The 72,089-nt window shown below is 34.8% G+C and overlaps 2 pseudogenes; both read right to left on the reverse strand.

Moving 5' to 3' along the window:
- Positions 1 to 4,646: 4,646 nt before the first annotated feature.
- LOC144372509 (protein N-lysine methyltransferase METTL21D-like) lies at positions 4,647 to 11,672 on the reverse strand (annotated as a pseudogene).
- Positions 11,673 to 12,831: 1,159 nt separating this feature from the next.
- On the reverse strand, positions 12,832 to 52,999 carry LOC144372515 (son of sevenless homolog 2-like; annotated as a pseudogene).
- Between the last annotated feature and the right edge of the window lie 19,090 nt (positions 53,000 to 72,089).

Genomic DNA, 72,089 nt, shown 5'->3' on the forward strand with positions numbered 1-72,089 from the left:
ACTTACACATGAGGAAAATAAGGCACAGAGAGTTTAAGTAAGTTTCCCTAGCTAACACAGCTAGTAAATGTTAGAACTGGGATTCAAATCCAGATAATCTGGTTTTAGGGCCTACCCTCTGCCATGCAGTTTTCAGAATGAATATGAGAAAAAGATTATCATGCAGATAACTCAATATAGCATATTTTAAATCTATTATTTGCAAACTATCATATCTTGCTATTAGTAGTAAATTACTTAAGAGTATCTCACAATTGATGAATACTTCCTAGGTATTTACAGAACTCCATCAACACATGAGAACTTAAGACAGTGTCTTAACTCTAATCCCTGATAGTTAAACTTAACTATTGGAAATAGTTTGAAAATCTTACTGCTTTTCTATCTAAAATAATGAAAAGTAAAAACATTTCATTTTCCTTTGCTTACTTTTCAGTAAGCTTTGTTGGCACATTTTCCCCCCTGTATTTGTATTAGGTCTCTATGGTATAAAATCTGGATACTCTACTTTTATAATGTTTGTTATCAAACAAATCAAAAATACTTTCAAATCCCAATGTTTCTTGAGGAGAAAAATCCCAAAAGGCAAATAGCTGACCTAAGATTATAGGATTGTGAGATAACCAAAGACAGGGCTTCAGTCTTTTGATGTAAAAGTGCTACTCTAATGAGAAAGGAACACTGATTTGAAAAACTAATTAAAATTAATTAGAAGTTTCAAGTCCTCAGATGTAAAACCATGTATTATGTAAAAGGTATTTTCAAGGTGAATTTAATTTTTTCAAAGGTTCACTTGAACTAATTTAGCCTCTTAAATGCCTGTATACCTGGGAAGCTGAGGCAGGAGGATCACAAGTTCAAAGCCAGCCTCAGCAACTTAGCAAGGTCCTAAGCAACTTGGTGAGACCCTGTCTATAAATAAAATACAAAACAGGGCTGGGGATGTGGCTCAGTGGTTGAGTGCCTCTGGGTTCAATCCCCAGAACCAAAAAAAAAAAAAAAGCATATATCACTCTTACAGACAATATCAGTAGCAGATAAAATGTTTAATGAATTGTAATTCATGTACCTTTATGAAAGACATTCAAACGTATCAAAATGAAACAAAAATAGAGGCTTGGGTGGTAGCTCAGTTGTAGAGCTAGCATAGCTAGCATAGCTAGCATATGTGAGGCACTGGGTTTGATTCTCAGTACCACTCTAAAAAAATAAATAAAATAAAGGTATTCTGTCCATCTACAACTAAAATAAACACACACACACACACACACACACACACACACGCACACGCCAAATATAAGTTTATAAGAAAGTGATCCATGTTATCTTCTGAAAGGAGCTCATAATAGGCTTATTTAAAAAAAAAACAAATTTAGTTCACCTTAAAAATCTAACTGTGATTAATTCAAAATAGATTCTATGTTTACAACTTCCTTCCTATAAACTGTTAAACACAAAGAGAAGTAATGCCATCTACAGGGAACCTTCAGAACAACAGTTATACTTCTATGACTCTTTAATATCCAAAATCTAAGTTAATATCATATGTAATGTCACTGAACAAGGAAATTTTCAAGAAAAGGGGTAAAAGAATTGAAAAGGTGTGTGATATAAAAAAAAATCCCACTAACATTATGGATTATCAATACTTCTTAAAAGTAACCTAACTTCAAATTCACCTAACATGATTCACAGACACTTGGTTAGAAACTGCAGCAGGTTAAGATGCAAAGCTACACAACCTCAAAGGTCTTTAAAGTTACAGCTAGTAGAAAGACTCAAGTCTTTGGAGATAAACCTGTGACAGTTTTCTTTTTCCAACTGTTGGATCACCCTTTCCTCTTGAGTAGCATCACCTTTACCTTCTTGGCTAAATTCTCTAAATTTTTAGGCATTTTAATAGTCCATTTCACTTTCTAAAGCTCATTCCTATTTTTAAGTCTCCTATTTCATAGACAATTATAAATCAAAGTTTTTCCTCTTTATGCAGCATATGCCTACTCTAACCACAGATGATTTCATTTTTATATACTCTCTGCTGTCTTCCCTGGCTAAAAGAGGTTTCCTTATTGCAATGGTTTCATTTAGGCTAAATTTTAAAACTATCTGGAGTCTTTTAGCAACAATACCACACCTCTAACTTCCTTGGATTGGGATGGGGCTTGAGTATAGATTTTGTGGCTTTCAATTTTACAAATGATCTCTCATGCAACCTGGTTTGATAAATAATGCCTTACTGTGGATTGTAGCCCTTTCCCTAATTGGCTCCAACAGCACTCTTAAGTGGTTTATGGGTTCCAATGTGCACAGTGGCAACCCCTCTTGCCCTCCTGGCTTGTTCTTGAACTGTTTCCCCAGTCACTAGCTGTGCATTGAGATGGACAGTTAGCTATATGGTAGCTGACCCCCAGGTAGTGGCATCATACCTCATTCATTTGCTGCATCTAACCCCCACCCCCAAATTATGCTGTTGTAGAAGCTTTCTAGCTCCCAGCTCATGGATCAATTCTGGATCAATCCTCAGGCTGACAGAGTCCAACTGCTACACAGTGCCCACATCACCCCTCCAATTCTGTCTCCATGCCCTGGAATAAAACAACTGAGTTAATCTGGATAAATCCAAACAGAGGAGAAAATGTTGGTCTTCCCTTGTTACAATCATCTTGAATCTTGAGTATTGCCTCAGGCATCCTTCCTATGGTTTCTGAGTGCAGATACATTGTTTCATCCCCCACACAATGGAGAATCCAAAGGACTAAACCTCATTTCCAAACACTGTATTCCTCCAAGAGGGAAATTCTCCCAAGGCTTCCATGATAGTTGGTGATAGAGCAAGTTCTTTCAATTGGTAGCCCTCAGTAAGCTCTCTACAGTAAGCTCTCTGCAGTACTCATTGGTACTGACACTAGTGGCTATTTGATCTTGTGGAACTGGCATGCTATGATGCCAATGTTGATATTTCAGAATGGGATAGGGGAAATCCCATTTGATTTTGTTACAAATCACTTTTATTGTCAGTGCCTTAGGTAAATTCCCCAGAAATACAATGAGATGAAAGTATGCAAGTGATTTATTATGCAAGTGATAAGTAAAGGGGTGGTACTAGCAAGGCAGGGAAGGCAAGCAGGGATGATTTCAGCAAATTTGTGTAGAAGCTGACTTCAGTCTGATTCACTCAGAAAGTTTTAGACTATAAATAGCATGTTTTTGAGATAAAGGAACTGGGCTTTCATATAGTAAATCTATGGGTACACTTCAGGCCAAAGACTCACAAACACTATAAATTAAAAACCACAGTGAAGAAAGGAGGGCATAAAAATTGGAAGATGAAAAGGGATGTGAGAAATCCAGCTAGACTACCACAGTCAACGTCAAATTTATCTTCACAATTCCATAATATTTTGGAACAAGCCAGAAAGTTGTCATTTGTCCTAAGACCTCACTAATGATAGATAGTGCTATCTGTAACTACCAAAAGCATCACACATTTAGGTTACACGAACTGCCTAGGGGGAAAAAGTGCTCAATGAAATGCTAGGGCAATATGAACAAAGTATTTTGACAAAAAACAAAGCAAACTTTAAAGACTAAAGTAAGCCTGAAAGGAGAGAACTATTTCCTTTGCTTTGATCCTCAAAGTCTCTAAACAGGGCTGTTTTTGCTCTTTCTGGAAGGCAGTCACCTGCTTTAGATGTTTATTTTCTTTAAAGCTATTTCTGGAACATTCACAAAGTCACAGGGTCTCAAAATCAATGTTTATTTTAACACATAAAATGTGACATCTAGCACCAATGCTGGTAAATACCAGAATTTCATCTGGTCACCACTCTGGAACCAGTGTAATGTAAGTCCTTGACTTTCAGTCCATGTGTGCTGAAGATTATCATAACACGAAATAGAAATGACACAGCATAAAAATAATTTGATAGATATGTATACAACTACATTTTTTTGTAGTTACGCAATAATCTTTTACTGTTTCATGTAAACAAGTTAACTTAATACCAGTGTTCTTAAACCAGATTTTCCTGGAAGACAATCACAAAGAAAAATGCATGAGCTATACCAGTGAATAACCCTGGAACTGGGCTTTCCATTCTCACTCCATTCCCAAATGAAAAATTTTGTAAAGGTACCTTTTGTTTCCCTAATCTCTTATTTTTTCTTCTTTGTAACTAATTATAATATTGTTCACTATTTAGAGTACTTACATATTTATTTGAAAAGAATAAAACTTTGGTAAATGTAAGTATACAAGACAATAGTTTTGTTTTTTTAAGTAAAAGGACAATTAAGCATTAAAGATACCATATGAAGCAAAAGACAAAACTATTGCCTAATTATGTAAAAGTGAAATATTTAAAATTTACTTATTCCCAAGGCAAACTAATGTTTACTGGTTTGAATTTAGAAAATTATTCGATAGTGATATACTTCTAAAAATTGCATCAGTTTACCTCTAGTTTCCTGAAAATGTGTCAAATCAACCATGTTGCTTCACTATTTACTTTTGGCAGATTTTAGCCTAATCCTAATACCAGTTTTTATTTGAGTAACTGATCTCAATATTTCTTTTAAGCAGAACTTAATGCTGAGGCTAAGTAAACCTAAGATGGATTTCAGGCCCACTGAAAGGCAGGCAGTCATTTTTCATATTGCAGGCAGACCATGGTGGTTGTCATCCATATATCAGACCTCTAAGGACATGCTGGAAAAATCTGTAAACACAATCTTCCCATGCTGTATTCACATGCTTCATTCACATCTTTAGCTTACCCAGGTTGTTAGAGGTTTGGGTAAGATGACAAAGTTTCATGACGGCAATTTCTATAAGAAAAAAAAAAAGTTCACCAACTATTTATGGAGTACTTAATACTAAGCAATATGCCCAGCAGTGGCTAAATGAAAGTCAAATGAATAACCAAGTATAATGTTTAGAAAGTTTTAAGCTGACACATGTTAAAGCTGCAAGCAACTAAGGAAAAAAAAAAGATATACTGGACATTATCAAAATTCAAAACCTTTTTGCTATAAAAGACATAATACCAAAACAAGAAAGACAACCTGCAGAATAGGAGAGAGTATTTTGCAAATTGAACATCTGATGTTCAGTATCCAAATTGTTCTCTTAGACTTAATGAAAAGACAAATAACTCAATTTGAAAATGGGTCAATGATATCTTGTCAAGTGAGACAAGATATTCAACATCTTTAATCTTTAGTTATTAGGGAAATGAAAATAAAAAACATAAGATCTGCCAGAGGCAGTGGCGCATGCCTGTAATCCCAGCAGCTCAGGAGACAGATAGGAGAACTGCAAGTTCAAAGCCAGCCTCAGCAACAGCGAGGTGGTAAGCAACTCAATGAGACCCTGTCTCTAAATAAAATGCAAAATAGGGTTGTGGATGTGGCTCAGTGACTGAGTGCCCCTGAGTTCAATCCCAAGCACACCCCCCCCACAAACAAACAAACACAAGATCCTATTTCACACCTCCTAAGATGGCTGTAGTTAAAACGATGGACAATGGCTTAGGAATACAGTTTGTCAATTCCTTAAAAAGTTAAACACAGAGTTCCCATATAACCAAGCAATACCACTCCAGGCATATACCTAAGAGATCTGAAAAGATGCTCACACAAAAAAAACTTCTACATAAATGTTCACAGCAACACCACTCATTACAGCTAAAGACTGAAAAAGTAAAATGCCACCAAATGATGAATGGATGGACAAGATGTACACATTCATACAAATAAATATTTTTTAGACATAAGAGTAAAAGCATGCCACAATATGGATAAACCTTGAAAACACTGTCTGTGTTGAGTAAAAAAGCTAGACGTAAGAGACCATGTAATGTGAATAATTCATGACATGAGCACAATAGGCAGATAAATAGAAATAGAGGTTAGTGACTGCCAGGGGCTAGAGACTGGGGAGAAATGAGTGACTGCTAATGGTATGGAGTTTCTTTTGAGAAAGATGAAAACTTTGTTCTGTGAATATATTTATACTGAATTGTATACTTCAAAAAGGTGAATTTCATGGTATGGGAATTATTATCAATTAAAAAAAATGAAGCAAGGCGTCGTGGCACACTCCTATAATCCAAGCAGCTTAGGAGGCTGGGGCAACAGAAGGATTGTGAGTTCAATGCCAGCCTCAGCAACAGCGAGGTGCTAAGCAATTCAGTGAGACCCTGTTTCTACATAAAATACAAAATAGGGCTGGGGATGTGGCTCAGTGGTTGAGTGCCCGAGTTCAATCCCTGGTACCGAAAAAAAAAAAAAAAAAAAAAATATATATATATATATATATATATATATATATATATATATATATATATATATATATATATATATATATTTAGGAACCCAAAATCTTTATGCCTCAAAAATTTCTACTTGTAAAACTGTATAATGCTTTAGCTAAAACTGAATCCCTTAGCTGGCTGTGATGATGCACGCCTGTAATTCCAGTGACTTGGAAGGCTGAGGCAGGAGGATCACAAGTTTGCAGTCAGCCTGAGCAACTTGATGAGACCATGTCTCAAAAAAAAAAAAAAAAAAGACTAGTAGCTCAGCAACATCTGTCTGGGTTCAATCCCCAGTACCAAAATCAAAAACTGGATACTTTAAGGCATAAAACATTTTAAAATTTTTGTCACATTTATAAAAGGTGCTGGAGTTACAAAATAGATGAGATACAGTTGTACAAGTTAAAAACTGTAGGTGTCACAGATGCAACTTGCATAAAATGTGATTGTTATATCATGTAAAGGAAGCACCAAACAAGGGGAACAAAAATGAATTCTAGGGCTGGGGTTGCGGGTCAGGGGTAGAGTGCTCGCCTTGGATGTGCAAGGCCCTGGGTTTGATCCTCAGCACCACATAAAAATAAATAAATAAAATAAAGGTATTATGTACAACTAAAAAAAATGAATTCTATTTAATTAGGTGCATTTTTCTTTATAAACAGATCTGTCTATTTTTTTTTAAAGAGAGAGTGAGAGAGAGAGAGAATTTTTAAATATTTATTTTTTAGTTCTCGGCAGACACAACATCTTTGTTTGTATGTGGTGCTGAGGATCGAACCCGGGCTGTACATATGCCAGGCAAGCGCGTTACCACTTGAGCCACATCCTCAGCCCCAGATCTGATTACATTTTACTTTGTTAAAAATAATTTGAATGACTGAAGAAAGTTCACAAAAGTATGAACTGGCATTTTAAAATCTGAGTTAAGAGAAACTACAATATAAAGAGTTAAGTCACCTGTCTGGGTTAATGCCCAATGCTATAGTCTGAATTAGTGTTTCCAAAGGGCCCATATATTAAAGGAGGAAGTGAAATCTTTCGAGATGAAACCTTATGGGGGAGGTCTTCTGGTCATCGGGGATGTGTTTTCCATAGGACTCTGCCCTTTCCTCTTTCTTTCCTTTTCCTTCCCAGCTATGAGGTGATTGGGCTTTCTCTGTCATGACATACTGCCTTGTCATAAGGCAATGGAGCAAAAGGATTACAGACTAGAAATGTGAGCCAAAATAAACTTTTCCTCTTTTTAAGTTGTTACCTCAGGCATTGTTACATTAACTGCTGCTTACTAACACATCCCATTACAAAGGTATATTTAAAAAAAGCCTGCTGGGCTGGAGGTTTAGTTGAGTGGTAGAGTGCTTCCTTCCACATGCAAGACCCTGACTTCAATCCCCAGCACAGCATGAAAGAAAACAAAAAGCCTGCCTTACTTAGAACAAGAACCAAAGGCAAGACAGATAAGTGATCTTAATCCTGAGTCAATGCCTGAGTCCATTGAAGAGTCATAGCTGTTTTACCACATCAAAATCAAGGCCTTGACCACACACAAGCCCAGAAACAGTGACCAGATGATGAAATATCCTCAGAAGATGAAGAACTGGAAATGTACTTACTTATTTTTTCTTTCTGATGTATATAATATGAATATCTTCACTTCGATACTCTTCATCATGTTTTTCCAAGGGAATTTTTTCAAAATCAAAGTCTAGCTGAAGCAGCTATAAATTTAACAGATATACTTTAAACTCAATAATATGAACAGACCTGTGATAAAGAAGGTACAATGGTGGCTATCTTTGTAGGAATACTGATTAGGAAGGGGCACTGTGGAAACCTTCTGAGGTCTTAGAAATGTATATTTTTATGCTGGGTAGTAATTATGTGGCTGAGTGCTTGATATATATGCATTTAACTGTTTTACCTCAATAAAAATTATTTTAACTGTATAAAAAATTAATTAAGAGTCCCAAAATCTCAGTAACATTCTTCATATTCAGGAAAAACATGAAGGCTGGGGCTGTAGCTCAGTGGCAGAACACTTGCCTAGCATGAGTGAGGAACTGGGTTCAATCCTTAGCACTGATAAAAAAAAAAATAAATAAAAATACATCTACATCTATTACTACAAAAAATAAATTTAAAAAAATTTATCATATATTATCTGAGGCAGTCATATTCTTGTTTTCTCATTAACCAAAGCAGTCCATCAGCAGACAAAAGTTGCAGAGCTATACAGATGTACAAAAAGATTTACTTGTAATGGGATGAATTTTTGCCCATAAAAAGGGCCTGGGTCACCACTGGGGGAAAAAGATTAAAAGATACGTAAGATGTTATGTATTGGGTGTAGTGGGGCATGCCTGTAATCCCAGCGGCTCAGGAGACCAAGACAGGAGGATCTCAAGTTCAAAACCAGCCTCAGCAATGGCGACAGGTTAAGCAGCTCATTGAGACCCTATCTCTAAATAAAATACATAACAGGACTGGGGATGTGGCTCAGTGGTTGAGTGCCCCTGAGTTCAATCCCCTTTACCAAAAATAGCTATGTACTACATTTGCAACTTCCTGTGAATATTTCTGACTATTAATTAAGTCCCTAAAAACAGGTATGTAGGTCAGAGGTTTCATAAAAATGTAGAGAAAAACAGAGAAGTACAAATTTATCACCTCCTCATTTCTATCATGAATTCTCTATTTTAAAATATTTATTTTTAAGTTTTAGGTGCACACAATGTCTTTATTTTACATTTATATGGTGCTGAGGATTGAACTCAGTGCCTCATGCATGCTAGGCGAGCACTCTACCACTGAGCCACAACCCCAGCCCCTCTATCATGAATTCTCTAAAAGCACTATATGTATCACTGATATGTTCCCCACAGCCAACAATTAAGAAATATTAAGAACTTTCTCAGAAAAGACAGTGTCACCATTATTATTTTACACGGTTCTGTAGATACAATATCAACTAATTAGATAAAAAATAAAGGATGAGAATAGAAAATGGGGATGGGCTTTGTGGAATAGTGGATTTTAAAGAGTCCCCTACTGGCTGGGTTCATACAAACAGATTGTCCAAATCTCCAAAATTGCCATAAAATACTAATTAGTCATATATAGCCTCCCTGAAGGGTACTCACTACAAAGATAGATCTTATAGTCCTTACCTCAACATATTTTTTCTCAATTTCTGGATTTTTCCCCATTGTACGTTGTTCATAGCAACATATGATACAAGTTTTAGATCCACTGAGATCTTTCAGTGTTTTCAGCAATGGTTCCAAAGACTATAAAAGAAAAACGTATTTCATGACTTCAAAAATTTTCTATTAAGAGAAGGTTAGGGGAGTAAAAGGATTAATTCCCCTATTATTAATTTTTGAATCAATACAACAAAGTACATGTAGTTAACATTTTCTAATAATGATTGGTAAACTCATTAATTATTATTATAAATTAATAATTAATTATTGGCCTGGGTGGTGGCTCAGTGGTAGAGCACTTGCTTAGCATGAATGAGGCACTGGGTTCAATTCTCAGCACCGCATCAAAATAAATGAATAAAATAAAGTCCATCGACATGTAAAAAATTTTTTAAAAATTAATTATTATACTACAGTTTTCAGAAAAAGAATTCAAGTGACTGTGTTTTGAAGTTCCCATGGAAATAAACGAATAGTGTTGATTTCACTCTTAAAAGTAATTTCACTTACTCTAATTTAATGTAGGATTTAAAAAATCAACAATTTTTCCTACAAAAGTAAATCTGAACTTAACTTGAACATGGATTGGCTCAATGCTCATTATTTTAAATATAAATGATACCCACAATGCTATCATAAACCAATATTTAAAGAAAAATATTGCAGTGGCACATGCCTGTAATCCCAGCAGTTTGGGAGATTGAGACAAAAGGATCCTAGGTTCAAAGCCAGGCTCAACAATAGCAAGGCGCTAAGCAACTCAATGAGACCCTGTCTCTAAATAAAATACAAAATAGGGCTGGGAATATGGCTTAGTCGGTCATGTGCCCCTGAGTTCAATCCCTAGTTCCAAAAAAAGAAAAGAAAAAAGAAAAATATTTGATCTAGTAAATCTTGCCACAAAACCATGAATTTTTTAAAAAATGCAACTTAATTCTCCTGGTGAAACATTTCATTGGGAACAACTAAGGGCAGAGGTGGGAGGCTAAGGGGTGATTTTAGGGCTGGAGATGTAGCTCAGTAGTAGAGCACTCACATGTGTAAGGCCCTGGATTTGATCTACAGCCCCCCTAATGTCTGCCATCCCCAAAAAAGTTTTTTTTTTAAAAAGGTTATCATAGTTTTTCATAACAGATCCAAGTGGTAAAATCCTTTAAAACTTTTGAAGAAGCCTCTAATAAAATGCATATAACACTCTTCTAAACATGATTTGCAGGTATATATGAATGTATATACATAGTCTCTTGTGACTTTTGTTTTATTTTTGCTACAACCATCTATCATCCATAGACAAATATCCTGAATTCAGAGATGTTAAAATGTGAAGAAATGTAGTTTCAGAATACAAAAAACAGTTAATCGATTAGAGAGATTTCACTCACTGAACATTTACCTCCTCGTAGCATATGCAGTCAGCCATCAGTATGTAGTCTGGTGGAGAAGGAAAGTCTTCTATTTCTTCCCCCCTTCAAAATGGCAAACAAGTATTTTAAACTGTTAATAATTTAAAATACTCTTGCTTTATAAGCAAGAGCCAATAAGCTCATTTCGTATTATCATGGCTTTAACGAGATACAATTTAAAACAAACTATGAATTGGTATTTTAAAACAAGCTGAAAGACCATACAAACCATTTCAGTACCTTGGCTTTAACAGAACCAGTGACAAGATGTTTGTTCATATTAATATTCATCTTCAGCAAGTCTTGTAATTCCTCAAGATCGGTGACCACAACATCTGCCCTATAAAATAACGTTGATTGAGGGGTAAGCACAGGGTGGGTAACTGGCAATATGAGTTTCAAAGCAAAGCGATGTCCCCTCCCTTCAATTCTTACCTGAGGGTAGCAGCCATGAGTCCCACCGCCAAGGTGCCTGAGCCCAACTCCAGCACCGACCGCCGGCTCAACACTTGGGCCCCGTCTCCAGAAAACCCCAGCGTTTCCAAGTATTTAGAGAGCACAATGGCAGCGTCCCAAACAACTGCAACCCACACCACCGGAGTCATACCGCTGCAGTCGTAGTCCCATCCCGCTTCTCCAGAACTCTCACAAAGCTCCGCAGGGGATCCTCCACCACCGACTCCACAGCAGCCGCCATCTCTGCCGGCTAAAGGGTGCCGCTCGCTTAGTGACAACTCATCTGTGCGCCGCTCACAGGCCAAGCCTTGAGAGGGGCCCGCGCCTCCTAGTGGCGGACTTGGCACCTCGCGTGTGCGCAAGTCAACAAAGCCCAGAAGGCTGCAGCACCTTGGGTGTAACCCAGCACTAACCGCCCTCTTCCATTTCTTCTCCTGTAAAATGCGCCTGGCTTGAGGAACAGCTAGTTTAAGTCACTTTCCCAGATAAAACTAATATAATCCGCTCTGTGAAAAAACAAAGCAAACACTGGAGCATTTTTACGTGGTTAGAGATTGACTCATACTGTAGTTACCTTAAATCCAGGCAGCTTACCAAAGGTGTCTATTATCTTTCTCAGGAAGTTTCCAAGTGTGCTCCTACTTTTTCCGTATGAATGCATAAAAAGGATTGCTGGAAACTTGCAGCTTGCATTTACCAGTTAAAATTTTTTTTTAATCCCTCTAAAATTTACATCATATAAATTATTTGGGATTATGTAGTTTTAAGTTGCATGAAATAACTCAATGTGTGTATACATATATCTACAGTACTCTAATATCCCCTTGTTCTTTACAATGAAAACACATTTTTTAAAAAGTCTTTTAAAAATTAAGACTGAGGTGATTTAATTAATCTTGTTAAGAACTCTGATACAAAGCACAGTAAAAGGCCACAGACCAGTAAATAAAGAACGTGGCTTTTGGCTACTTTACAACCACTGCTACAGCCTGTCACATAACATACTTTTCATCACTTTGAGTGAAGGTATACAAATGGCAAATAAAAGTTTTACTCGCTTCTGATTAAAAAGTTTAATAAAGCATTAAGTATTTGCTGGTTTAAATATTACCAATCTAAAAAAAATATTTTTAAAAAATTTCAGTTAACACAAGATTTATAGAGAAAGTCACTAGGTTTTGAAGGCAAGGCAGTTGGTTCCTATGCCATAAGAACTTTTCCTCTGAACATATGAATTAGTAAAGTAGCAGATTGTATTATAGACCTCAAGTCACTTAAATTTATATAGGTTATTAACATTATCTTTAAATATACAATATAAACAAAACCGTACATACATGGCATATTAACTTTGTGTTCCAAAGCAATAGGCAACTTTTTGCAAAAACAAAAGGCACATCTGAATGAGATACATGCCCTTTGTTTCCTCTATAATTGGGTTATGTGTTCTTTGTTTACATTTTGACAAAATAATATACACAGTGCATTCTATTATTTTCATTACACATTTCATTTTTGTCTTCAGCAGCAAATACTGGCATTTAAGACATGGAATTAAAGAATTTAAGAACAGTGGGTGTTATTCACAATTCTCCTAGATGTAAAAACTACAAGTAAAAACCTTCCAGAAGATGGTCAAAGAGATTTAAAAATCAGTAACACCATACACCTCTATATTTGTGTAAATTCATTACCTTAAAAAAAGGCCTCTATTACTCAAATTTGAAAAATTCCACAAAAACACTATCCCCTTTCAGTGCAAACAAAGTCACTTTAAACCATATTTTAGCAGAGTCTACAGTGCAAATATAAATTCATTATACTGGCCTTTTCGCAGCACTGAGGATCCAAGACAAGGCAATGCAACTGATCACCTGAGGATATTGGTAAAGGACTTTTGTATTTTATCTTTCCAATTCTTAAAAGCTTATTTGATCAGTAGCATTTCTGAAGAGCATTATTTGTAAAAACAAAAAACAAAAACCAAAAAAACTAAAATACTATGCCTTTTTGAGTAAATTAAAAAAAAAGCTTTACAAATACTATTCCAGTGTCAATGACTACATATGGCTAAGGTTATTGAGGAGTTTCTGCATTTTCTACCATAGACAGTCTGTACAATGGGGGATGTGAAAACTCTCACTTGTAAGTCTTTGGTGGAAGTTTTGGTAGGTGAGGGCTTGAATTCTGCCTTGGTGGAACAGGGGGAGCTTGAGAATGAGCAAGACTGTTGTGATAGCATCGACATGGTACCCTTGGAGAGGGTGTGCTAGGAGGAGTGCTTGGTGAATTTGGACATGTTCTAATGTCTCTGAGCCAGTCTGGATCTCTGTGAAGATGTCCCAGTGGAGGTGGCTGAAGATTAAACAGACAGTTTATAAAGTGTTCTGGAAGTCGAAGGCGAACTGGTGGAGGGGTATCAGGAAGAGGATCTGTTGGCGGAGGTGGAGGTGGACTATGCAGAAGTCCATTAAATGCACTGGTAGGAACAGGAACTCTGGGTTTTATCTTTGGGGGAGGAGGCTGTCTTGGTGGAATAGCAGGAGGGTCGTCATCAGATTTCACAGTTCCCTTTAAAACAAAAAGTTATATAACTATACTTCTTTTCTCCTGAAAAACTTACAAGGCAATTTTAAAAGTCTGAAAAATTCTTCACACAGAAGAATTTTTTAACTCAACACACGAATTAAATCCAGAAGCTCAAAGTAAATTAATCTGGTTTAATTATCAGATTTTTAAGTACATCACTTCTAGTTTAATCAAGGGCTCTGTTTAATACTTCTACATATGAGATGTTTTAATTGAAGTCTTAGAACATAAAGCTTCAATTCATCTTACTTTGTGTTACTATTTCATAAATTTAAGAAATTCATGAATTTTAATTATAAAAATAGGTAAGCAAAAATAATATAGAGTTTTGTAGATGTGAAAGGACATGATGTTAAGGAGACTTAATGTCCAGCTTCTCCTGATTAAGCATTTACTTCTACTTTTCCCAGTGACACTCAGAACAGTGCATTTAAAAGGGTCATCCAAGGACCAGCAACATCAGTACCAGTAGGGAACTTGTTAGAAAAGCAAATTATTTTAAAAATTATTTGTTCTTTTTAGTTATGTATGAAAGGAGATTATATTTTGAGATATCATACATACATGGAGTATAACTTCCGATTCTTCTGGTTGTACATGATGTGGAGTCATGTATTCATTTATGAGCATAGGAAAGTTATGTCTGATTCATTCTACTGTTTTTCCTATTCCCATTCCTCGTCCCTTCCCTTCATTCCCCTTTGTCTGAGCCAGTGAATTTCTATTCTCCCCTCCCCACTGCTTATTGTGAGTTAGCAACTGCACATTGGAGAGAACACTGGGCCTTTGGTTAGAAAAGCAAATTTTTGAGCCCTCACTCCAGATCTACTGAATCAAAAACTCCAGGAGTAAGGGTTAACATATCAGGTTTTAACAAGCTTTCCAAAAATTAAATTTGAAAAGCTGATGGAAAGCTGGAAGAATCCTTCACATACTAGTACCAGAAAAAAAGTGTATTTCTGAGTCTGTGAATCAGCACCACCCCCCCCCCGCTTTTTTAAAGGAAAGTTTTTTTTATAAGAATTAAACAACTACTAAAAGCATTTTTCAAATACAACAATATAAATGTGGAAAATGATAAAGAAAAGCCAAAATACAACAAATTCGTAAAAATAAAGTCCTATCTTGAAAATCCATAAATTTTTAAATAAATTAAGGCAAATCCAGGTCCTGTTGACTACCTTTGAATTTGAAGCATCTTGGTCAAACTTTCTTCGAGGAGGAAGTGGAGGAGGAATCAGTAGCTCTTCACTTGGTTTATTTAAACTACCACACGAACTGAAGACAGACTCTAGGGAGGCAAAGATTAGTTTAACCACAATTTACAGTGCAATTAATCCAACAAAACTTCATTGCAACTGTGATCACTTCTGCCATGGCATTTATCAGACTGTAATGCCTGTTATATATTATCTATCTTCTCTTCTAAAATGTAAGCTCTCTTAGGACAGCTCATTTATTTTGTATCCCTAGTACCTAACACAGTTCCTGGTACACAGTATATATGATAGCTAAGTGAAGGCACATTATTTAGTTATGATTAATAATGAGACTCCTCCTCCAAAAGTCTTTTTAAAATCTAAAACAAAACCAAACAAAAACATGAATGTATATATGTAGTTACTTTTAGAGAAAAATTATCCTAAGCAGAAAACATTTACTCTGAAGCAGCTACAATCAGGTTCATGACTACACAGGTAATAAAATCTCCATATAGGAGACCATAAATTAGGGTTATATATCATATAACTCTCTTTGCAAATCTCTTAATAATAAGGTATATGTTATAGAGTCACACTGAAGAAAATTTACAAAATAATAAAGTATTAGAGGAAAATTACTCCTGAACAGGTCAACTAGGTACAGAATAAGAACTATTTTCATTTTGATCAATTTCTTTTGTCTTATTTATATGGTTTTAAAGAACTCTAAAATTATGGTCCAACTCCCCATTTAATTTTTCTCCACATTCACAGTTATTATAGAGACATTCATCATGTCTTATTTGTCATTATACTTAGATTGAGTTTGCAGGAATAAGTTGGGAAAGAAGTTGATGAATTTAGTTTTAAACATGCTAAGTGACTGCTTATGGGACATCAAAGTATAGTTTTTGTTTCCTGCTACCACAAAATAATTTTACTTTTGTCATTGACAATATGCATGACACTGTAATTGTATCATTTTTGGTTTATTAAATATTAAGCACACATTAAAAATGTTTTAAGAAATGTGATACATTAAAGAAGTCAAACATATTCCTTCTCAATATATTTTTCTGTTTTGTTTCATATCCAAATAACAATCTACAAAGTCATAAATAAAACTATCAAGTCTTACAATCTAGAAGTATACATAGATTTTGTAGTTTGACAAAAGTTTTCTTTTAGATTTTATAAAACAAACTTGAAATATTCACAGTGTTCATTATCAAATGACTTTATCACATGGTCTTATTGTTTCCCAACCCTTCTGCAGTAACAGACCTTCCAGTGCACTTTGTAAAGATACTAAGTTTAAGAGTCAGATGGGTGCTGGGCCCAGTGGTGCATTCCTGTAATTCAAATAACTCAGGAGGCTGAGGTGGGAGGAATGCAAATTCAAGACAACCTCAGCAACTTAGCAAGACTCTAAGGACTTTGTGAGACCCTGTCTCAAAATAAAAAAATACTAAAAAGACTGGGGATGTGGCTCAGTGGTTAACTTACCCTGGGTTCAATCCCTGGTACCACCCTCCTCAAAAAGCCAAAAGGGTGAAAAGCCTAGATTTTTAATAAAATAGCAAAGAAGGTTGCTATTTTAAAAATGCTACTACAGTGTAAATGCTTATATTATCATTTAAATGATATATAACAAAATTCAAAATTTAAGAAATAAAATCAAATTCATAGTAGTCTTTGTAAAAAAAATTCCCAAGACTGTTAGAATAACAGAACAAATAATAGCCTAAATTTCCTAAAATTTACTTTTGGATCATTGCTTTGATGAGTTAAAACTGTAAGGATAAAAACAATGGCACACAAATAATTTTAGAAAGATATAACTCATAATTCCTACTTCTTCAGAAAATATTAAATACCTACTGAAAGACACTACCTACCTAGTAATTTGTTAAATAACCACTCAAGATTTACTAGGTATGCATTGCAATTTTATGTAATAAAAAGGAAATTTTATGTATTGTTTGTTTAATTTTATACATTTTTGCAGACCTTCACTGATAGCGCATAAAATTTAGAAAAAATATTCCAACTAGTATTAGATTTAAATGATTCAAATTGCAAATAATACTAAGTACTGCCATTATTTTAATAAATATAAGTTTATAGAAGTTTTACTAATCAATCAATACAAAAATGATCTGGTTCATACAATTCACTGCCTGCATAATGTTTAAAAATTAAATATTCTTTGCAAAAGAGCAGATTACAAGAAATATTTTCCATTCTTATATTTTAAAAGACAAGAGTTGCTGGACATGGTAGTGGCACACCTGAAATCCCACAGCCTCTTGAGACACTGAAGCTGGGGGATCATGAGTCCAGTCAGCCTGGGCAACTTAGCAAGACCCTGTCTCAAAATAAAATAAAATAAGGCTAGGGATGTAGTTCAGTGGTTAAAGCACCCCTGGGCTAAATCCCTAGTACCAGTAAAAAAATAAAAGACAAGAGTTTGCTACATACACAATGAATCTAAATAAAAATTAAAAAGTGGTGGCTGAAAGCCTGTTAACTTTCAGCCCAATACAACACAAATCCACATTTGTAATGTATGTATAAACAATTTAATGGAAATGTCAACAAGTCATAGCTACTACTCATCACTACTCACAGATTCTACTACATTTCAACCAGGTACAATAGATGTATGCAGCGAATGACTGTTTAGAAAATTAAAGCTATCAGAGCTATAAATAAGGAATAAATAGAGAATAGCAATGCCAAAGCATTAGGGGCATTAAAAATAGTGTATAAGATGTGATATAAACACATCTGATAATTTTAAGTCACTTTCCACTGACTTATAGAGCTATGTTTTTAAAAAAAATTATTTTTTCTTTTTAGTTATACATGACAGAATGTATTTTGACAAATTATACATAATGGAGTATAACTTCTAATTCTTGTGGTTGTATACAATGTGGAGTTACACTGGTCATGTATTCCTATATGAACAAAGGAAAGTTATGTCTAATTCTACTGTCTTTCCTATAAAGCAATGGATTTGTGTTTCTTTTAAAAAGGAAAACTTTTCTATACTGATGTATATAGTAATTTTACTGTACATTTTTTACTTCCAATCCTCTTGCAGAACTTGACATATCTCACTAGTATTTCTCAAGAATGTTACATTTTTAGCAGCCATTCATGGTCTTGGTCACTGCATTTAGATTCCCTCCTACCCCTCCACAACTGCTACATTTTTCATGATGAAGAACAAGGAGCCAGGAAAAGGGATTGACTCAGAATTGGAACTTTTTCCTCAAATACAGATATTAAATTTATTATTCCATGTCAAAAGTTGCTGCCCTGATTATGTGGACTCTGCAGTTACTTTCAGGGGTTCTGCTGGTTCAGGGACCCAACAGTTGATACGAAAAGTATACTTTTGGGAGTATTGATAAGAAGTGGGCACGGGATTCACTTTCTCATTTTCTTACCCCAATCAGATTTTTATCCACCTTCTCATACATGTAGCCATGTGTGCTTCAGGGAAAGCTGACCTTACCCCTTAGCAACAGGAATAAGGCCTGATTAGTTCAAGTCTGAAAATTCCCGCTAAAGAAATGGAATTACTCTATTAAACTCATCACGTAGAACTCAACTGGTCACTGAAATACCAAAGGAGATTTTTCTGGAGGCTATTAAAAAGGATATCCCTTGGACTGGGGTTGTGGCTCAGTGGTAAAGTGCTTGACTAGCATGCGTGAGGCACTGGGTTTGATCCCTGGCACCATATAAAAATAAAACAAAATAAAGGTATTGTGCCCACTTAACAACTTAAAAACTTGTGCCCAGTTACAACTTGTTATTTTGGAAAAGTACTTTGCCATTTTGTTTCTCAACCTTTCTCTATCTGCTGAATAAAGAAACATATAACTTTTATCATTCCTGCCAGCATTTTTTATGACCTTATGGAAAAACAGCTGTAGATAAAGATGTTAATCTGGACAAAACAATGAGAGTCAAAAGGAACTTCAGTCTTTAATAACATCATTGAGCCACTGAATCAACTAGTCCTAAAGCAGCTTTCCTATACAGTTCCAATTATGTGTTTCAGAATGGGTTCTTACTGTTTAAGGTAGTCTGACATGAGTCTTTTCTTCTTTATAAACACATAGACTCATGGAAACAGAAGATATCTAAATGATGGTGGGACATATTTGATAGTTTCTGAATTTGAGTCTGACTCTATAGCCACCACATAACCACTATGTTTATACAAAGTAGACACTCAATAACCCTTGTTGTGTGAACACAATTTTATTTTCAATAAAGTGCATTTTGTTACCAGATTGTTTTCATTAACATTGGGCTATTTACTATACTGCCAAATACTGTTCTACTTGATAGCAATATAATAGTGACTTGCTTATGGAGTTTATATTCTGGTTGGAGAGAAATAATAAATATGTAAAAGTAGCATAGCTATACACCATAAGAAGAAATAATTTGTAGGAAAGGGGTTCAGGAATAGGTGGATGGGAAGCAATTTTAAACAGGTGATTGGGGAAGAACTCACTAAGGAAACACTAAGCAAAAACTTGAAGGAGTCAAGGGAGCAGGCCATGATGCCAAGTGGTCAAAGAGCATTAGAAACAGAAGGAATAGCAAAAGCAGAAGTCCTAATGTAGTAATGTGCCTTTGTGTTCTAGAGGCAGAATACCTAAAGCAGTGAAGAGTAAGGGAAGAAAACAGCAGATTATTAGATCTCACAGATCAAAGGAAGCTAAGCCCTGTAAGGCCTTGTGGGCCCTATGAAGGAACTTTAACTTTTAATATGAGTGAGATGGAAAGTTTTATATACAGGAGAGTTAAGGTCTTATTTATTTCCTAAAAGAATCAGTCTGGCTGTTGTATTAAAAACATACTGGAGGGGCTGGGGTTGTGGCTCAGTGGTAGACCGCTCATCTAGCACGTGTGAGGCCCTGGGTTCGATCCTCAGCACCACATAAAAATAAAGAAAATAAAGGCATTGTGTCCAACTGCAACTAAAAAAAATATTTTTAAAAAATATATGTATACTGGAGCAGGTATAACCCTAACATCCAAACCAGATACCAAATGGCAATTATCAATTATCTAGGAAAGAAAACTACAGCCCAATTTCCTGATAAATATAGATGCAAAAATCCTTAATGAAATATTAGCAAATCACATTAAAACACATATAACGAAGAAAATACACCATGACCACAAGTAGGTTTCATCCTAGGGATGCAAGGTTGGTTCATCATACACAATTCAATAAATGTAATTCACCACTTAAATAGAATAAAGAACAAAAACCATATATATGATCATCTCAATAGATACTGAAAAGGCCTTTGATAAAATACAGCAACCATTCATGTTAAAATGCTGTAGAAACTAGGGATAGAAGGAACTTATCTAGCATTATAGAGGCTGTATACAACAAACCCAAAGCAAACATCATACTGAATGAAAAATAAATGAAAGCTTTTCCTCTAAAATCAGAAACAAGACTAGGATGTCCACCCTCACCACTTCTATTCAATATAGTTCTCGAAACTCTAGCCAGAGCAATCAGGCAAGAGAAGGAAATTAAGGAATACAAACAGGAAAATAAGAAGTCAAACTTATCACTGTCTGTTGATGACATGATCTTATATTTAGAAGACCAAAAAAATTCTTCCATAAAATTCCTAGAGCTAATGAATGAATTTAGCAAAGTAGCAGGATTCACTCATATATCAATAGCTTTTCTGTATTCCAAAAGCAATTCAGCTGAGAAAGAAATCAGGAAAATCATCCCTTTCACAATATCCTCAAAATTAAACAAACAAACAAACAACTGGAAATTAATCTAAACAAGGTGAAAGATTTCTACATTGAAAAATGAAGAAAGAAATTGAAGATAATCTCAGAACATAAAAATACCTCCCATGTTCTTGGATAGGAAGAATTAATATTGTCGAAATGGCTATATTACCAAAAGCAATATACAGATTAAAAAACTCAATTCCCATCAAAATAACAATGACATTCTTCACAGAACTAGAAAAAACAGTCCTTAAATTTATTTGAAAGATTAAGATATCCAGAAGAGCCAAAGCAATTCTGAATAAGAAAAGTGATACAGGAGGATCTCAAATTATATTACAGAGCTACAGCAGCAAAAATAGCCTGAAGATCAGTGGAATAGACAGAAACAAACTCACATTTCTACAGCCATCCAATACTTGAAAAATATGCCAAAAATACATGTTAGAGAAAAGACAGTCTTTTAACAAATAGCTGGGAAAACTGGATATCTCTATGTAGAAGAATGAAAGTAGATCCCCATCTTTCATTCTGCACAAAAGTCAAATCAAAATGGATCAAAGAGTTAGAAATTATACCAGAAATCTTAAAATTGCTCAAAGAGAATAGGGTCAACACCCCATCTATAGGTGGAGGCATCAATTCCTCAGCAAGACCCCTAAAGCTCAAGAAATAAAACCAAGAATCAATAACTGGGATGTCATCAAATTAAAAGTTTCTTTCTACACAGCAAAGGAAATGATTAAGCATGTGAAGAAAGAGTCTACAAAATGGGAAAAAATCTTTGTCAGCTGCTCCACTGACAGGGGATTAATTAATATTAATAATATATAAAGATCTCAAAAAACTCAATGCCAAAATAACCTCACAGTTATAAGGCAAAAAACAGACATACCTCAAAAGAAGAAACACAAATGGCCAACAAATATATGAAAAATGTTCAAAATCTCTAGCAATCAGGGAAATGCAAATCAAAACTACACTAAGCTTTCATCTCACTTAATCAGAATGGCAATTATCAAGAATATAGATAATATATGCTGATGAGGATATGGAGAAAAAGGTACACTCATACATTGTTAGTGGGACTGCAAATTAGTATAACCACTTTGGAAAAACCATATGACCCAGCTATATCCCACTCCTCAGTGTTTGTTCAAAATAACTAAAATCAGCATACTATAGTGATACAGCCACCACAATGTTTACAGCAGCACAATTCACAATAGCCAAATTATGAAGCCAACCCAGATGCCTGTCAACAGATAAGTGGATCAAAAAAAATGTGGCAAATATATATACACAATGGAGTTTTACTCAGCCATAAAGAAGAGTGAAATAATGGCTTTTGCAGGTAAACAGATGAAGATGGAGAAAAGTATGCTAAGTGAAATAAGCCTGACTCAGAAAATCAAGGATCAAATATTTTCTATTATATGTGGAAGCTAGAACAAAATAAGGGAAAGAAGGCTTTGGGGGAGGAAAGTAGATATCATAAAGATACAGGGAATATCACATTGGAGTAGAAGTATGAAAACGAGAAGAAAAAAGGAAAGGAAAGTTAAAGAAACATGAAATGAATTTAACAAAATCATTTTATATACATATGTAAATGTGCCAAAGGGAATTTCTCCTTAATGTATATGTAGAAAATACCAGTTAAATATAGATAAATAAAGGAGTGAAAGGAAGATCAGTAAGGGTCAGAGAAAATTCGGAGGAGAGGAAATCAAATTCCTTGTATGTATGATCTTGTCAAAATGAACCCAAATACTATGTAGAATTATAATGCTTTAATTTTTAAAAAAGGAAAAAAATATACTAAAGCAAGAAAAATGGAAAATTAGGATGCTATCATATTGAAAAAGGTTAAGAGATTGTAGTGGCTATCAGCGTAGTAGCAGTAGAAATGGTAAGAGATAGTTAGATTCTTGATATATATTGAGGGTAATCAAGATTTGTTGATTGGGTCACATTTGAGGTATGAAGAAAGAGAGAAAAGCTACTTCTCATATTTTTGGCCTAAGTAACTGAATTGAGATGAGAAGGCGGTAGGAAAAACAGCTTTGGAGGCTCAGTTTTGGAAAGGTTAAGTTTAGATTCCTATCAGATATCCAAATGAAAATGTGGAACAGGTCATTGAATATATGAGTCTAAATCTAGTTGGAGATATGAACCTGGAAATTATCCCATAAATGATATGTTAATGAATGAGGTAAGTGAGAAACAAAGAAACAAAGAGGTTTCAAGATCAAGTCTTTCCAATGTTAACAGTTTGGAAAGCTGAAGAGGAACTAACATAGAGACCAAGGAGCTATAAATGAAGTAAAAAATCAAGAGAGGAAGATGAGCAATATAATCTGCATGCACATGATTTTTTTCCAAAAAATTTGGAGGTATTTTGTATAAACAGGCAGAAAGTCTTTCTTGTTTGCCACCAAATCCCTTGTGCTTAGCTGAGAAGCTGTACAAACTAAGTGTAGGTTGAATACTGCTTATCCAAAATGGTTGGGACAGGAAGTAATAAGGATTTTAGACTTGGAATATTTACATATATAATAAGATATTTGGGGGTTGAGGCCCAAGTTTAAATAAAAAAATTCATTTATGTTTCACATACACTTTATACACATAGCCTGAAGGTAAACACAAAATTCATTTATTTTATTTTCCTTTTCTTTGTCGTTACTAAAGATTGAACCCAAGGGTGCTTAACCACTGAGCCACATCCTCAGCCCTTTTAATTTTTTTAATTTTGAAACAGCTTCTTACTAAGTTGCTGAGGCTGGCCTTGAATTTGCAATCTCCTGCCTTAGCCTCCCAAGCTACTGAGATTACAGGCATGCACCACCATGCCTGGCTTCATTTATGTTTCATCTTTGAGAACCTGAAGGCAAATAATTTTGTGCATGAAACAAAAATCTGTGTACAATGAAATATCAGAAAGAAAAGGTATACAAGAATTGCCAGCTAATACCAGAGGCTAAGAAAGGCTGTGTGGTTACAAACAGCATTTCTTAACCTACCTTGCAGCTAGGTAAGCCCATGTGACTAAGTTTTGGAATGAGAGCAGAAGTGATGTATGCATGCTTTCATAACAAATGTTCTTGCTCTCCACCTTTCTGCTAGCTGAAAAATGGTAACTATTGGAGCAGTTGTTCAAGATAGAGATTGAAGCCACATCTTGAGAATTCTGAATCACCCTGCTAGCCTGAAAATCCTGTGGAGCAGAAATGTCTACTTGTTCTGGCTTTTTTGAGAAATAAACTTTTACTTCATTTAAATCCTTTTACAACTGTAGTTATACCTTGGCTATTTAAAAAAAAAGGAAACAGAAACTGTGGTCACTGAAAGAATAATTTTTGTCTATTTTGTTCACTGCCATATCTCTTGTACATATCAAGCATTCAGAAATATGTACTGAACTGGGCACAGTGGCACATGCCTATAATCCAAGATACTACAGAGTCTGAGGCAGGAGAATCACAATTTTGAGGTTAGTCAAGGCAGCTATCTTAAAATTTAAAAAACCCTATCTTAAAATAAAAAATAAAAAGGTTGTGTATGTAGTTCAGTGGCAGAGTATCCCTGAGTTCAACCTTCAGTACTACCAAAAAAAGGAAAAAATTACATTCAATATGTGAATGAATTAATATGGTATTAGCAATTATAAAAGCTAGAAGACAGTAAAGATAATTTAAATTCTATACTCAGGCACACTATTAACAATTAAATGTATAATACACTTCCAGAAACTTAAGAACTTAAACATTTATATACTATAGTATACTTTAACAGGTTACTATGCAAGTATGTGCCCCTACCAAAATGAGGGAACACATAAAGAAAGGAATCTAAGAAACAAAAATTCAATACAGGAGGAAGGTGAAGGGAATTTCTGGATGATAAAGAAACTTCTAAGATGATGGTTGGGTCAGAGGCTAAGACAGCAACCAGTTCAAATTGGAAAATGTCAGGAAGGAGGTTTCCAAGTGGAAGAGGAGAAGGGGTGGAAAGGGGAAGATAAATGAAAACTCTGATAGGTTTTCTAATAGGCTTGATCTTATGAAAATGTGCTATAAAAGGGCATGGGAAGACCAAGCAATGTCTTAAACAAATCCATGCTTTAATGAGTAAATTCTTAACTCCAGGAAATAAAAGTGTATTAAAAAGGAAATACAATAAATACCATTTGATCTAATAGTGAATAATATCACATTGCCCTCAATGTGATAAGTATAGGTAAGGCAGAACATGAAATCCTCATCAGTAAATAGTATGTAAAATTAATGATTCAAAAGAGGAAGCAATATAAAAAATCATTTTAGAAATGAAGTTTCAATGAGGAACAAGAAAAGGGGTGAAGAGACATGGGGTAGGGAGCTTCTGTTAATTTCATTTTAAGTGTTTAACCAGTTTGCATTGGTTGCTGTCTCAGCCTCTGACTCAGAGCCATTGAAAAGACTGGAATTCCTGCTACTGTCTATAACATATACATTTTACTATGTTAGACGGGAGGTTCTCCAGATTGAGAGAATTATTCCCAAAGCTGCTGTGTTCCTTTTTGGGTTATTTTTGTCTTAAACAAATTGCCACAGAAAGTTAATAACATTTTGATAATAAATGATGAAATAATTTAGAATGATAAAATACTGCTTTTCTTAAAATACTACTTTAACTAAATAAGATATCAAGAAATAAATTATCAAACGCTATCCTGGGAACTTTAAATAAACATTTAATATAGTCATCCCTTGGTATCTGGGACTGATTATAGCATATTTCACAGATACAAACTCCACAGATGTTTAAGTCTCTTACAATGCATAATAATGTTATATAATGCAATTTACTATGATATATTTGCTTTTAACCTACATATATTCTGCAAATTTAAATCCTCTCTACATTATTAGTATTGTTTTGAGGTGGGGTACTAGGGATTGAACCCAGGGTGTCACATATGCTAGGCCAGTGCTTTAGCAGTGCAGGGTTTTTGTTTTTTTTTTAAATACAAACCCTGGAGGTATTTCTAATTGTCCAGGGTGACACTGAATTTGCAATCCTCCTGCCTCAGCCTCCTGGGTAGCTGGGATTACAGGTGTGTGCCTCCATGCCCAGTTCTAGATTATTTATAATACCTGCTATAGTAGAAATACTATATAAATAGTTACACTGTATTGTTTAGGAAACAATGACAATATAAAAAAGTCTATATGTGTTCAGTACAGATGCAAGCACTGTAGGTATAACTACATTTTCAATATGTGGCTGACTGAATCCATGGGTATGGAAACCACATATATAAAGTGCTGACTGTGTATTATTCCTACAGGAAAATGAATTGGAAGGGGTGGGGAAGAAGATAGGTAACTGATATGAAATAATTGTTCATTCTGTGCTAAGAAACAAATTAGGTATTCTAAATAGTTATTTCATTTGGTCCTTAATAAGTTTGGAGATAAAAAATAATTTGTTCAAGGTCACACAGTCCCTTGAACACAGGTCATAAAATAATTTTAAAAAACTATAGGAAAATTTAAATATTACATAACAATAAGCAAATAATTCAATTTATTTATAAAAATTTCTTTCAAGCTGGGAATATAGCTCATCAGTAGAGGGTTTGTCTAGAATGTATAGGGCCTGGGGCTCAATCTCCAGCACAACAGAAATAAAGAAGAAAAGAGGGATAGGGTGAAGGGGAGAGGGGAAGGAGGGAGGGAAAAAAATTTTCTTATTCTTTCCATGTTGCTAAGCCCCAAAATGTTCAAATACAAATTTGGTAAACCAAATTATTATTATTATAGTAATTTCATTAGAATCATACTTACTTGAATGTGGCAAGAGCACTGTAGCAAAGATGCTATTGCTACCTATTGGAAAGAGAAAAATTAATTTGAAAAGATAGGTAACATGTATGGTTTTATTTTTACATGTCAGCATAAAGTAACATGTAATATACATAGCACAAAATTTTATCACCATCTTTTAATGTGTCAGTTTTTTTTAGAAAGATGAAACTAAGTATTCCTTGTACCTAGAATGTTTTTCTCTTTCTTAGTGTAAATGGTTCCCCTTCTATCACAGTCCCTTTCAATTTTCCTCACTGAACTTATGTACTTATTTTTTTATTCACTGCCTGTTGCTCCCTTTCAAGTGGTGGTGAGGTCCCAAAAGTACTAAATAAATCTTTTTGAATGAATAAATCAGAAAACAACATGCATTAACAAATGCATAAGTGTGATAATCACCATTTTCACATTTAGATGCTACTTTTCATACTGATTTGATTACAAAGGATTCTGTAGTTTGTTAATTAAAATGATGAGAATTATCCGAAACAAAAATTCCTTTTTTACCAAATGGTTTTTATCAAATACTTACCACAGGAACTATTGAGATCCATATCTGAAAACACACTATGTTCTGAAGAAGCAGACACTGGTGGAGTAGATGGTGTATTTGGAGAGGTTGGTGCTGACACTGTTGATTCGAGCTCAGTTTCAGCAACCCGACTAAAGCTTATCTTATAAGGTTCTCTTTCTAATTGTGTTGGATAACCTCATAAAGTGCCTGAGGTAGAGCCATGCCGTCCTGAATTAGGCCCTATTCCAGGAGATTTTAAGGAGTAGGTTGATTTCCTAGCCTAGGAAAAGTAAACATAATTAGTATCATTTATTTTCATGAGTTACATTATTAGTTAATTAGTTCTCAAGGAACCAGTTAATTAATTCTCAAGGAATAAATTAAAAGAGTGCAACAAAATACCAATCTGCAGCGGCAGTTTGTGGTATTCTAGTAATAACTTCTGGATTTAACTGGATTAATTTAAAAATGAACTTGAATATAAGTAAATCTCTTTCAATAACTGTAGAAATAAAATGCCTAAAAAATTGTGTCAAAACAACCTTTAGCTCCTAAAACACTTATATCTAAACTTTTTTTCAAATAACTTATATCAATTTAATAAATATTTACTGGTAACATAATTTATGTTTATATTATGTTATGTGCTTCACTTTTTAAAAAGTCCCCTTTTCCCCTTTTCTTATACTAAATGTTCAATCTCTATAACAGTGCTTTCAAAACCCTTTGGTGAAGAGGGCTATCATTGTTCCCTATCCTAAACTCCATCCCAATTTTAAAACTCTGGCAGTGGTAACTTGATGAAAAAACAAAAATCTCAGATTCATAAATTTGAGTTGGAGGCAAATGCTGTGGTAAATGCCTATAATCCCAGCTACTCAGGAGGATGAGGTAGGAGGATTGTCAAGTTTGAGGCCAGCTTGGATGTTGTGGTTTGGATATGTGGTATCCCCCAAAAGTTGATGTGTGAGACAATGAGGGAATGTTGAGGGGTGAAATGATAAGATTATGAGACCTATAACATAATCAGTGGATTAATTCACTTCAATGAATTAACTGAGTCGTAACTATGGGCAGGTAGGGTATAGCTGAAGAAGTATATCACTGGGAGTTATACCGTTGGGTTTATATTTTGACCCTGGTGAGAAAGAGTGCTTCTGCTGCCTGGTTTCCACATCTTGAGCTGCTTTACCTCTTTCACGCTTTTCTGCTTCTGCCTGATGTTCTATCTCACCTCAGGCCCAAAATTAGGGGTCCACTGACCATGGACTGAACCTCTGAAACCATGAGCCAAAATAAACTTTTTCCTCTTGATGTTGTTCTTTTTGGTCATAGTGATGAAAAAGTGACTAAAACACTGGGCAATGTAAGAGACATCCTGTCTCTAAAATTAAAAAAAAATTAAAAAGACTGGGGATATAGCTTAGTGGTAGAGCCCTTGCCTTCCATGCATGAGGCCCTGGGATAGATCCCTAGCACCCACTCAAAAAAGTTTGAGTTAAAATCTCAACTGTGCCTAAAACTAGCTGTTCAGTCTTGAAAAAGTTATTTAATCTCTTTGAGCCTCAATTTTTTTACTTATAAAGTTAGGATAATCTCTATCATATACTGATGTGAGAATGAGATACCATGCAACTACCTAGTTTACTGCTTTGCCAAAGGGAGTCTGTTTATAAATGATTTTTACTTTTTTCCAAATCTTGCTTCACTTTCAGTGACTTAGAATTAGTCTTCCATTATTTCTGTTGCCACTGCAAACCTGTGGAATAACTAGAAAGTGTAGAAGCAATTCCTAGTGTGAGAGATGGATTTCACTGGCAACCACAGACCATGGAGCCCTAATGGCAAGAGCCAATGGTCAAGCAAAAAAAAAAAAACCTATATACTACTGCTTACTCTTTTCCCAGTTCTTTTCACTTCCTTTGTTCCATTCAGCTACTGCTAGGCTCTCATATTCTCACACCTGTTTCTCTTATACTAGAAGGGATCAAAAATTGACAGATAAATGGTAGTAGGACAAAGGATACATCAGATTTTATCAAAAAAGCTGATATCTTCCTTTACAGTATACATAATTTTAGAAATAGTACTATAAAATATCTAAAAATAGCTATTTGATTACAATTTTAAGGAAATAGGTTGAATAATATTAAAAATAATATTTTCCAACATTGTCATGGACTTACAAATCGAGGAGGCTGTTTGTAGTTTCGGGGTTCGATTTCTAGTGACTTGTTGAACAAATAATCTGTAAACTCTTTTTCAGATGAGCTTCCCATGGGGTTAAGGTTTTCAAAGAACCTCTGGAATTAAAGAAATACTCCTAAGTATATACTTACTCAAATTTTTAGTGAAAATTATTTATTTTATCATTTTTAAAACTAAAAAATTAAGGGATCACAATGTCTGGAAAGGTTACAAAGATTGTTTATTCCAGTCACTCTACTTTTCAATAAGATTACATAATTTCTCTGGAAGTCATATTCTAGTCAAACATTATGATTATAAGATGAACAGGTTTTAATGGCTCAGTAGTTAACACTTATCCTTTAGTAGTCCTACTAATTATAACATAATGATCATGAGTAAGCTAACAAAAGTGTTTAGAACCAAAATTATAGTTTAAAAAACCACCATAGAACTTTGATAATTGGAAAGACATATTCAAAAGTAATCAAGAGAAATTATAATAAACTTTATAACTTACCTGTGTCAAATTCTAGTACAAAAGTATTTTTATCAAAAATATTTTATCTTTATCAAAAAATATTCACCAAATATTTTGCAAGTAAAAATTTAAGCTCTGAAGTAGGAAATTTAATACTTTAGCAAAGTGCTCCCCTCAAAAAAAAAAGGAATCTCACTAATTAGAAACCACCCTGTTTATATTTTACTATATTTTCTGGTGTTTTATTATGTGTGATTATATATACATAAATAAATAAATAGAAACTTTTTCTTTTTTGCAAAATTGGGGTAACACCATATTTATTTTTAATCTTTTTAAAAGTTTATAGTCAAGTTGTTCCCATGTGGTTTACTTATCTTATAAAGTACAAATTTTAAGTCTATGGAATTTTATCAGACATGTTCCAGAATTCATTTCACTAATCCTTATATAGGCAGTTATCCAGATAAAAGCCTTTTAATTCTTTGCTATAATAATAATTATTAACTCCTGGTGCAAATATTTTTCTACATAATTCTTATGGTTATCTTTGAAAATTCCTTAGACGCAAATTTCTGGATTTAGCTTTATTTCATTTTTGAGTGTTTACAAGCAAGTAAAAGATATTTATTGGGTTTGGCTTTTGTAAGAGGCAAAATGAACTTGAAAAGTATATCACTCCTCTAACACAAACAATTATTTTTTATACTCAAGTTAGCTAACTTATATTACACTAGCCAATGGTAATTTAAAAACTTTTAGAAAGCTTTATTTTTAATTTTCTCATCATTTGTTCTAACTTAAAAATATGATTTTGTTTGATTAATGTTGGTTTTGTAAAATGAATAGCTTAGTTTGTATATATTTTAAATGTACTTTGATTCAATCATAAAGAGGCATTCCCCTTCTCCAAAATGCTTTAAATGATGGTAAGAAACCTAGATCAGAACAAAAAAACCTATTGGCATATATGCTACTGAGATACAAATGCTTAAAGTATTATTTCAAGTATACCCAATAACAATGTAAAATTATTTCTGTGGAAAAAATATATTGTGAACTCTAATCTGACTTTAAGAACACATTTTCTTATTAGCCTTCTGAAGATCCACATAGAGAGGGTGGGCTCAATGAAATAGGCAACAAAAATTACTATTTACTTTAAAACAGTTATATGTCTGCATTTTAATTAATGGTATGCTTTAGGTCATTCTTTCTAAGGACTGTAGAGTATTTGAACTGGGAACAAAGAATAGTAACTATCTCATAATTCAGGAAGGTAGAAATGATAGTGGCTATTTTCATTCAATATGCCCAATTTGTAGATTCTTTTAAGAATGTAGCATAATTTTTAACATGAAAAGTTAAATTACAATATGTTCTCAATTTCAAATACATATGATATATTAAGTTCATTTAATATAAACGTGGTATCATAATGCACTCTAATTTAGATGGCATCCCACATTTTTTCCCCTGTTAGGAAAAAAGTACAATCCTAACTTTCTTAGGACAAAAATTTCAATAAAGACAGAAATAGCAACAGGTCACTAGATAGATATATTGGCAGAGTTAAAACTAAAATAATGCATTCCTATAATGCTCAACTTAAAATGAGACAAAGCCATAGAATACACTAAGCATAATGTTTCTAAGAGGGTTCATCATGTGATTTCCACTACCAAAATATTAGCAAGAATGTATGTTCCCAGTGAATTAAAGTATACCTGTAGGAAAGCCAGAAAATGCACACTTATGATATCACAGTATCAGTATTATACACCATTGTTCAAAATAGAACATCAGTTGATAGAATATTAAAGCCCTTTTGTGCTATGCATATATACCACTCTTCCAAACTCTTCTCCTACTTAAGCATAGTCATCTTCTGAGAAGATAAGTTGTTTAATGTTATACTGGCTCACATAAAATATTTAAAATGGTTATCCATCAATGATGAAATTAGTAGTGGATTTTTACTGCATGGACATCAGAAAAACTTCTTTTGTTCAACTTTGCCATTCGCTTTTTTGGAAGTGTTGCTTGAACCAACTCAACAAAGAAGTGATATTTTCAAGAGAAAGCACTTCGTATAAATAACTGCAGATAGTGTAGGTATAATATTTAACATTGTTAACTACCAATTATTAACTCATTTTATTTACAAAGCAAAATAAACAGCATGATATGTGATTATGGTATTTTGTAGAGATCATCGAGTACTTAACACATTCCCTTTTAAAGACAAGGAAAAAAAATATTTACCCTCATTTCTGGTTCTATTTGTAAACGATAAGGCTGATTCTGATATTGCTGAATTTCTCCAGTAATTTCTGCCACTTTTCTCCTCTTACTGAAATTGTTCAAATCTTTCCCTTTCTTTTTTAAAAAATCATTATTCCCTTCTTCAGTCTTCAGAATATTTGTTAAATATATTCCTAGTGAAAAAAATATTTAAAGAAAATTTATTTTAAAATTGGTCATTTAATCAATCATTTGGGAAAACAATCTTGTAAAACTAAAAGACTTACTAGCAATTCCACTCCATAATGTTGATAAGGCAAGGCTCTGATAGACTTTATGGTTATGATTAATTCTCCATTAATTTTTTTAACATAGAAAAAATTTAAAATAAAAAGAAAATAAAGGCTACTAGTCTAAGAAATAGCAAATTGAGCTTTCCTAAACCGTGTTTATAAAGTCTAAATTATAAGTTTTAAATCGAACCAAAATTTTTAATGCTTGATTTTATTTTATTTTATTTATTTATTTTCACATTACAACACTTTCAAATTTTTATTGAGTATGGTCTTATTACCTCTGTAATAATGCTTGATTTTAAATATTTATTTTCAATAATCTTTAAGTGATCATCAATATCATAAGCACTGCTGATTAATAAGAGTTCAGACTTAAATTGTTTTCTCAGAGCCCATGATTTAGATTTAAAAACCAATTATATTTTAATCTTTCACAATAGAAACTTTAATCTCCTTTTTCGAATAATTACTAATATATTTAAATTAGTAGTTATCAATTGATAATTTTGTTCCTAACAGTGTATTGGAAATGTCTGGAGACATTTCTGGTTATCATGATGTAGGTGTTACCAGCATATAGTAAACAGGAAACTTGGAGGCTACTAAACATCCTACAAGCACATGACATTTACTCATTTATTTGATTCATATGCCAATAGTGCTGAGGTTGGAAAACCTTGATTTAAATAAATTATACAATTTCAACAGTTTAGTCATACATCACATTATTATATTTATATAAAAATGATCTATAAGGCTAGAATGGAGGGGCTAGGAATATAGCCTAGTGATAAGAACAGGTGCTTAGCATGTGAGATGCCCTGGGTTAAATCCCCAGCATGAATGTGTGTGTGCCCGTGCGCGTGCGCACGCACATACACACACACACACATACACACACACACACACACACACACACACACACACACACACACACAGACTAGAATTAAGCTGAAAAACTGCTGTAACATTATAGTACAATATGCTACTCAAGTGTTTGTGGTGATGCTGTTGTAAACAAACACACTGTTGCTGCCCACCATATTAAAGTATAGCACATAAAACACACCACATATACGAAAGTGGTCCCGTAAGATTATAATAGAACTGAAAAATTCTCATTGCCTAGAGATGTAGCTGTCATGATGCCAACATAACATATTTTTCAAGCCTCCATAAACAGACCTGTCAGAAAAGTATAGCATGTTTGTCTATGAACAGTACTTAATACTTGATAATAGTAATAAATGACTGTTACTGGTTTATGCATTTACTATACTACACTTTTTATCATTACTTTACAACAAAAATGTTTACTACAAAACAGTATTCCATATTATGCCACCAGCAGCCTCACATGTATCATCTATGTTGAATGCATCAAGAGATCACATTCAAAGCAGAGGCACACACCTAAAGTTCCAGCTACTCAGAAGGCTGAAGCAAGAGGATTGCTTGACCCAGGAATTTGAGACCTGCCTGGGATACATAGCAAGACGCCATTGCAAAGCAAAACAAAACAAACAGGCAATGTTGAGTAATTGATTTATACCATCTAGAATTGTGTGAATACACTGTTTGCAGAACAGAATTGCTGAATTGTTTTAACAAATCACTTAAAAGCCTTTAATAAAGAGAAAACGAACACTGTAGATATGACATAAATAGATAAAAACAATAGTTACCACTCTCTGAGTGCCTGTTCTGATAGAATTTGTATTAGGTTGTATAGATAAAATATTTTTAATTCTTACAACTCCATGAGGTAAGTATTATAACTTGCATTTTACAGGAAAATAAATAATAGAGTTTTAAGTTTTATTTATCAATACAGATGAAAATAGACAAGGTAATATAAAATATGAACACCTGACCTCTAAAGACTGGCCTCTTTGGACTATAACACATTTTGCCTCAAAATACAATATCCATCTTTAGTAACTTACCAAAAAAAGGCACACAAGGTGGATTGATTGACTTCAGTTTTACTAGGTATTTTTAAAAGTGATCTTGACTTAATTCCACAGCTTCATCTAAAATTTTCCATTTTCTTTCCTGTAATGCCTTAAAAACATATAAAATGAGCATAATCTCCGTTTATAGTTCAATCAAATGTATGGATACAGAAATTTAGAAATTATAAAATTTTGCAAACATTTGATATTAAATATTTTAAAAAATTAAAATAAGAGAGGTTATCCTTTGGGCATTTGCCTAAAGTGATTTTTCCTCTTTTTATCTATAATATAAAATCTAAAACCTTAAATTTTTCTAAAACAAATTAGAAGATTAAGCAATCAAAAAATTTCATCCTCAGGACCTTGATAGTCATAATTTTGATTAGCCAGAGTTTCAAGTCTTAGATGTAGGAAGCGAGAATCATAATTGTTCAGCATTTAAGTACTTTTCCACTGAAAGGTCTTTTGGGGACAAGGGTGGAGTTTTGGTAAAGAGATGACTACAGGAGGGTAAGAAAGCATTAACAAATTTAGTTAATGTAATAAACATAGGAATTTCTTTTTAAATTTCATTGTTAGATTTTCTTACTAGATGTTAGTTTATAACTTGATAAGAGCAAACATTATACTTGAGAACCATTCAATATATTTCCTTTAAGTTATGAAGAAAGAGTGCACCATAGCTTTTATTCAAATCTATCCAAAAGTCCTAGCTAAAAGGGACAAGAAACAAAATAAATAACTAGGAATTGCAAAGAAAAGGAAAAAAAAAAAGAAAGAAAAAGTCACTATTTACAGAGATTATGACTATCCGAAAGGAAACTCCAAAACTCTATCTGCAAAGTGTTAATAAGAGAATTTACTAATGTTGCTGTGTCAAAAATCAACTAGATATGAAAATCTTTCATCAATAAGGAAAATAATTTGTTTAAAAAGTGTAACATAAATCTAACAAAAAAAGTATGAAGTCTCTATCAAGAAAACCATAAGACAGTATTAAATGGGTAAATAAATGGAGAGATATACCATGTTCCCAGTTGGGAAGACTCATGACTGTAAATTGGCACTAATTGATTTTACAGATCTAATGCAACTTCTATTACAGTTCCAATTTTCAACTTGGCAATGGTTGCACATGTCTGTAATCCCTACAACACAGGAGGCTGAGACAGAAAGACTGCAAATTCAGCCTCAGCAATTTATCAAGATCCTCAGCTACAAAGCAAGACCCTGTCTTAAAATAAAAAGGGCTACAAATGTGACTCAGTGGTAAAATGCCCCCTGGTTCAATCCTCAGTACCAATAATAATAATAAAATCCAATTTTTAAAAATGAAGCTTAAAATTATTCTAAAATTTATATATGAAAATAAAGGGCTAAGACCAAGTCAACCTTGAAAGATTGCTAAAAGATCTGCTATACTTTCTTTTCAAGAATTAGTATACAAGTAGGCTGGGGTTGTAGCCCAGTGGCAGAGCACTTGCCTAGCACATTTGAGGTACTGGGTTTGATCCTCAGCACCACATACATCTACAACTAAAAATAGAAAAAAATATAAAAAGACCAGAAACAGGACTACACATAAGGATACTAAATATATGACGGCTGATACTATAGGTCAATGGGGAAAAATGAATTAACAATAAATGAATTCAAACAACTGGGTAGCCTTATGGAAAAAAATGTAATAGTAGGGGTTGTGGCTCAGTGGTAGAGTACTTGCCTAGCATATGTGAGGCAGTGGGTTCAATTCTCAGCACTGCATACAAATAAATAAAATAAAGGTCCATTTACAACTAAAATTTTTATTTAAAAAAATGAAATAATATTCCAACCTCACCCATATTCAAAACTCATTTCCACCTAGAGTAAGGATTTAATGAGAAAGATAAAACATTAGGATAATGGGGGGGGGCAATTAAAGTGGAGAACAAAAGCATTAATAACAAAGAAAAAAATAAGTAAATTTGACTACATTAAGAATTCTTGTTCATCAAAACACACCACAAAAAAGATGAAAAGGGGAGCTTTTATCTGGGAAAAAAATAAATGATGATATTTTAGAATCCAGAATATAAGAGCATTTGTATATAACAATTTAAAGTTAAAAATTTTCCACAAGAAGAACGAAGAACCAAATAGAGGTTCAAACTCATTAAAAATCAGGAAAATATAAAACAAAACCACAATAATGGAAAAGATAAAGGCCTGAAAATATCAAGTATTGATGAGAATATAAAATAACTGGATTTCATACATTTCTGATGGGAGTGTGAATTGGTACAATTACTTGAGAGAACAACTTGGCATTATCTAGTAAAGTTGAAGACATCTATATCCTAAATTCTACTTTTAGAGTAATATATTTGGGTATATCAGGATATATATAAAGAATGTTAACAGCTATATTGTTCATAACAATTCCAAATGATTATTAACTAATTAAAAATGATTAAATTTTGGTAAACTGATTTCTATAATTATGATATAGTTATGAAAAAGAATGAACTATAGCTATAAACAACATGGATCAATCTTAGGAATACAGTGCTAAGAGTCATTGAAGAATTATAAAATTAAGAAACATGCAAAATAAAACAATATAGGTTAGATAAAAGCAAGAGAATTAAAAGCCTAAGATTCATTACAGTGAAAGAATGGAGGGGCTCTTAAACTGAATGCTAGGTACACAGATATTTTTATTCTTTATACCTTATATATAATTATAGAAATACTGTCAGGCTGGGGATGTGGCTCAAGCAGTAGAGTGCTCGCCTGGCATGCATGCGGCCCGGGTTCGATCCTCAGCACCACATACCAACAAAAGATGTTGTGTCCACCGAGAACTAAAAAATAAAATGAATAAATATTAAAAATTCTCTCTCTCTCTCTCTCTCTCTCTCTCTCTCTCTCAAAAAAAAAAGAAAAAAAAGAAAAAAAGAAATACTGTTGTCCAATAGTTTTTAAAATGAATGCTTAGCCTGTAAAATGAATAAAGTGCCTCAGAGTTTTTCAATATCTGAGTTGAAATAATTAATCTGAACAGATAGTTAATTTCTTTAATATATAAAATTCATAAGTAAATAAAATGCGAATACCCAAATAGAAAAATTCAAACATAAAAATATTTTTTCTTCTTCTCCCTCCAATCACAACCCACTAAAAGAATTAATGAAGAAAGACATATTTTTCCACACTATTCTTAATATTCATGCAACTCCACTTAGAGGTTTAGGGTTTGTTCTGTTTTGTTGTACTAATATGGAATCACACTATAGTCATTCAGAACTTCCTTATGATTTTTTCCCCACATATATCACATATATTCTTGCAAGATAATGTACAAAAATGACATCATTTTTTTCTATAGAACAATATTCCATGTTATAGGTATAAGATAATGTATTTAATCATTCTTCTGCTGATGGAAAGAAGAATATTTCTAGTTTTCTGCTACTAAAATAATGCTAAAATAACTATATCTTCATACATATAATTTTATACTGTGGTGCTTTTATTTCTTTAAGATTTTATTTATTTAATATTCTGGGTCTGAGAGTATGTGTACTTTAAATTTTAACATACATTGCTGGGTTGCTTTCCACAAAGGTTTTACAAATTTATATTCCCAAAGGCAATATTAATATAGTTGAGTTTTTACCTTGTTAGCTTTCACTTAGAAAAAGTCTTTCATAGTAAAAACACAGGAAGACCCCATAAATTTGGATTGATTTATGAGTCTATATATCAAGGCAGTATAAAAATGTTTAAATTAAAAAGCAGGCAAAATAAAGAGACACTGAAAAGATATAGTTTGACTGTCTTCATATCTTTAATATATTAAAAAGTCCATAAGTAAAAATGCAAACATCCAAAAAAATGAAAGAAGACATGAATTAAATAAATCATAAAAAAAATAAAAGTGACCAATAAATACATTTTAAAATATCCAATATCACTAGTAGCCAATAAATGCATTTGAAAATAGCTAACATCTCACCACTTTTTAAAAACACAAGTTTAAAATGAGAATTTTTATTTTTGGCTGATAAAGTCTTTAAAGTTTTCAATACAGTAATACCCAGAATCATTTATCATATTTTTTGCTAGAAAACACTTGGCAAAAGTACCATCTTTAGAAACTTCTAAGGAAATAATCATATTCTTTTTTTAAAGAAAGAGAGAGAGAGAGAGAGAGAGAGAGAGAGAGAGAGAGAGAGTGTTTTAATATTATTTTTTTTTTAGTTTTCGGTGGACACAACATCTTTTTTTTTATTTTTATGTGGTGCTGAGGATCGAATCCAATGTCCTGTGCATGCCAGGCGATTGCGCTACCACTTGAGCCATATCCCCAGCCCCAGGAAATAATCATATTCTTAAAAATACATCTACATATGGGTGGTCTATGATAAATTATTTGTCACAACAATAAAATCCAAAATAACTTAATTGTTCCACAACAGAATGATGGAATAAATTATGGTTTATGTGTGAGACAGAAAACTATGTAGGCATTAACAATCTTGTTTTTGACAACAAACTAAAAAAAAGTGTTAAAGAGAAAAATATGTAGGCTACAAAAATCTACTTACAATATAATCTCAATTTTGTTATTAAAAGACATAAAATCTTTCTATACACTAAACACATTATTTTATAATTTAAAAGATAAAATTTTAGAAAGGGTTCTTTCCATATTATTTTTTGACTATATCTAAAGGTGACACTTCTCAGAGGAAGATACACAATCTATCAACAAACATGAAAAAACGTTCAACATCTCTAATAATCAGAGAAATGCAAATTAAAACAACTCTAGGATTTCATTTCACTCTAGTCAGAAGAGTAGTTATCAAGAAAACATGCAAAAATTAGTGTTGGCAAGGATGTAGAGGAAAAGGCACATTCATACATTGCTGGTAGGACTGCAATTGGTACAGCCAATCTGGAAAACAGTATGGAGATTCCTCAGAAAACTTAGAATGGAATCACCATTTTGACACAGCTATCCCACTCCTCGGTCTATTCCCAAAGGACTTAAAAACAGCATAGTATTGGGACAAAGCCACATCAATGTTTATAGCACCACAATTCACAACAGCTAAACTGTAGAACCAAACTAGATGCCCTTCAATAGATGAATGGATCAAGAAACTGTGGTATATATACACAATGGAATATTACTCAGCAGTAAAAGAGAATAAAATTATGGCATTTGCAGGTAAATGCATGGAGTTAGAGAATACCATGCTAATCGAAGTAAGCCAATCCCCAAAACCAAAGGTCGATTGTTTACTTTGATAAGTGGACACTAATCCATAATGGGGACAGGGGGATGGGTTGAGTGAAGGAAGTTTGGATTGGCCAAAGGGGAAGGGGCATGGGAATAGAAAAGATGGTAGAATGAGATGATCATCATTACCCTAGGTACATGTATGATTGCACGAATGGTGTGATCCTACTCTGTGTACAACCAGAAATGAAAAATTGTGCTACATTTGTGTACAATGAATCAAAGAACATTCTGCTGTCATGTATAATTGATTAGAACAAATAAATTTTTTAAAAAAGTTATTTGTGTGATTATATTTAATATCATTTGTCATTTATGGGAGACTATCAAAGTGCCATTGAAGAAATTCATGTGAAACTTTATTATATTTAGGTTAAGCACATTAAAAAGAGGTACAGGTCCTATATTCTTTGACAAATCCTAAACTTACTAGTATATATTGATATATTTTTAAAAATATTTTTAAATTTCTATATTTAAGTGGAAAATATGGATTCATTCAAAGATAAATTCAAGCCAGGAATGGTTGTAATCCTAGGTACTTGGGAGGGTGAGGCAGGAGAATCAGAAGTTTGAGGTGAGCCTCAGCAACTTAATGAGGCTGTAAGCAACTTAATGAGACCCTGTCTCAAAATAAAAAATAAAAAGGGCTGGGGGTGTTGTTCATAGTTGAGTGCCCCTAAGTTCAATCCCTGGTACCAAAAAGACAGGCAGTAGGAGCAATCTCTTTGATATTCATTTTATCTTTCCCCAAAAGGATGAAATATTTAAGCCTAAAACTTACCTCAAAGGTATGGTCTAGTCTGTACACTGACACTGAATTTACTGCACTGACTATCTCCAGTACACCACTGAAATTATTCAAGTCTTGAAAAACTTGCAGAATTTCTATAATTCTACTTAGTACTGCCACCCGTTCTTCAAAATTTTCTGCTTCCACAATGCATCTAATAACAACAACAAAAAATCCATGGCTTAGAAAAGTTTCTCCACCTAACTTAAGAAATAAGAAACTTCTTTAGAGCCAGAATTCAAGCTTAAATAGGACTTATTATGATGATGATTAAGAAGCAATAATAAAGAATAAACAAAACTTACTTTTAAAACCACAGGTTGAGGTTTCTGGTATGGCGAATCATTTTTAATAAATTTGGAGAATTTATCTCTTTATCTTCTTTGGTCCACACACTCCCTACAAGTTCAGAAGGCTGGACTTTCCTAAAAATAAATTTTAAAAAATCAGTACAACCTAATCTATCTATAAAGGATTAGTATCAAGATTATTTAAAGATCTGCTAAACTTAATTTAAAAACTGATAATGACAAACATGAAAAAATATTTTCTCTCAGGAAAAAAAAAAACTGCAATAAAATTCCATTTTATTATTGCCAAAGCCACAAAACCTTAATAATATCAAATTGGTAAGAAATAATAAAATAATCTCCAACTCCAATATGCAAGTAAAAATTGATACAATCACTTTGTAAAACAATTCAGCAGGATCTTCCATTACTAAAGATATACATACTAGCTGACCCAACAATTCTATTGCTAAGTACATTCCTATGTAAACTCTTACAGAAAGTTACAAGAACTCATTCACAAGACTGTTCACTGAAGCACTATTTACAGAAGGTAAAACGCCAAACAATCTACCAGTTCACCAAAAAGAGACTGAATAAACTGTGGAATACTCATAGAATGGCTAAAATAAGTGAACTAGAACTATATTCATGGACTTTAACAGATATCAAAAAGAATATAAGTAAAAACATGATGCAGAATAAGTATGTTTAAAATGTACAAGCCAATACTATATATTATTTAGGAAAATGTGTGTGTGTATAGAGAGAGAGACAAACAGAGTAAGCATCAAATTCTGGGTAGTTGTTATTTTTTTTTTATTGTTGGTTAGTAGTTGTTATTTCTTGCGGGGAAAGGAGAGCAATGAATTAGGGAGAATTATAGAATTTCAATTTCATTTGTAATGTTTTTGTTATACATGAGCACTCATTACATGGCTGCTTATCATTAGGATAACTTCTCTAGATATTTATATTTCAAATGAGGGCTCCTGGATACAGAAAAGATTTTAATGGAATGATAGTGACAGGGGCTTACTGTTGAATAGTTGTTACTATTGTAGTGCATTAGTCTTCCTACCATTCCTCTTGTGAAGGATTGCTCATCCTTAATCTAGGTCTATATAGCAACATGTTAGAAGACTTACCTACAGGACATACTGTGATTAAAACTGCTATGAGCTTCCCTCCAAACCCAGGAAAATAGATGAGATATTTTTAAGCTGTCATGATATGTAGCAAAATGTTTAAAAAATAGGTAAGAGGTATGCTCAAGGTTTTTGAAAATAGACCAAGAAATAACAATTACCTACCTGTAGAGATAAGATTCCAAAAGTGTTAGCTGACGAGCAATTTCTATTGGGTGAAGTGTCATAAGATCAAATGTTTCAAACTGCCCTGGTTTACTGATATGCCATTCAATTGGTGGAGGTGGACTTTCAAAGGTAATATTATGGATTATTCCATTTGCCTGAGCTTGCTTCTTCCTCTTGATGATCTTAGCAATTGACTCTACCCATTTCTTCATAGCTTTCCCTAGAAAAAACACATACTTAGAATGTCTTTTACTTGACAGACATAACTGTAGATCTTCATATAATTTTTAACGTTCACTCAACTTCAACAATTATCAACTCATGGCAAATTTTTGCTTCATCTAACCCAAATCATGCCATTTCTTCACTCTGTTGTTTGTTTTTTTGGTACTAAGAACTGAACCCATGGATGTTTTCTCACTGCACTACATCTCCAGACCTTTTTTGTTTTTCATTTTCAGACAGGGTCTTGCTAAGTTGTTGAGGATCTCACTAAATTGTTAAGGCTAGTCTTGAACTTGTGATTCTCCTGTCTCAGTCTCCTGAGTTGCTGGTATTATAGGCATACACCATTATACCCAGCCCTAGTTATTCTTTAAACAAATTCAAAAATCATATCATTTTGTCTATATTTAAGTCTTTTTAAAATAATCATTAGGTCATTATGACATATAAAAAATGAATCATTTTTTTTCTTTTTTAAAATTTGTTTTTAGTTATACATAACAGAATATATTTTGACATACTAGATGGAATATAACTTCCCATTCTTGTGGTTGTACATGAGGTGGAGTTACACTGGTCATGTATTCATTCATATATGAACATAAGAAAGTTATGTCTGATTCATTCAACTTTGTTTCCTATTCCCATCTCCACTCCCTCTCCTTCATTCCCCTTTATCTAATCAAATGAACTTTTATTCTCCATCCCTGTTATTGTGTGTTGGCATCCACATATAAGAGAGAACATTTGGCCTTTGATTTTTTGGCTTATTTCACTTAGCATAATGATCTCCAGTTCCATCCATTTACTGGCAAATGCCATACTTTCATTCTTCTTTATGGCTGAGTAATACTCCATTGTGTATATACACCACATTTTCTTTATCCATTCATCTTTTGAAGGGCACCTAGGTCGGTTCCATAGCTTAGCTATTTTGAATTGAGCTGCTAAATTTCTTTGTCAAAAAGTGTGATCTTAAAATCTTCAAATACTTGGTTAATACTCAAATTTCTATCTCTTAAATATTTTTCTTATAGTTAATTTTTTTAAAAGGACATAAATAACATTTACTTAATTATATTTAGTCCATATGTCCTAAGTTTCCTTAGGACTACAGGTTCTCCCTTTATGTCTCATTTTTGCTTGCAATTTATTTGTTGAAGAAATGGAACTGCTTGTATTGTGGTGATTCTCAAGTCTGTCTTGCCAACTGTACCCCTGTGGTATCATCTGCCATGTTTCTCTATCCCCCCTATTTTCTGAAAACCAGAGACATAGAGATTGATGTTTTTGTTTGTTTTAGTATTGGGGACTGAACCCAGGAGCACTTAACCACTGAACTTCATCCCTGGCTCTTCTCTTTTTATATTTTATTTTGAGACAGGGTCTTCTTAAGTTACTTGGAGACTTGCCAAGTTACTGAGGCTGATTTTTGATCCTCCTGCCTCAACCTCCCAAGGTGCTGGAATTATAGGCTTGTGCCACTGTGCCCAGCAAGATCAATGTTTTTACATGAATACTTGCCAAGAATACTTTAATAGGATTCTTAACCAATATCTTATACTGTTAGATAAAACACAAATGTTCTTAATATAACATGTTTGATGACACATATTATAGCCTGGAATTTTATCACATAGGCTATGTTTGAAACTTCAAGTTGGAAATTCCTATCTTTTAGACACAAAAATGTATTCCTCTGGGGGCTGGGGTTGTGGCTCAGAGGTAGCACGTGCAAGGGCCTTGGTTTGATCCTCAGCATCGCAGGCGCTGGATTTGATCTTAGCACCACATAAATGTAAAATAAAGATATATGTCCACCTAAAACTAAAAAAACAATATTTTTAAAAAATGTATTCCTCTGGAATATGTTTCTAAGAGAGGAAATATTATTTTAAAAAGCTGATAATCATCTAAAATTAAAGTACCAGATTAAGGAGAATAAAAAAGCATAAAATTGCTGGGTGTGGTGATGCACACCTATAATCCCAGTGGCTGGGGAGGCTGAGGCAGGAGGATCATAAGTTCAAAGTCAAGCCTCAGCAACTTAGCAAGACCCTAAGCAACTCAGCGAGACCCTGTTTCTAAATAAAATATAAACAAAGGGCTGGGAATTAGGCTCAGTAGTCAAGTGCCCTTCCCCTGAGTTTAATCCCCAGTACCAAAACAACAACAACAAAAAGCATAAAATTATATATATATTATTTATTTAATGGAAACAAATGGAAAACTTGAGGGGACATAAAATTAAATAGCTTTAATTTATTAAAAAGGACTTTTGACATTTTTAAAAGCAATATTCTCCTTAAAAACTTAAAAGGGGGGGGCTAGGATTGTGGCTCAGTGGTAGAGCGCTCGCCTAGCACGGGCGGGACCCAGGTTCAATCCTCAGCACCACATAGAAATAAAGGTGTTGAATTGTGTTCATTTACACCTAAAAAATAAATTAAAAAAAAACTTAAAAGGGGGTTAAGAGTATAACTCGATGGTATAGCACTTGCCTAGCATGTGCAAGGGCCTTGGTTTGATCCTCAGCATCACAGACAAATAAAAATATGAGAAGACAAGGTTCTAAGACTTTATATGGTTCTAAATATATGTGAGCTTACTGGAGTTTATAAAGATCATTCCAAATGTTATTTCAGCTTTTTAAAAATGGAAAGCAATTTACATTCTTAGTCATACAATTTTGAAAATAAGCTCAAATGCAACATAAGAGCCAATCAAAACTTTAAATAATATACCTCTTACACTTTAAATGAAGGATTCCAGTCTTTTAAGCAATTCCACATCTCTTTCAAAGTCATAAAAATGGTGTTCAACCCAATGGTGAAATACATTTAAAATCCTGGTAAAATAAAAGAATCACATTTTAGTGAAATCTTCAATTATACATTTTTTACTTCTATACTTCTTCATTATACTTCTTTCATTTTTCTAATGCCATGGCGATAGTTTTATATGCAACAATCAATATAATACTTAGAGTCTCCATTTTTAATGAATACCTTAAGTGCTTCAATAAGAAGAAGAAAATCAATCTCCAAACTGTACATTATTTTTAAATTATACTTTAGCCAGGAGTGGTGGCTAACACCTGTAATCCCAGCTACTTGGGAGACCGAGGCAGGAGGATTGCAAGTTCAAAGCCAGACTGGGCAACTTAGTGAGACCCTATCTCAAAATAAAAAATAAAGGGCTGAGGATGTAGCTCAGTGGCAAAGTGCCCCTGGGTTCAATCCCCAGTACTGCAAAAAAATAAAAATAAACATAAAAGTTATACTTTAAAATATGTATTTGTATAAAGATTATGGTTTCTGTGCTTAATCACCAATTAATGTTAAGGAAAAGTGTCTTTTATTTATTCATATGTAGAAAATACATGCTCTATAATAGAAAAGCTATTTTAAGTTTTTAAATTGAAAAAGTATTTTAAGCTGTAAATTTTTAATGTATTTTTCATATAAAATGGAAAATTAACTAAGATTTATTGTATTTCTAAATTCAAGTGCTAGCCTAGTGTCGTTGCACATGTCTATAATCCTAGTGACTTGGGAGACTACAGGAGGAAGACTGAACTTCAAGGCTAGACTAAGCAATTTAGCAAGGCCCTAAGCAACTGAGTGAGACCCTGTCTCAAAATAATTAATAAATAAATAAATAAATAAATAGGGCTGGGTATGTAGCTCATTGGTAAAGCACCCCTCTGTTCAATTCCCAGTACCCCCCCAAATAAATAAATAAATAAATAAATTCAAATGCTATCATCAAATTTCCCTGTAACCTACAAATATGCCTATAACCTTATTTCATTTTAAAAGACAAAAATATTTTTGTCAAGAGAGTGATTTTGTTTTGCATATCACAAAAATGATTACTCCTGATCTTGCAAGTATTTAATTATCTATACAAATATAAAATGCTCTCTACCAGAGACATCCTAATAATATTACTTTTCTTCATTACTTCAACAAATGGCCATTTGCAGGTTAGATTTTTATTTCCCTACCACAGACAACTATATTTCTCTCAGACTATGCAAGTACATTTAATTACCAGTCTTCATCATGCTATTTATATTAAAACAACGTTAAGTCATTATGGTCTGGTAAGTTCAGGAGCTTAGAAAATATATCAAAAGATCATAAATTGTTAGCTTCTAATTTCCACTTATATCAGTTCAAACAGTTCTGCTTATATTTTCTTTCTAGTTTCTATAGTATTGATGTAATTTTAAAATTACAATCAGATAAAAGAAAAAAGTCTAATCAGACTTCATCAAACTTAAAAACTTCATCTCATCAAAGTATCATTAAGAAAACTAACAGGCAAACCACAATCTGGGAGAAAATATTTACAAAACCTTTTTCTGACAAAGGACTATATCCAGTCCTACTCGATATACTTATACAACTTAGTAATAAAAAGATAACTCAACAAATGATAGACATGAGTCAAACCTATTCTTCAAAGATGAAGAATGACTAGCCAATAAGAGACAGTAAAATGTTCTCAACATCATTAGTCAATAGGGAAGAACAAATTAAAACCACAATGAGATACCACTATACACCCAACAGTATGGCTAAGGTATGAAGAATAACATCACTAAACAATGGTGAAGATATGCAGCAATGGAATGCTCATATATTGCTGGTGAGAATGTTCAGAAGAAGTTTTGACAGTTTCTTTTTAAAAGAAAACACACATCTACATTATGTCCTAGCTATTCTACTCTGAGTTATTTACCCAAGTGGGAAAAAAAGAAATACACACACCCACCCACACCCACATTCACACTAAGACTTCTAAGATAAAGTTCATAGCAAATTTACTCATAATCAAAGACTGGAAAAAATGCCCAGGTATCCTTCAATGGGAAAAAATACATGAACTGTGGTGTATTCATATAAGGAAATAACTATCTTAGTAATAAAATTTAAAAAAAACATTGATTCAAGCAACATGGATGAACCTTAAAAGCATGTTGAGTCAGGCATGAAAGTTATAGAATCCATACCTTTCTTTCCCATACTAGTCAGAGTCACACCCACAACAGGAATGAAGTAATTCAGACTTGGGGATGGCACCAAAAGATCTCAGAAATTATTATCTTCTAAATTAACAAGTGAATTACAACTCCTGAACAGAGAGCAAGGAATGTAGCCTTTGAACGCTTCTTTAAAACCCTTGTTCCCCCTGATCAGCAGAATCAAAGCCTCTGGGACTGGAGTCCCCTGTGTTTCCTTTTTGCTAGCAAATCAATAAAACTTCTCTCTCCTTTTCCTCAAAAAAAAAAACAAAAAAGTGTAAAAATCAATTTATACAAAATTCTAAGACAAGTAAAAGAGTCAATAGCAGGATAAATCAGAATACTGCCTTTGGGCAGTAGCAACAAAAATTGACTAGAAGGAGCACAAGGGAACTTTCTGGGTTGTGGTCTATCATTCTGTATCTTGAAAGGAGTTTGAATTACAAAGACATTAAAATTTAACCAAAGTACACTTAAAATGTGTGTATTTCATGTTATGAACATTTTAGAACAAATGAATAATAAATACTGAAATGTTATTGATATATAAGTTGAAGCATTTAAGAAATAGTGTATTTTGAAACACATTCAAAAGATTAGGTGATTAATGAACTGAGTGAAAAATGAAAAGTAAATATATGTGATAAAAGTAAGTAAAATAAAATGTTAACAGTTGATCTGGTGGGTTTATCATTGTTCACTATGAAATCTCTCAATTTTTCTCTTTTTTAAAATGTCAGAATAAATTGCTAAATAAAATATATTAGCTTACATTTTACTAAAATTCCTTCAATGCTCACAGAAAAAGTTTAACAAACTGGCTTGAATTTCAAAGCCATCTTCAACTCTACCCCAATATAGTTAATCTCCTCTATTACAACTTACAATACAATGTCTTCATTCCTCTAAGTTCAATTTCCTTACCTATTTCCTCTGCACACCATTCTCAATCCTGTCTTTTAACCTTTGTTCATACTACTTCTAGGTACCCTCCATACCTTCAATCACCTTTCTGCATATCTAAATTCTACACATCCCTTCGGGACAATCTCAGATTTTACCTCTTCTAAGATGTCTTCCCTAACTACTGGAGTCTAATCTTAGCTATTCCTGAAGTTTTATAGGGGTATATTTTTGTGAGCCATTGAACTATTCAAAGTAGTATAATGTATAACTATTTCATGTATATTTTTACCCCAATAAAATCATAATATTTTGGAACCATATCATGACAGTCTATTATTTTTGTATTCACCATAAGTTGACAAGTATACAACTGAGAACATGCTTAGATATAAACATTTAAAGAATTCACATGACTGAGATCTAAGATCTTATTTCCTGTCTGCCCTATAATAGGGACCTCATAAATGTATGCCTCATTTGAGTAGATTAGTGCAAATGCATTACAGTTACTTGAGAAAAATTATTCTTCTTTCTTGCTAATGTAATGGGTAAAAAATCTCATTTTCTTATACAAAGAATGACATGTTAAAAGTTTTGGCTAAAAGACTTATAGCTAGGAACACCAATATTCCTCTAAAATTAAATTTATTTATGGTAATTATCCTGGAAAATAATAAATCCAGTTCAAAACTATAATTTATTAGTTAACAGTAATCAAGGAAACAATATTTAGAAAAAATATTTACATCATATATAGTTAATATGATAACTCAATATCCAATGATAAGGGGTAGATAATACTTTAGTTTTCATTTGGATTATAAGAAGGTTAAAGGAGCTTCCAATTTTTAATGCTTAGTGAAACAAAAACACAATGGCTCAAGAGGTCATATATGGTCCCATCCTGTCACTCCCTTTACATGACCCAAGTTCAAATTACTTAATCATACTAAGTTTTCCATTTCTTCATATACAAAGTTAGAATAATCATTGTGTTGCACCATAAAAAAATGTGTTTTGAGGATGAGATTAAAAAAAGATAAAGCACTTAGGGTAATATCTGCACAGAAAGTACCTAACTGGCAACTCTATAATTAAATCTATTATAGAAATTACTGCAATGATTCCTTAGGTAACTTTACATAGGATAAAGAGTAGAAAAAGCAGTAGAACTTCCATAAATATTAAAAATTATAAAAAAACAAACAAGGACCAAGTACCATTACAAAGGGACATAAGGGAAATAAAGTGGAAAGCTGACAGTAAGCAAGCTTATATATGTAAGTTTTACTTATAATAACACACATTTATTTTGATCTGTAAATATATCACATGTCAGAGAGAGCTGATGTAAATAACATGGTATACTTATATAAATTTCTTCAGGATATTTATTTAAAATAGCTTCACAGTGAAAGAAATTTGGAAATTTAACAGTCATAAATTAACAATAATATTTATATTTAATTAAGAGCTAAGAATTTTGTGTTAACTATATACTGAAAATGGCACATAAGAAATGTAATATTCAGGTCAAACCTAAGTTGTACTGGTTGGACGTATTCCTTTCGGAATCTTTTAAGGTCTGCACTGATTGGCTGCTCACCTTTCTCTATTGCCAATTTGTCTGCTTCAGTAGGTTCTGGCTCTGGAATTTGAAATCTAAGAAGAAAACCAAAAGGACAGGAATTTGTTCATAAATAAATGAAAGATATTTTAAATACAACAACAAAAAAAATTGACCAAAGAATCCCCTTTCCTATCACTTTGTAGAAAGTGCAATTACTGTTAAGCCTTCCCTGCAGTACTCCATACTACACAAGTACAAAAATTGCCTTCAGCTATATGATCCTAAGATTTTATATCAAATCTTTATAAAAAGTTTTTTATGATTAGCATTAATCAACCAACAAAGGGTTCATGGAAAAGATCCAAGAAAAGATCCAAGAAAAGAATCCACAGGAATATAACTTCTTTAAAGATCATAAAGAGCTGGGAGATTTAGTGTATGCCTGTAATCTCAACTACTAGGGAGTTGAGGCAGGAGGACTGCAAGTTCAAAGTCAAACTCAACAATTCAGTGAGACTGTCTCAAATAAAATAAAAGAGACTGAGCATGTAGCTCAGTGGTAGAGCTCTAGCTAGCTTCTGCGAGTCCCTGTATTCAATCCCCAGTACCATAATGTGAAAGAAAGGACTTATCTAACCATCTATCCTTAATATTTATATCATAAAATGAAAGCGGACTAATCAATTTCCTTAAATACGTGAGTATGAAATTCAAAAAGGAAGCCCAAGATGAACTTTTAAATTAAGAACATAACCTAAGTGGGTAAGGTAAAAAATCAAAATTAAAAAACCAAAAACCTTGCCTAACCAGAGGAAATATAGCTATAATGTAAGTTAGGAAATATAGCTATAATGTAAGTCTAGCAAATATACTTTCCTTATTTTGGACACATAAATAGAACAATAGATTTTCAGAACATATTATACTAAGTCTTGTAAGTTTAATTTCATAGAACAAAATGGAAATAGGGGTCAAGACAAAATTTTAGTTAAGTTTATAAACGTAAAACAAAAATCATTTTGTAGTTCAGATTATATATGTACATATTCATATACATGTGTGTATATACATATACATATACATATTTGTGTATGTATATATGTATTTTAGTACATTTTGTTTTTTGAAATTGGATCTCATTATGTTGCACAGGCTGTCTGAAATGATCCTTCTGCCTCAGTCTCCCAAGTACCAGAATTATAGACCCATTCCATGACATCCAGCCAGGTTCTTCTTTTTAAACTACAAAGCATTTAAAGTATCACTAAGTAAAAACATTCAGTTAAAAAAATTTTTTCAATTCAAAAAATGTTTAAATATTAATAAAGGAATTGTTTTTTAGGCTTAATAATAATACATGATTTATTTAAAATAAAAATTTTTAACTTTCAGAGATACACATAGAAGTATTTACAGACGAAATATGTTTTCTGAGATCTACTTCAAAATAATCCTGGGGGTAGAATATTTAAATCTGTAGGGAAGCAGATAAAACATGTGTTGATAATTATTGAAGTTAGATAATGGATAAATGGGTTCATTATATTTTCTGTCTACTCTTGCACATGTTTGAAATTTTCCATAACAAATTTGTTTTAAAATCAAAAAGTGGAAAATTTCCTTAAATAACAGAACAAATTTTACTATAATGTTGTTTTTTTCCTCTCTAAATTGGGTCTTTAAGGGGCTGGGATTGTGGCTCAGCAGTAGAGCGCTCGCCTAGCACATGTGAGGTGCTAGGTTCCATCCTCAACACCACGTAAAAATAAATACATAAAATAAAGGTATTGTGTCCAACTACAACTAAAAAATATTTTCAAAAACTGTATTAAATTGGGTATTTAAGATTACCTCTTGGAATATTGCTAATAGCTGAAAAGAACTATGTTACAAACAGCAAACACTACTTAAAAAGTATGGTAATACATCTAATGTAATGCCAAATAAATTATGTCAACACCTACCTGAGTAGGTACCAGCTACTAGGCACTTTGCAAGGTACAGAACAGTTAATTTTTTTTATAAAATATTAATGCAAGTAAAATATACATTTTTCTCACCGTTCAATCAGTAAGCTTAGCAATTCCTGGTTTACAAAACGAACGATATGTAGTAAGAAAAGTATGAACAAAATTGGGATCTGAAAAAGTAGAGCATAAACATATTTCATGTTCAATTTTTCAGTTTAATTAATTCAAAATACCATATTTCCCTTCCTTTTTAGTTTGGTTCTTCCTGCCAACTGTGGTATTTTCTTGATAAATAAGGATTGTTTTCAAATTTTTAAAATTTGCATTAATATGCAAATTTTATGAGCACTTATTTAATAACTAATCAAGTTAACAATATTTAATTAGCTATTTATCCCTTTTGATTCTGCAGTATTTTAATATTCTGGAGGCAATTCATTTTTTTTTCCTGAGATCTTCTAAATAATTCTGGGAGTAGGTATTTAAATCTGTAATGAAACAGATGAAACATGAGTTGACAATTATTAAAGTTGGATGATGGATAAATGGGTTTATACATTATCTTTGAACACCATTTAAAAGCTTTTGGGAATTAGGCCCTAGGTAAGTACTCACAATGAGTTTCACATACCTGCATACATATGATATGTCAACCTTTCAATTAATTTCACCACAGTTCCTCATTTAATAATGGGGATTCCACTTCTACTTTGCAAGTTGTCTTCAAAAACAATGTTTTCCTCAGAGTCTTTTACCACAAAACGATACACATCTGGACTTGGTAATCTCAGTGGCTGATCATTTTCTTCTTTCAATAAAACAGAATCTAGCATTCTATCTAGAGTACTACGATAATGAAGAGAAATAATGGTTGCCATCCAATTATTTTTCTCTTCTGCAGAATTAGCAGCAAATATTATGCTGTCTTTGGATACTAATTCAAAAGCATGTCTGCACTCACAAGTATCTTCCTTATCACAGATTTGTACTTTCCTCATGATAAACTTCTCTTTTAATCTATATTCTGCACTACTATAACCTGGAAGCAGGGTCTGGCCCTGAATCTTGCTGCTTTGGGACCATGCTTTCAGGGACATTCCAGATCCAAACCAAACAGGTGGCATGTTTTCTCTCAAATGTGAAAGCTAGAGAAAAAAGGGGGAAAAAAAGGAAAAATAGGGATCTCACGAATGGACAAGTAAGGCCGAGAAAAGGAATCAGAGGAAGAGAGGAGAGGAAGGTGTGGGGAGCTACGGGGAATGATGTTGACCAAACCTTGTGATTTTTCATGTATAAATATGCCACAATTTAAGCTACTGTTCTGTATGATCATTATGCACTAAAAGTTTCTGGGGAAAAAAAAACACTGGTGCCACTGTATAGCTGCTGGACCTGTTGAATAAATAGAAAGTGGACGATGTGTGAGTATTGACAAAGCACTGACAGTTTTCTAATAGAAGAAAATATGTATTAGTTAATTCTCCAAGACCTCTCCTACTCATGGGATCCATTCTTTGCCCTTCTCTAAGTGCACACTAGAAGGCTGACCTATACAGATTCCAACACTTCATCCAAATAGGTGGTACTGGAAAAGGAAGGCTGATGGAGAGAGGTCTTGGTTGAAGTATTTATCTCCAGCATTCATAATCCTCCTCTCTCCATGGAAGAAGGCTCTAACAACGCCTATGGTCCTCACTGGACAGCCTGCTCGGATTACTACAACTTTGAAGTAGAATGAACGTGCACGGCAATCTACCTGGCAAACCGCTGGCTAAGGTTCCAAATGGATCAATTAAATACTTTTATTTCTTTTCACATTTCACTTTCAATGGTATCCTTACTTGGTGACAAATTATATGGTCACCCTAATCGTCTCATTATAATCAGACTTTCTACAACTCCATGTTTGGTTGGTTTTGTGCTTGCTGTACTGGTGATTGAACCCAGGGGTGCTCTACAACTGAGCTGAATCTTCACACTTTTTATGTTTTTATTGTGAGACAGAGTCTCCTGAACTTGCTCAGGCTGGCCTTGAACATGTGATCCTCCTACCTTAGCCTCCCAAGTAGCTGGGATTACAGGTGTGCACCACTGTACACTAGATATGAGCTTGGAACTTTTAACATATCGAGGTGTGATCTTTTAGAATCTATTTTGAGATGTTATTGTGTTTTAGAGGCTCAGAATATTATACAGGGTTAGGAATTGAAAAGTATATTTGCATTTATTCAAGCTCAAAAACATCCTAAAATTTCCATATTCAATTATGAATTATTGAAAAGGTTCATAGGGCTGGGGACGTGGCTCAAGCAGTAGCATGGTCGCCTGGCATGCACAGGGCACTGGGTTGGATTTTCAGCACCACATTAAAAAAAAAAAGATGTTGTGTCCACCGAAAACTAAAAAATAAATATTCAAAATCTCTCTCTCTCTCTCTCTCTCTCTCTCTCTCTCTCTCTCTCTCTCTCTCTCTCTCTCAAAAAAAGGTTCATAAACACCATTTCTATTTTTCTACTGTCACTCTTCTATCGAGATCCAATAATAATTAAAACAGTCAATTTTTATTTTAGTCTTCTAGCACAATCACACTTCCCATAACTCTCTAGAATAAACCTTAGAATTAGTTACTAAATTCATTCTAACAATTTGGTGGTGACCAAAGTAACTTATGTCATAAATCCTGGACTTTCTCAATGTGTCTTTGAAAAAGTTGAATACATTTTAGTTTTCAAAGTATTCATTAATATCAAATGAAAAGCAGTACTTTCACTCTCCTGTTTATTAGCTTTGTAAACTTATACAATTTATCTAAATGTTCTTGCCTCAATTCCTTCCCCTTTAAAGTGGAATAATAACACTTGCCTCAGAGTTGTTCCAAAAATAAGGAAAGTCAGTGTTTTCAAATCATGTAGAATAGCACTTGGTACATAATAATTTTATATATATATATATATATATATATATATATATATATATATATATATATATGCTAATCTTTGGGAAATTTCCTCCAAAATACTTTTTGAGGTTCAAAAACTGCTTCATTCAACATGTGAGGAATCTGATTCTTCAAAAGTTTTTCCTGCACCAGTTCACCCAACAACTCCACCAAAACCCATCGCATTAAAAAGAGATCTATTTTCTTTTTCAAGAAACAACTTAATCTGTACTAACCCAATGGAGACAAGAAGTGTATATGAAATTACTTAAGAAATATACATAATAAAGGTTTTGTTTTGTTTTCAGGAAAAGAGCTTCCAATATTTGTTTCAATTTTTGTTCACTTACTTAAGTAGATAATTTTTAAAGGAGACAAAAAATTTTCCAAAGTAAGGCAAAAAAAAAAAAAAAAGATGACACCTTCTATAGCTAAGATTATGTGGGTCTTAAATAAAAATCTTGAAAAGCAAAGCAACTTTGAGGATCTGAACCATTTTTAATTACCCATAAAATCAAACTTTAGATTTATTTTCCTTTTTTGGAAAGTGAAAAGCTAAGACAGAATTGCACCATGCTTGAGGGTAAATCTTTCCACAGGTTCTACATTCTGAAATAATTCTTGCTCATAACTTACCTTCACACATGAACCTTCATTACCAACCTAGACAAAATCAATTCTGTTTCTTGGCTGATACTCTAGTAAAAGTTAGTTATGAATTCACTTCACAATTCCTACAGAGTAATTGTTATATCACTTAAACATTCTTCTATGCAAACCACTAAAAGTTTTGGATACTGTGCTAATTTAAATTAAAATTTGAAGTATAAAAATCCTAAAGTCATGGAGTCAAAGCCAAGTTTACTTTCCCCCCCATTTGATAGTAGATGAGCTTGCTGTTGTTCTGGAGACAGATTCTCAATTAGGTCGCGCCAGAATGGCTTGAACGGGCGCCATTGATTTCATCCTGTCAAGAATCTTGGATGAAAATCAATTGTGACTTTGATTTCAGATCAACAAGTCGAGCAATTACTCAACAGACAGTGTGTAATCCAGGTATTTTAATTCACTTTGTGATTGTTTTTCAAAGAAACCCCGAAAATAGCAGTTCCCATCTTTCTTTAGCATGAATTTATCCACTTTCTGCATTCCATTTATGAAAATTAACAAGAAGTGCCTTTTTACATATCTGTACATCTAGACCCCACCATTCTGGAATGTCCTCTGGACATCATTAAAACCAGATGTTTCCAAATGTCATCAGGCATGTACGAAATGATTTAAAAATGAGAATTTTTTTCCAGACTGTTTCTGTTCAGAATGCCAGGTTCCGTTGGTTTTGGAGTACACTTTTATTTCTAATAGCATGAAGTTGGTTCATGATTCAAAATATAGATTTTTTTTTTCTTCAGTCTCAAGCACAGTACAACATTGCCTAAAATTGTTTTAAAAAGTAGCACAGGTTTTATCTAATACATGTTATGACTACATAAAATACTATTTGGTGTTTGATTTTTGTTTATATGAATTAGAATTTCATCTTGATTTATACATCCAAGGATTTGACCAAGAAAAAAAATGGCATACGGTAACTCCTAGGAATGAAGACCTGTTCCTTTCCCTGCCTGTTATGTCATAGAGATAATGTAGCTTGACCACTGTCATGTGTCTGAAAGGAACTTGGTAAGACTACTCTCTACTTACGTGTTAAACTTTATCTTGCTCAGTGGAATTTTATAGATTTCCTCTGTTGGCCTAGCAAAGAAAGCAACTAGTTTTGAGTTCTTTTCTCTTTGTTTTGCATGTACTCTCAAGTGATTACTGGGTTTCTTTTGTAAAATGTTTTCCTTAGTGTGTTCTGGTTGTACTTAATCGTGGGGTTCATTTTGACATAATCGTACACACAGAAAATATTCTTAGCTTGACTTCAGTGTCAGGTACTTCTCTCTCCCTCCTGTTCTCCCTCCCCTGTTTCCCTTTCTCTACTCTTCTGGTCTCCCTTCTATTTTTATGGGTTCCCCGACCCCTGCAATCCCCCCCCATTATTTTGGTCTAGCTTCCACATATGGGAGAAAGCATTTGACCCATGACTTTCTGGGTCTGGCTTATTTCAGTAGCATGATGTTCTCCAGTTCCATCATTTACCAGCAAATGCCATAATTTTATTCTTCCTTACGGCTGAGTAAAACTTCATTGTGTAAATATGCCACATTTTTTTTTCAAACCACATGTAGCTATGGATCACTAGAATAGAACCATGTATAAAACAGAGGAATAAAAGATTGCAAAATGTTTGGAAATGATTAACAGTCATAGGTGCCATTCATTCTTTTTATAGCAAATTCAAGATGACTTATTCTAAATGTTAGACTATTTCTACCCCTTACAGGAAAAAATAAACACTATCCTTTCAAGGTGTAAGGATATCAAACTAAATAAACAATGAAAAATAAAATTAATTATTACTCCAAAATAATTAGCCTGCATTTATTATTTGTAATGTATTGAATTATTAAAACACTTATTATTTCACATTTCTTCTTTAATCTATAAGTAGTTCCATTGAGGGAAAAAAATCCTAAATTACTATTCTTGGTTTTTCAAAGTTCAGTTTTAATAATATTAATAAAGGAAAAAAACAAATAGCTGAAAAGTTCAGATTGTAATATTTATTTGAAATATCTTGAGAATTACCTTAAAACCAAAGCAACCCATTATCACTATAGAAAACAGATAAATATATATATTATTCAAATGAAATTATAAAAAATGTTTTATTTTACAACCCAGAAATTATCATTTTCTAATTGATTATCTATAGATATATCTATCATTTATAAATGTAGATATATATGAAAGCCATGTAAATTTTCATTTTAAAAATTTGTTATCTGATTTTTTTTGGTTGATATATTGAACACAAATACAAATAAATCATTTTCTGTATGCATTTAAGGAAACTACATGCAGTTCAGGTAAAAATGAATAGTTCTGAAAACTGCTTCAAGATTATCATTGCAGTGATGATTTTATTTTATTTAGATTCCCCTATATGATTATTTTTATATTCTAAGAATAAGAGCTCACGTGAATGGAGTTTGTATTTGGAAAATGAGATAGGTAAAACTGTTTGTTTTGCCTCTTCTACTAAAATATTTTATAAATTTTGTACACTCAGTAAATATCTCATACTTCTGTAGTACATTTTTTGCTAGTTTCTGTTTGTACAACTTCTAAATTAGTCATTATATGCAAAATGTAATAAGCAACTATTGTTTTGAGAAGACTACATGGAAGAATGGTAATCTTCCCATGCTCCTCAGTGACTGGAGTGTGCTTATCCAATGTACAATGACTCAAAGGATGACATCACCAGCAGTAACTACACCAATAGGATCCTATTCAAAATTTACTAGACACACTGAAAATTAAGACTTTTTAATATGAAAGAGTATATATTCTCATCCTTAGTTTCAAACAGAGTGAAATCAAACTACAATATAAATTCACTTTTAAAAGGTAGGTTTTTCACTTGACATAAAGATGAAAAAAGACAATCAATAGCGTATCGTGCTTTTCAGAAGAAGGTCCTTGACTTATTTTTGGGCAGCCTGCCCAAGGAGGGATTTTTACCATACTATTTTCCATAATTGGACAAACAGTGCACTTTCTATACAGTTCACATAAATAACTGAACACTGTCCAACAGAGAAGGGCACTGTTAAACAATTGTCTTGGTCCGTTACTGAGGCTGATCAGAAAGCCTCCTACTGGGTGTATATAACAACAAAAATTTCTGGCTCAGTGGAGGGAAGAAATCCAGGATCAAGGTGCCTTCAGTTTCCGGGTCTGGTGAGGGGTCTGGTGTCTCCTTCTAAGAAGGCACTGTGTTGTAGGTCCTGCAGGACAGACCTTGCATCCTTCCTAGGTGGAAAGAATGGAAGGCTCCATCCAGCATTTATAAGGTCACGAGGATGAGTCCCTTATGACTTCATTATTTACTTATTAACAGGCCACCTCTTAACACCAGGACACTGGTCCCCAAGGTTCCCCACGTGGATTTTGAAGGGGACACATTTAAACCATAACAACCATTGCTTACATTTGTCAGACCCTGTTGACAGAAAAAAAAATTGAATTTTTGGTCATCAGACTTACGCACCAGATTAAGTATGAGAGTGTAGACACAGTTGCAAACAGGCTGCAACCATTATCCATGAAAACCACTGGAAAACGGGCTGTTTTTCTCTTGGAATAGACACCTATGTGGAGAACTTTCAGGCAGTCCCATTTAGAAAAATCAAGCAGACTTTCTAATCCTCATGATGATGGTGAGGGCCCACAGTAGGCTGGACTAGAAGGTCAGATTTCCCACCAGGACAGTGGTTGAAGAACGGAATGAGTAGTTAGTCTTCAGGTTGACAGTGTCCTCTGGAGTGTTGAGGCTTCCGTGGTAAAAGAGCAACACTCAGAAATGGTGGAGAGGGAGCTAATGGTTCTCCAAAAGGAAAGGCATGAAGAACGCTATCATCCTTCTCAACTGATGGTTTAGGGTATAACATGATTCTTTATTATTTAAGGGAAAAGACACAAATTATTGTTTTTCCTCCCATTTCCTCTAATTTTAACATTTCAGTGTGAAATTATTAGAGTTTTCAACAGCATCTCCATAATCCTGGGAAAGTGGAAAAAAGTAGTATGCATTTGGAGGAAAGAACTTCCAATACAGTTGAACAGACTTTTCATGATGAAGTCAAATATTTTCTCAAGAGGAAAATCATCTGCTTTTCCCTTTCTATTTCCCAGCATTGGCGGATTGTTTACAGCACAAGCTGATTTGGCACATGTCTCTTTTGAGGGAGTATTGAGTGGACTTATTTTGATATTGACTACAACATTGCTTCATTTTACATGCTTGAATTATATAATTCCTGGCAGAGAAATAACACATTAGGCTTTCACATTTGCTTTACTTAAGACTCAGTATCAGAAGTGGGTTAGTATCTCCTGGATAACTAAGAATAAAAGGTTTTCCTATGTTTAATTAAAACCTGTCAAACACGTCTCAAAGAAGAATGTAATTTTCTATGGAACTGGCAAATTAATATGCTGGTTTATGTTTTAAAATCTAGAGAATGTATTAGTTGCAGAACTTTGCATGTTTATGTAAATAATCTCTTTTTAACATATTTCAGAAAATTTGGAAGAAATAATTTGTTTTTTAAAAAATATAATAGAATTTTTAAGTTACAGACTGCAGTAGATTGGAATGCCTGTTTTATTTTTGCTAATGGCATTAGTTAAATACATAGTGCTGCTTATTTCATGTCGTTAGGTATCTTTTGGTAGGCTGCATAATATAAAAATGTTCAGTTGAGTTCTTTGATTACATTGTGATTTGGAAGAACATAATAGAGGATATTTTAGTAAAACATTTAAAGAAAAGTGTCTCTTGTTCAAACATTGCAAATACAATTTCATTGATGTTGGCCCTGATTTTAATTGTTTTCTGTTTTCTACTGCGTTTGGTGTTGATTTGTTCTTCTTTTTCTAGGGTGTTGGGATGTAATGTTAAATTATTTATTTGATGACTTTCTATTCTTTTAATGAAATATGATGTCTAAATTTTGTAATAGATAGGTTAGAAAAGATAGTAAGGATTATAAATTTTGAATCAGTAAATTACTGACTTGGTTATAAATTATTGACTGCTGATATAGCTGCAATTAATTTTTAATGACTTTTAATCAAAAGTTTAGAAAATCATGTGCTAAGACATTTTATGTGGATAGATCTTAGAATTCAAATCCACTCCAGTGGGGATTTATTATAAACTTAAGGTATCAGATTGAATGGAAACATTTAAATCACTATATTTTTAGTATTTGTGGTAAAAGCTGCAAGTGCCTTATTAAGGTAAGCGTGGAAATTTACTGGAAAAGGTATGTGAGCGCTCAGGTGCACTGGGGATTGAATCCGGGAGTGCTCAATCACTGAGCTACAGACCCTTTTTATTTTGAACAGGGTCTCACTAAGCTGCCCAATCTGCACTTTTTTTCTTTTTGTACTGGGGATTGAACCAGGGCCCCTTAACCACTGAGCCACATTCCCAGCCCTTTTTAGTTTTCACCCCACCTTTAATTGTGGGACAGGGCATCAGCCTCCTAGGATGCAGAGATGAACAGGTATGTGTAACCACACTTGGCTCCAGTTTGTACTTGAACTTTCGATCCTCCTGCTTCAGCCTCCCCAGTAGCAGGACCTGCAGTTCAGCTGGCCTGGGTCTGACCTATCTCGTCCTTTGACATTACGTGTGGTGTATGTGTGCTTCATTAGAGTTGCTCACATTCCTTTGAGATCACAGGACTCTGTAGGCGAGCCCTCTTCCATATATATTTTTTTTCACTTTCTGATGCCTTCTTCTCGTGATTTGTGAAGTTGGCCGAGACCTTGTGTACTGTTCATAACTGTTTAGAAATATATTGATAGGTACACAGGGCGCTTAGCTCTCTATCTTTTCAAACAATTTTCTCTCATCACTCGTATTAATTTTAATGCTATGAAGATGAGCGATGTTAGTTAATCTAGGGCCTGGATGAAATTTTCCAAACATACAGATAGAGCTCTTCGTTGGCCATCTGAATTTATTTTAGTATATTTTAGATAAATATGCAAAGGAATAAAGAAACTACCATATTCCATGGAAGCAAAAGTGTTCAAATTGAAGAAAGAAAGAAGCATTTGAACCCATGAGGTTTTTGTGAAGTTCCTTGGGCAGAGAGACAAGGCAAGAGGGGGGTGAGGAGGCCAGCATGGGTGGGCCCACTGTTTCTGCTGCCAGTGCTAATGACCAGTCCCGGACCACTGAGTCACGCTGATGAATGTGATTTTCAAAAAAATATTTTAACAACAGGTAAAGGGTAAAGTTCATCTCTGCAATGGGCTGTCTTAAGAAGTACATTATGAATTAATCGATTCGCTGATAATTTTGTTTGACGTGTCAAAGCTGTTTTCTTGGCAGAACGAGCAGTAATATGTTCAACCAAGTTCTGATCCATTTATTTTACCTGAGTTTGAGAACACAATGTAAACAGACGCTGGTCCTGGTTAGTCTGATCCCCTGGTAACTTTGAAACTGAGATAAATATTAGTTAGTTGTGAGCGATTCACAATCTCCACTCTGATGCTGATAAACTCGGGGAAACAAATATGAACAGGTTCGGAATTTTAAATTTAGGAGAGAAAGAAAACAAACGTGGGTGTGCAGCTGTGCTTTGGGAAAACAGGAAACATCAACAGTGTCCTTTATAGCATTGCCACCAAGGGGAAGAGAAGCCACACCACCCAGCATGGCGCGCCTTGCTCCTGCCCTGGTCTGGTCTTCTTAATCTCGTCTCTCTTCTTTGTTTCCCACAGGCTTCTTTGTTTTTAGAGTAGTAACAGTTAATTATCAAATATTTTCAGGCATTTTTTAGTTTCTTAGCAGCATATTCCCCTCTCGTGATGGAGAAGAGGCTACTGAGGCATGATCAAAAAAGTTCAGAAAGTGTGAATGAGAGAAAGCAAAAAAAATTTTTGAAAAATGGTGCCACACTATGTGTTGACTTTTTTACAAGGATGTTTACCAGAGATTCCCCGAGAGGATCCTGCTAGCCTAGATGAAGCCTTACTAAATTCTTGCGATAAGGAGTGTCTTGTTCTAACTTGCATCAGGCTGGGACTGTTCATTCATGGAGGCTGCTCACCTCCTTCTTTCCTCCCACTCCTCCTTTTCCTTCTCTTTTTCCCCCCTCTTCCTCCACCTCCTCCTCTGGAGTATGGATGCTGGGAATTGAACCCAGTGACACTCTACCCCTGAGTTACATCCCCAGCCCTTATTTATTTATTTATTTATTTAGAGAGAGTTTCACTAAATTGCCAAATCTGGGCTCAAACTTACAATCCTCCTTCCTCAGCCTCCTGGGTAGCCCAGATGACAGGTGTGCGCCATTCCTGGTCTTGTTCCTACTTCTAAATTGTGGAAGATATTGAGTGACACAATTCTTAATTCCAACACACATGTATTAAATGAAAACAACATGCCCCATATATGTTGCTGTGGATACTGCAGTGTGGTGGTGAATTAAATCAATCCTTCCCTCAGAATACAATCTCATTCTGGAGACATAAAAATAATTTTTTAAAAAAATGTGATATTATATTCAGAAGTATTATCTCTCATGAAGAAAAATTTAAAAGCAACAAAGACAGAACGTGATTATTCCAATGCATAGAGAAAGCAGGGTCAACTCACTGAAGAGGTGATACTTGAGTGTAGATATTAACCAAATGGAATCCATCAGAACCTGTAAGAGTATGATGGCCAGACTCTGCCCTAGAGGTCACAATACCAAGGTGACTGTCTTGGTGAAGGCCTCTGAGAAGGCAAAGGGCCTAAGTGATCCGTCTTGATGAAATCCAAGGAATCTCTGACAGCATTAGCAAGCTCTTCAGGAGACTGACCTTCACCTGCTCCAGCCTCTAGACAATCAGTCTCCTAGAATTGGTCCATGTTCGCATCACTGCATGGGCAGAGGTCTTCCAGCAGCACTGAAGAGAGGTTTGCTCAGTAAGAAGCTTGTGAACATGGACAGCAAGTCCCTAGTGTGTTCACTCCCTGGATTCCCCTGCGTATCCACTGAATCCATGCCTGGCAAATATCTGCTTCTGCTGGTTATTGGCATGTTGCTATGGACAGAGTAGGACAGTGTTTCTCTGATATTAGCGTCTGACCTTAGCTGAGACACAGATTCTGATTCAGTAGGTGTAAAATGGGACTCAAGACTCTACATTTCCAACAACCCACCAGATGACAGCCATGCTGAGAGTCCAGGGACCACTCTTCTCTTACCAGGATTCTAAGTGGCACGAAGCAGAGGGGATGGAGAATTCAGAAATGAAGAGTCAGGTGTGTGACAGGAACCACTCCCATAACCAGTTCTGGACAAATCCAATAGGAGAGTGGAGCTGAGAGCTAGAAAAGGTGAGACCAATACTAGCTTTCAGGGGCCACTCAGGGAGAGATGTAGAAGGTAGATAGAGGAAGAGTTCTCCCTACAGGTATGCCAGCAAAGACGGCCTAAATCACTGGGCTCTGTAGGATCTAAGGGAAATCAACATTCTAATATCCTGACTATGTGGTGTAAAAGAAAAAAAAACCTATAACGAGACAGAAAAAAGCATACATTAACATAACTGTGGCAAAAGTGCATGTGCAGGGCTGGGATGTGGCTCGAGCGGTAGCGCACTCACCTGGCATGCATGCGGCCTGGGTTCGATCCTCACCACCACATACAAACAAAGATGTTGTGTCTGCCAAAAACTAAAAAATAAATATTAAAAAAAAATTCTCTCTCTCTCTCTTAAAAAAAAAGTGCGTGTGCAAAACTCTTTATTCAAAATGAGTGTGGACTGCTTTTGGACTTCTTTATTGATGGAGAGTAATGCCTCTGCCGGACCAAGAGTCTACAAGGACCGTCAGAGCATGTTGATCAGATGAAGATTTAAAAAAAATTCTACCACAGGAGTTTTGATTTGGGTTTTCAATATTCTAGTAGTGATAGGATTGTGTTGCCTACAACTCATCTCTAATTTGTAGAGAACTCAGAGATCACTTCAAAGGGAATGGAATACAGAGCCATTGCTGCCTCTCTTAAGTCTCTGAGTGTCAACTGTCTTGGTCATTCCATCTGAGATGGGGTAGTTCTGGTTCCTGAGCTGTGTGTGTGTGTGTGTGTGTGTGTGTGTGTGTGTGTGTGTGTGTAGGGCACTTTCTGTTCTACTTACATGGCTTTTTAATCATAATTGTGGAAACAATCTGAGAGTTCTGTCTACAACAACATATGTCCATCCAGTGGTCGCTCAGGAACTGGAAATTCGCCAGTCGCCATGGCTGTAGCCTCCTCTACACCTGACCACCACATGATCCTGCTCTAATGAGGAGGAGCTGTCTGATGGTGTCTTGGCTCCCCGGCCTCAGTGTCACTTGAGACTGTGTCCAAGAGCCCTTAAAACGTGTGCCTTTTAGGTCAGGGTGAAAACACCCAGGTAAACGTGGGGAGCCATTTGGAGAAAGGACCAGGCAAATGTTCACATCATATTCCTGTGGTGGCCTCCAGAGCTCTTCCCACGCTCAGGGCCCCTTCAACCAAAGGCTGCAAGATCTGAGCTGCTGGGCAGGTCTGCCGAGTGGGTGAGGGTGGTGATGGTCCTCTCCCGCGGCTGATCTCTCTCTTCTGCTGTCCACACGTTCATCACTTTAGTAAGTAGTCAAGCAACAACAGCACTGACTGCCACACAGAGCTTTACCAATATCGTGAGTGTGGTCAGAAATCCTAGGAGATCAAGGGTCCCTAATCCCCATGCTTAACATGACATCCATGAAACCTTGCCTCTTGTCATTGACTGCTGCCTTGTGGGTCCTAATTTTTCAAAATCATAACCTTTTTATTGATAGAAGGGAATCCAGATCAATTATAGTGTCTGCTGCCATGAATTTGGGTCTGCAGTGGACAGCTGCCACTGAGCTTCTCAGTCGTCTCCTGACCACTTCCTGCACATCTTAGGGAAGGGAGAGTCACTCCTGTTTTCTTGGAAAGCATAAACAGCTGTTCGCTACCTAGCCTTATGTAATTAATCCATCCCAAAATGCTTCTGAACCTTCCGTCATCTTCCTCCGTGTTTGCCAAGCTGTTTCTGGGTAGGTATCTCGTTAGCTCAGAGTTGTCTATAAAGTGAAAGAAGTATGTCCTTGTGTGAATCAGGAGTAAATCCAGGCATCCTTGGCCTGATGGTGTATACTGATCATGGAGGGTTTCACCAAGTCGGTGAACTCTCCCCTCTCAGACCAGACCAGAACTTCTGTCTGTACCCAGCTGTGTGACATTTCACAGCCATGTAAGCCTTCCCAGTTTCCGCCAGTACCTGTGAGGAGGGCACAACAACTCGTGCATAGATAATCACTTCTTACCCCAAACAGGGTAACTCTTCCTTTCTTAGCTCATGAAGAAAGGAGGAGAGAGAGAAGGATAGATCCTCATGATGGCAGATATCATCTCGCCATAGATCTGCTAAGGATGAATCTTTTGTATAATATTTTAGACATTTTCTCCACTAGCAAAGGACAAGGAGAATCTTGACATAAAGCTGTTTAAACTCTTCCATTCACATGGAGTGGACCTTCCTAGTTCTCAGGATCTCTGTTATTGCATGGCCCCTCAAATAAAATGCTCATAATACTCACTCTCTTCCAGGTGTTGGAGGTACTAGGTGAGGTAGAACTTTCTGAAGGATGTGACATGGAGTAAATAGTTTTCAGATGTTAGTTATTACCAATCACTAACAGCGCTGTTAGTTCTCTGAACTCTTTCATATGAAACAAGAACGAGCCTTCCCTTGGCTTGCAGATGGCTGTTTAATGAGCATTGTTCTTTTGTCCTCAAGCATATTATAAAGCCTTGAGTACAGAGGCCAGAGTTTATACCCCAGTTTCCATCATAGCTAAGTGAGAAGAAAGTGCTGAAAAATTACCAATCGGCTGCATAAAGGTCAGTCCTGAGAAGTGGCCAGGGAATTGTTCACAGAGGTGATGTGGATGAGCTAGTTACATACAATCACTGAACGACCAGAGTAGAAAATGACAGGTCCTTACAACGAAATCAACCAATGCATTCCAGTTTTGGTTTTAACATCATAGTTGACCTTTTAATAGTCAAAGGGTAACAAACATGTTTAATGCCCCTGGCTTTAAAAAAAATGCAAAATATTTGATCCCTTCTGAGTAGCAATCCATTGATTTCTTCTTCCTGTGACATATTTTATAAGAAATCAAAATGTGAAGACGGACCATTGAGAAGGCTGACCAGGAGCAAGTTAGGGAAAATGAGCCAGGGAAGGAGGTCTGAGTTATCCGTGTAGATTTTAGACCTCGCACCACCTGCTCCAGCTAAAACGTGGAGGATGCGATTCACCTGCTTTGAAGTATCCCAAAGGCATCATGGCTGTAGTCCAAACGTGCTTGGATTTCTGTTATTGTAAACTTTGTTTCCAAAAATCAACAAAGACAAAGAAATGACGTTTCAAAAAGATATGAATATTTTAAAATCACAAAGGTGAATGCATTGTGACCCTGGGTACATGAGCAAATCTAACAAATAACCACATTTATAGGTCTATTTTATCATGGAGTCTTCAGACATATTGGCAAAAACGTGATTTGCTAAAAGATGAAACTAGACATTTTTTCTACAAAACATTTCAATTATTAAATTAAATATTTAAAAATCCAGTATAGAAGAGTACATTTGTACTTACCTACCACATATTGACAATTTATTATGTTCCCAGAGTTTAGCAAATGTTTATACTTTGAGTTATTTAATTTATGACATAGGTACTATCATCCTTATTTCAAAGACAGGGAGTAAGGTTCAGAGAGGTTGAATGATGTCTGTTCATTTCTCCAGATGTCATTTGCTAGTACCTGGATTTAACCCAAAATTTGTCTGAAGTCAAACAATAGACTATTAATCTTCAAGATGCACAAAATTCCAGACACATCAGTAATGGTCCCTGTGAATTTAAGCAGTTTATTGAATGCCATTTTTAAAAATTTGTTTGTTGCCTTGGTTTGTTGATTTTTGTACCTGATCCTATGAAGACAATATGACCAGGCTGAGACTCTGGAGCCAAAGGACCCTTGTATCTGTTTCACTACACATGCTCTTCCCTGGAATCTTGAAATCCTCTATGCCTCAATTTCCTCATTGCTAAGATGAAGATAATAATTCACTGGGTTATAAGATTCTATGGGGATTACACATTTTAATATTTTCAAAATAAATTTTTAGGAAAAAATGAAGCTTTTCTAAAAGGGACCTGGGAATCATTTAGAGATAGGTGCATCCATTCCTAGTTGATGTCTCATGTCATTAAGATGTACCCTAACCCTCTCTTCCCTTTTTTGTTTTTACAAAGTTCATTCTTGAAGCATAAGAACTCTAGAAGCATAAGCTCTTGCTTTTGAAAAAAAAAAAAACGCAAGTAATAGTGCCTATTTTCATTTGTTTCACAGTATTATGGAGAGAAAAATATGCATCAGTGGCTGAAAATGTGCCACTCTCCCATATAATGGAAAAGCTCTTATGAACTTAAGATAAGTTTACATGGTTGCTTAAACAATGGCAAGCCCCATAAATTTGATCAGGCATGCATTTACAGATGTGTATGCAGGTACTAAATTAAGAATGCTCAATATTGCTCTTGGGGAAAAAAGATGTTTTGCGAACTTTTAAAATGAGGGGCCTTTGAGTAAGTCAAGCTGAGTAACATACAAATTCATTTCTGGCTTTGGAAAATAAATTTTAAAACTATACCTGTAAAATTTCTGATACAAATCCAGAACTGAAGATAGTAAAAGGTGGAGACATTTCTGTATAAGTCATCGAATGCTTCCATTTTCTTTCTCAAAAGTCCTTAGGTTCTTTTATTGCTTACACATATTCAAGATCTTATTTACACATGTGAGTTGTGTAGTCTCCTCTGCCCACACATCATTTCATCCATCTCCTGGGTTGTGGGAAAGGGGCACATGGCACAGAGTGGAAAATGATTTCCTTAACAAGAACCATAGGCTGTTTAACGGCAGGCGCGTAGGCACCAGCTCATTGTCTGTGGTGGTTCACATGGACCGGGGTACAAGCAAATAAAATATGTTTGGATTTCCCCAAAGGAAATCATTTTAATTCATGACCATCTGTCTGAAAGGTAAGAACACTTCCATTTTAGACATATACACTTAATCTGTGTTTATTTTCAAATTTATGAGCGAATAGGTACAGTCTAATCAACCTGAAATCCAGAATGCTAGGCATGGTCAGAGATGGGAGAGCAGAGTGGGTAGAGTTAAACTGGAGACGGCCTAATTCGGGACTTCCTCTACCTGGTCCTGGGTGTCTGTGACCACCAACAGAGTTTCCTCCGCTGGAGCAGTCTGGCCTCGCTGTGTCTGGTGTGCATTTAGCTGACCTGCGAGTTCTGGTAAAGAGATTGATCTGCTCACCGGCAGGGAGACTGCCAGATTCAACATACGACGGTTTAAGTACCCAGCACCCCATGCTGCCAGCGGTAGGCTATTTGATTTCTTTTCCTTTTAGTCTTTTTTTTTTGAGGAGTTTCCAAGAATATTGATTACCCACATTGAAAATTTGTTCTCCCCACGGAGAATTTTATTGCTTCCCACATACTAGTATTTATGTAGGTTTGATGGAGATTTTTCTAATAAATAAATACAGTGGAGCTGAAGGTTTAAATGACAGCAAATAGCTCAATCAGCTGTAGTTTTCAATTGTGGGCATGCTTGCTTAATAAAAATAAGCCTAAGCCTAATACTCTATTTATTTATTTATTTATTTTGGAAGAGGTCTAGGCAGAGTGAGGAAATTAACATCGTGGGACACATAGTATGTGGCAGACAGTGTTTGTCTGACTTTCCAAATTCACTTTTAAATTCATTTTCTCTACAATCTTATCAGATGAAAAAACACTGTGAGGGTTTGGGCGTTTTTTACTAATGATCTGAATGTTGTCAAAATCCATGTGCTTATTTTTTGCTTTGTCTGTTTTTTTTTTTGGTGATAAGTATTTTATTTGTAAAGCATTTCAGATTTACAGACCCTGGGTAAAGACAATGGAGTGTTCCCCTGCAGCCCACACCCTGGTCTCCTGCTAACATGTGGTTGCGTAGTAACAGCTCAGGAATCAATATTGTCATGTCGTTACTAATTAAACTCCATACTTCATTCGGATTCCTTAGTGTTTACCTAGTATCTTTTTGGTTTCAGAATCTTCTGGAAGACACAATACATTTAGCCACTAGCTCTCTTAGGCTGCCCTGGGCTGAGCATTTCCGTGACTCTGGGTTCCTGATGGCCTGATAGTTTGGAGCAAGCTCAATCACTGGAGATTTTTGATGCTTTCCTCATGAATAGATTGAGGTTTGGGATTTGGGGACAGAGGCCTCCAGGATAAAGTGCCTTCTTCAGTGCATCATGTCAAGTGCACCCATTATCCACAGGACTTTCCATGCCTGGTGGCCTCATGGTCAGCTGGCTGAGGCAGGGTCCACAAGTTACACTCTTTACTGCTCTTTCTGTGCTGTTCTCAGGAGGAGAAATTCATCGCACAGCCCACATTTAAGGAACGGGATTTGGGGCGGGGGTGCACACCGTCTTTTACCTTTTACAGAGTGTGATGTTAATTTTGTGGGTCAGCTGGGCTGAGCCACGACGACCAGATACTTGGACCCTGGATTCAAGCTGCAATTTGTCCCTGGGACTCCAGTCTGCCAGGCTGTGGTGCAGGGTTTGGATTTGCCAAGCCTCCAAAATCACAGGAGCTGGCTTCTTAAAATCCCCCCACCTCATCTTTGTCTCTGTCTCCTACATACCCCACACATCTCTGACTAATGAAAAGGTGCTTCACTGACTAATGATAAAGGGCACTTTTTACGTAAGTTGTGTGAAATTCTTCAAAGAAAATTCATCGCCTCCATTATTATTAACTCATGCAAACGTGTCTAGGTAGTTTGGACTCTTATATTTTCAGTTACGACCTAAAGGTGATTTATTTTCTTGTTCAGGTTGTTCCAGCTTTGGCCATCAGGAGCTCAAGTGTCTTCTTCAGTTGTTTCCAGTATCACTTTAACACACACCTGTGTGTGTGTGTGTGTGCTTCCTTACTCTCTATTACTCAGATTCATTTATATATTCCTGGCCCAGATACCAGAATCACATTTAAAACCAACACACTGACTAGACTCTGAGAGAGGAAAAGGATCTTACACTTATTTGCTAGCCTAAAACATGTGGAATTTGAATCCTTAGTAATGGCTGAGGGAGCCCGACAGTGTACTCGGAACCGTCCCTAAATCCTGAGTGCAGTTGTTTGTGAGTGGATTCAAGGGGACAGTGCACTAGGTACGAAAGATGATGCAAAGGATGGGTGTAAGACTTCTGTCATATACTTTACAATCCCACACGGAAAGCCAAGAAGATTGGCTCGTATTTACTAGTCAAAGTTTCACCAAGTTATGCTCCCTGAAGTTGGTCCCCACCTATTCCTGAGCACCACACAACCGTAGGATCAACAGCCCTGGAAATCCTGCTGGGTACGACTGGCATGGAGTTGGGGCAGTCGCCTGGCCCATGGCTTGGAGATTTCAGACACTCACATGACAGCAGTCATCACTGGAATGGACTGGCCTGATCTCTGGGCAGCAGTGTCCACACTGAGGGAGTGGGACAAGCTCAGGCAGCGTCACCTGAGAAAGAAAGTGAAAGGTGTAGGGCACAGTGGGAGGCCTCGGGTTTGGAAGGCAGTGTCAGGAGGCCAAGACGAAACACGAGGTCACCCCAGTAGTGCAGAGTGGGAGGGGACTGTGCAGGCTGAGCTCCGCTGCAGCTGGATGCGAGATTTGGATCCAGAGTGACCTTCAGGGTGGGGACAACCGTCCAGCAATGCCATGTGGGGGCTGGAGACCTGAGGCTGTCGGACCTCTGCTTCCCTATGAGCCGAGGGAGATGGCAGGTGAGAGCCCCAGGGACAAAGGGCGGCTGCCTCCCCAGGGTGGGCTGCGGTGTGACAACTGGTATGGTCCTCCATTACCCATCTCCAGATGGAGACCCCTTGTCCTCGGATTTCGGTTATTGATTGAACCTCAGAAGGCTGGCTTTTGTGGAAGGCGGAAGAGCAGTGAGGACCCCGTGAAGCAGGTGAGCTTGCAGTTTCTTTCCAAAGCAGTGCCACTTCTGAGAGTTAAAGGAGCACTCCCTGTTGGTAGCTTTAGGCAGAGACAGCCGAAGTGACAGGGAGGTTGTCCCTCTATGTTTAGATGACTTTTGGAAAATCAGAGGAAGATAAACGATAGCTCTTTTCAGTTCTTCTAAAAGAACAAGGGATAGGAAGAGAATCTCCACCTGGATAAGCCTCCAGCCTCTGCACTCCTGGGCCACAAGGAAGCACCTGGTGAAGATACGTGGAGACCAGTAAAGTCAGGGCCTTGACCTTGCTGGCAAGCAGAGGACATCAGTACCATCCACCAGGGCTGTCAGGACCACTGCCACAGGAGCCTGGCAAGAGGAGACACTCCAGGGAGCCCCAGAGATTACAGGATGTGGCCAGAGGGCTGGGGGGGGGCAGCTTAGGGTCCGTAA

Source organism: Ictidomys tridecemlineatus, unplaced genomic scaffold (genome assembly GCF_052094955.1).
Source record: "Ictidomys tridecemlineatus isolate mIctTri1 unplaced genomic scaffold, mIctTri1.hap1 Scaffold_112, whole genome shotgun sequence".
In the NCBI taxonomy this organism is placed as follows: domain Eukaryota; kingdom Metazoa; phylum Chordata; class Mammalia; order Rodentia; family Sciuridae; genus Ictidomys; species Ictidomys tridecemlineatus.